A 72,089-nucleotide genomic window follows, 5' to 3' on the forward strand; every position below is an offset into this window, starting at 1 on the left:
GTAGATGAAACAGCCTTATTTTGGAAGAAGATGCCATCTAGGGTTTGCAAAGCTGGAGAGGAGACAATTGTCTAGGACTGGGGTGACAGCAATGATGTGGTAAGAAATGGTCAGACAGTGGATTTATTTCAAATTTCTAGCTAATATTATTTCTTAAGGGACTGGATATTAAGTGTGAGAAATATACTTTTGTGTCCTAGCAGCAGGGAGAGTAGAGTTGCCATCAATTGAGAGAAAAAACAAACAACAACAACAAAAAACTATGAGACAAACTTTGTGGGAGATCAGAAGTTTACTTTTGAACATGTTAAATTTGGGATGTCTATTGAACATCTGAAAGGTGATGGATACATGCATCTGGTTTGGAAAGATAGCTGGACTGGATATATAGATATAGATATAGATATAGATATAGATATAGATATAGATACAGATATAGATATAGATATAGATATATATGATAGTCATTAGCATAGAGATAACATGTAAAGCCATAGGACTAGATGAGATAACAAAGGGAGTTGGTATAGATAAAGAAGAGGGCTGAGGACCAAGATATGGGACCTCCAACATAAAGAGATCAGAAAGAAGAAAAGGAAACAACAGAGGAGACTGAGGAGTGGCTAGTAGTTGGAAGAAAAGTTTAAGAGTGTAGTGTCCTAGAGGGCAAGTAAGAAAAAGTTATTAGGGAAATAGGTGTGCTGAATTGTGTCAAATGCTATTGATAGTTCAAGTAAGATAAGGTACCAAAAAGTTTGGATCTTGGTAGAGAGGTTGGGCAAGAGAGAGGAGTCAAAGAATGTTTGGGAAACATACTGGGAATGTTTCTGGGAACATTCTGGGAAATGGAATTAATTATGTTTCAACTCATGCAAATAAAGAATATAGGAGAAGAGAACCTGGGTATTCTGGTTTGCTAATGCTGCTGTTACAAAGCACCAGAAATGGACTGACTTTTATAAAGGGGGTTTATTTGGTTACACAGTTACAGTCTTAAGGCCATAGAAGGTCCAAGGTAAGGCATCAACAATCAGTCACCTTCACTGGAGAAAGGCCATTGGCATCTGGAAAACCTCTGTTAGCTGAGAAGGCACGTGGCTGGTGTCTGCTTGCTCCCAGGTTTCATTTCAAAATGGCGATCTCCAAAATGTCTGCATCAGCTTCCAACGGCTGTCTTCGAAATGTCTGTCTGAGCTGCAGCAATGAGCTCCCTCTGTTGAGCTCTTATATAGTGCTCTAGTAAATTAATCAAGGCCCACGCTAAATGGGTAGGGCCACACCTCCATGGAAATTATCTAATCACAGTTATCACCTACACTTGTGTGGGTTACATCTCCATGGAAACAACCTAATCCAAATGTTCCAACTTATTCAACACTAATTCCCCCACAAGACTGCATCAAAGAACATGGCTTTTTCTGGGGGAAAACCAGTACACTGGGGGAAGAAAACTTGAAGATACTGACTTTCAGATGCCTATGGGACTTTTCATATAGCAATTGGCTTTATATGCCAGGAGTGATCTAGACTGGACATATACATTAGGGAGTTATTAGCCTAGAGTGGGCATTAAATCCATAGGAATATATGATTGTCCATGGAGAAAGTGTACAGTAGGATTTCTCAGTCTCAGCACTGTTGACATTTTGGGTGAGAAGGGACCGTCCGATACATTGTAGGATAGGATGTCTCTACTCACTAGATGCCAGTAGCACCCATCCCCAAGTAGTGATTAAAACAAAGATTTCAGATACTGCCACAAGTCCACTGGGGAGGGGGGCAAAATTATGACCCCCATCCCCGGGTTGAGAACCACTGGGATAGAGTCAGATGAGAAGAGGGATCAGTAGGAACCTCTCAGAACACTGACATTCAAGGCCTTGGACAGTGGATAGGAGAAAAAAGAATCGAGAAGGTAAAGCTAGAAAGACGAAAAAAAAAAAAAAAAAATCCAGACTGTGAAATATCAGGGAAACTCGTATTTCAAGGAAAGATGGTCCAAATAATCTCAAGAAATAGAGACTGATTCATAATGTCAAACGCTGCAGGAAGGCTAATAAATTCAGGACTGTTGAATATTCCACTGGATTTAGAAAATCAAAGACAACTTTGCATGGCAAGGTGTTTGATGCAATAGATCCAGAGGCTAAGCTGAGGAAGAAAGAAAGTGAAGACAGGCATGGGCTCTGAAAATGTTAAGAGTCAAAAGACTGGGACCCTCAATGAAATCGAAGCAGGTTTGTGAAAGTAATTGGTTGAAAGGACAGTGTGGATTTTGGCATTTTGATAAGAAATTGGAATGCTAGAATTTAAGATTTTTGCTGGCCTTAAAGGTATTAAGGGATTGAGGAGTTTGGATGTTGGAGTTAGTTACAACATGAGGTGAAGAGGAAACTTGCCCTGGTAACCACATTTTAAATGGCAAAAAAAGAGGTGGGGGAACTTCAATTAATCTATAGATTCCAGCTAGTTCAATGTTAAGCTTCAGAGCATAAGACACAAAGAAGGCATTTTGCATGAAGTCTGCAAATCCTGATCTCCTAGGAGTGAGTGAGGCACGTCCTCCAATTCCCCATCCAGAGGTGAAGGGAGGCTGAAGATGGGCCGCACTATTTAATTGGACTGCAGAAGAAATGGAGCTCTTAGGGGAGAGCCAATTTGAATTAAGCCCAGGTGGGTGGGTGGGGGGCATCATTCAGAGAAGAAGTTGAGGAGCATGGCCTGCTTCATGGGCATGAGACTTGTGCGGCGGCATACGTAATTTTATTGAACTTGTGCTTTGCATGGGAAGTCCAGTGGGACAGTGGGACAATGTAGCATGCCAATAAGCTGAGGAGAGACACTGGAGAGCAGCAGTGTATTCCTGGACTCAGGCTGCAGGCAGGGTGGGTGATGGATAATCTATAGCCTATGTGCCAGACAGTTGGCCTGGAACCCTGAGTACACGTGCATGCCTGGGGCAATCCTGGGCTACCAAGTGCCTCAAGTGGGTGGACATGTGGGGATCTAGGCCTAGGTTAGCAGGTGTGAGGGCAGGAATAGCAGCAATAGCAGTAGAGTTGGCTGCAGTGGCCGAGGCTCCTTGAGAGAGGGGTGCTTAGCATGGGTGCAGAGCCAACACCAGGATCCTGTCCATGCCACATCTGCATAAATATCAACTCACCAGTCTAAGCATGAGACAGGTTTAGTTCTCACACACTAAACATTGTCAGTAAATTGTTACAAAGATAAAAGCATACACATAGACCTTGCAATACAGCATATATAGGAGATTTTAGAATTTTTCAGAAGGTTTGCAATCTCTGGGTTTAAAAACTGCTGCAAGAAAATCTGTATTTTCTATAGCATGCTATATAATTTAACTTGTACGGTCAGTTTATTCAAACACCATAATTACATGGAACCTTGAGTAGGGGGCGAGATCTGGTTGGTTTGTACAGGGTAGTATGAAACCCTGATACATCCCAGAGTAATTTGGACAGAGAATATGAAGTTTTTGCAAAGCCCCCTTGAGGGCCTGGGGGAAAATGTAGAAACATTAAACTTCCCCACCTGGGGAATTCCTGATATTTTCACAAGCATTGGGGATTACCCATAGTAGGCCAAGTCCTCCACCTTCAGGCTTGCTCTGATGAAGCTTGTTACTGCAAAGGACAGGCTAAGCCTACTAATAATTGTGCCTAAGAGTCACCCCCAGAGAACCACTTTTTGCTCAGATGTGACCTCTCTTTCTAAGCCCTCTTGGCAGGTAGACTCACTGCCCTCCCCCCTACGTGGGACGTGACTCTCAGGGGTGAAAATCAACCTGTCAACGTGGGACATGACTCATGGGTATGAGCCCAGACCTGGCATCAGGGGATTGAGAACATCTTCCTGACCAAAACAGGGAAGAGAAAGGAAACAAAATAAAGTATCAGTGGCTGAGAGATCTCAAATGGAGTCAAGAGGTCATTCTGGAGGTTATTCTTCTGCATTATATAGATTTTCCTTTTTATATTTTAGTGTACCAGAATAGCTAGAAGGAAATACCTGAAACTATTGAACTGCAATCCAGTATCCTTGATTCTTGAAGACAATCATATAACTATATAGCTTATACAGTGTGACTGTGTGATCATCTGTGTGGCTTACACTAATCCAGTGTATGGACAAGTGAGTAGAAAAAAGGGGGACAAAAAGTAAATGAATAATGGGGAGGGAGTATGAGATGTTTTGGGTGTTCATTTTTACTTTTATTTTTATTCTTATTCTTATTTTTTGGAATGATGATGTTCAAAAAGTTGATTGTGGTGATGAACTCACAACTATGTGATGACACTGTGGACAACTGATTGTACACTTTGCATGATTGCATGGTATGTGAATATATCTCAATAAAATTGCATTAAAAAGAAAACTGATGCAAGATTTCAAAGCACTTATCTATAGACTTAGAAACAGAAATTAAATTTAGGATAGTTGTATTTGACAGAAACAAACCCTATTTTCATTAGAAGCTTTAGGTGAACCAAAATTAATGAAAAAGGCAATTTTAAAATTATTTTTACTTGTAATTCAAACTACATTCATATAATACATACACAGGTGTTCTGAAATATATATGTCATGAAGTCATTTCTGGTTTTCTGTTCAACCTATACAAGTTACTACACAAGTCAGTAGAAATATTAAAATTCTGTTGTATAAATTTACCTTCAAATGTATATTTTATATAGTAATTATACTGCATTTACATAATAAATTTACATCAGACTTAAAGGAAACTGATCTGTGTAAGAGTTAAATCTTTTTAGAAAAATCATTCCTCAAGAATCATCTACATACACCAATATTTATATTTCAAAATATCTTATCAGAAATTTATCTCAATGCTGTCATAGCATATAAAATCTCTGCAGTTATAGTAAGAGTTATATCAGCATAAATATACTTCTTGACATTTAAAATTATTAAAAATTATTTGCAATCTTGTACTTGCTGAGTGAGAATGACTAAAGTCACTTTCAATTATGTCACTGAAAATAAGTTGCTAAAAGTATACATTTTGGTGGCTCAATATATGAGTTTATAGAAAAGGGATACAGAAAAATCATGTTGGATAGATTATATTATTTATAAAGTATTATCAAGTATTATATTTTATAAAATTATGATACAAACTTTGATTTTCTGGCAATATGTATGTTTATGTTGTTACTTATGTATCACCATTATTGCTATCGCATTTTGTAAGTCTTAAAATAGTTTTAAAAGTACAAGCTTTGTATTTTAGTATCTTAAACGGCACTACTTTTCTGTTTAGTAAACAAGAGCCCCATATTTTCATTTGGCTCTGCTGCCACACATTATATTGCTGGCCCTGCTGATAAGTTGATTTGTTATGGGGCGCTATTTCAGAGGAAGCAAAGGTTTTGAAAAAGAGGAACAGATAAAAATTTAGCCAAAGGAGAAAGGGAGCTTGGAGTGGTTTGGGAACAAGAATGAAGAAGTTAAATGATGGGGTGGGAGAATTCATAGGCAGCGACCAGAGATATTCAGGATGTGAATTAGCATAGATTTGGCTAGCTGAGAAGTTGCCAACAGCGTTAGTTCCAGCAGATCCCTAGTTGATGGGCATGGGGAGAAGGAGATAGAGCATCAGGCGCCTCTCGTTTGTATTTTCGGAATATTAAATGATGTTAGTTAAATGCTGGTAAGTTGCAGTCTTACTCTATGATATTTCTCAACTAGCTGACATCTCCCAAGTTCCCCAGGAAAACCATTAACTTCACTTCGTACATTAAAAAGGATTTTCCTTCTGAAGTATTACCATAGAGTTACTCATGTGGGAGAAGCTCTACAGTAAAGCAATACCTTCATTCCTTGAGACTGCTGCTTTGGGGTTCATGTTTGAAACCGATCCTGCATTACCTGTTCTTGGGTACTAACAAATAAGGCACACCTGTCCTTTCTCTGCACCCGAAAGTTTCAGAAAGCCTGAGGGCCCATTCTTTTGTGCTGCCTCCAAAGGCCTTCAAAGGTGCTTGTACATCATTTTCTAAATGTTAAGCTGCGCCCCTCCCCCCCCATCCTGATTCGGTTTAGCACACAATACTAATTCCCTGTCTTTGGTAAAAAGCTTGTCCATGATCTTGGTAGGATACTGATCTACAAGTACTTTATATAGAGCAGGAGGTGATAAACTAAAATGCTTATGATGTATGTCAGAAAGAAAATACTTATGAGTAAAGGGAGCTAAGTGGGGGGTGGGGGGCAGCAACAAACAAGCCTTAGCTGAAGGGAGTAGCTGCTGCACAAGTCAAGCTGTTTTTCTGGAAGAATGCTGTCCTTGTGGATTCTGTTTAACAGAAGACAAAGATTTAAGTAAATCTCCTGGTTTATAAATTTTGGAAAATAAAGATGTGTATATATGCCTATATTTGAAAGATTATATATAACTATATATAACTTCATGTAACTATATATACAATTGTTTATAACTGTGTGTGTGTGTGTGTGTGTGCGTGTGTAAACATTGCAGGCCTAATAAAAGCCATGGTAGGCTTGAAATAACCCAGAGGCAAGCTGTGCAAGCTCTGATATGGGGAGTAAGTGGTGGAAAGTTTCTTAAAAGCATCAAGGAAATTCAGCAACTGGTCATTAGTCAACATTATGTTTCGTGAAAAACCTAGGAATTAAAACTATTTTAAGTAGAGAGCATGCAAATGCACATATTTCTAAGGAAATATAGAGAAATTGGTTGCAGAAAGAAAAGACATTCTGGAAACCAGTTATGCACAATTTAAAAACAAACAAAAACAATAAAACAAATAAAAATTAAAGAAATATTTGGTAGAACTAATATGACAATCAAATTTAAATCTACATTTCTTTCCCCTGTCCCTAAAAATGTCTTTAATATGGTAATCGATGTCAAAGGATGGGGAGAGTGGCAACTGCATTCAGTACAAGATAAGAGGACTCAATCTTCTCTCCATATAAAGCATTGGACTTGCATTTTATGTCAAGTTTGGTGAACAGCAATCAGTTCCCATTTCTGATTAGTCTCTGTCTTTTCACTGAAGAGAGTGTTGAGACAGAGTTTCAAAGATTATTCTATACCAGACAAAAGGAGTACATGAAAAATAAAAGGCTTTTCAAATGATCTAAAGTGCACTTGAATCTGCCACTCTGATATCATTAGCAAATCGTGATTGATTAAGTATCACAGTTAAATCTCTTATAAGCTTTTTGGTAAAAAAGGGGGCATAACGAGTGTGGATATTCTCAGTATGTGGCATTATTTTCTAAATGCATAAGTGATGTGTTTTCAGATTGTATAATCCTATCTTTCACTCCTGAAATTATAACATTAGATTGAACCCTGAGAACAGTTGTTTCTGAATCAGGGTTCAAACAGGTGATTGGCATGCTATTTCATAGTGGGGGTTAATTGTAACAGGGTTGGGACGATACAAAAGTTCCACTCTATAGATAATGCAGAGTATGGATCAAATATGATTTATTTGATTGTTTTTTTAAATCACTTTAAATTAAGTCTTTTTTTGTTATAAGTTGTGATTCCATCTCAACTAAGTAGGCTAGGCAAATTTATTTGTTTCTAAGGAAAGAAATTTTTTTCCAGTCCATCTTTTAACTTTTTAAAAAAATTCCTGACATTACAGAAATAAACTGAAATGTATTAATATTCCTCTCTTTACATTTCCATGACAAACAGAAAAAAATTCATGAGCAAAAAAAAAAAAACAAAAAACAGAATAAAAATAAAAAAACAAGGAGAAGCTTATAAAACTAAATATGGATCTCAGTGTTAACAGCTGAACAGAGAAAGGAATTAAAATGCTTTTATTAAAAACTCACAAGTGGATGATAAAGTGTGTAGAAACTGAAAATTCTTTCCCTTAGAAAGAATTTAGAAGACAAAATAATTAATACAAAAATATACCATAAAGGTCATAAAAGGTCACCTAAGTTCTCATAACTATAATTATATTTCTATACCTCTGAAACCAAAGTTGCTTGACATACTAGGCACCCTTTAATCCATGTTTTTTTCTGACAATTTGGGGAGGGAGATTTGGGGGAGACCTTGCAAAGGATCATATATCATAACGCTGCAGGAATATGGAATTCACATATCCCATTTAAAAGAGTGTGAAAGAGAGGCAGTGCACTATATTATTAAAAATAATATGAAAGAAAGATTCAGGAACTGAAATACATTTGTAACTGTGCTGGTGTTGTTTTACATTGTCATCTCATTCCACTTGTCTGAGATGAAATTTCCTTCTATGTGCTACTGTCTTAGTGTCAATTTGTTGAATTAGGACCCAGAATAAGATTTTTAACTATCCTACTTGCTATGACCTATTCAAAATATCATTAGGGATGTTCAAAAATATTGTAATAGTTTTTCCATGCAGGCCAGGTAGGATATCACTTCTTCACACCTTTCAAAGTTATGTATAGTCATATAATTTGCTTTAGCCAATAGAATGTGAGTAGCAGTGGCTTAGGTCATTTTCAGGGAAGCTCTGAGAACCAGTCACACGATCATGGAATACCATGTCAAGATAGAGCACTTGTAGTCTGAGTACCTAAGTAAACAAAATGAGCCTGGATTCCCTGCTGACCCACAATGCACATGTAACATCAAGTGATAAATAAACTTTCAATATATAAGTCAATAGCATTTGGAGATTATTTGTTACAGCAACATAACCCAGCCTATCCTGATTGATACAACATGTGATATCTCAAAATAATTTGTTACACAAAGTAATATGCCCATGTATATAGCTTGTGATTACAGCGTAACCAAAACTTTTAAAAGATACTTAGTAACTAAAATTTTAATTAAAATTAATAACAAACTTAATATTCAATCTTAATAGAGTAACTGGTATATAAAACTAGCTAATCCCTCTTTGGCTTATTCTTTACCCATATGCTGCTTAATTTCTGAGTTTATCGGTGTCTTTTATCCCCTTTGTGGTGACTAGAGACGTATGAAATCTTTTAACTTGGGTTTCAGTGTGATTGTAATTCACCTTCCTGATGCTTATGCAATAATCTCCACAACTCCTGGTCTTCACAAGCCACTGTTTATTTTTGAAGCCTTCCATTAATCCCTCTTTTCTGAAATTCTAACTAGTTTATTTTCAAAAACTTGTAGGCCAGCCACCTGCAGAAGCCTGTGCTGTGTCATTAAGGGAAAAGGATCTTGCTTTATTTTTCTCATTGTCATTGTTCTTTCATTTCTCCCCTTCCTCAGATTCCTTCTTATGTTCTTTCAGAGCATAAGCTGAATACCTTGGAAGGTCTTATCTCATTCACCAATTCAACCTTTCCTATGGTTTCTCCTACACCATCACCTACCTCAGGTGAGTTCCCAGATTTCCTCCACATTGTATCTCCATCCTACTAAAAGCCCACTATACCTATTTGTGGAATAAACAGAGTCTTCACAGCAAATTAGACACCTGGATAGTCATTTGTTTATTCAAGGCGCAGTTATCAAATGCTTGTTTAAATAACTGGCACTCTCCTGGATGCTGGAATACAACAGCAAGTAAGAAATGAGCCTGGGACTTGAGGAGGTAGTGTGCTAGTCAGGGAATGCACCAGTAACCAGGCAGTCTCAAGACAGTTTGATGAGAGTATCAGGTGCTATGAGAGCACACACAAGAGTCTCCACACCCAGCTTTGTCTGGGGAAGACTTCCTGGTCATGATGTCTAATCTAAACTTGTCCAAGCTAATCAAAGTTGGTCAAGGAATGCTCGAGAGGGTGATGGGCAGGAGGGGGGGGGCGGTTTCACACAGAGAGAACAGTATGTAATAAAGCTGCAAATTGAGATATCAAATACCTATATTTTAGAGGGCCTGAGGAAAAAAGCTTGTTGAGTGGCAAATTGTGAGAATCAGGTTTACTTCTGTAAATAACATGGGTTTAATTATGAAAGGTAATTTTGCCATGTCTCAGAATTTGCATTTATCCTGAGGGCTTTTCCAACCAAAGGAGGGGTTTCAATATGTCAATAATCAAATCTATGTTTTTGTTAACTGACTTTGGTGGGAATATGGAGACTCTCATAGATGCTAGGATATCAGTCAAAAGTTTATTGTGTCAATTTAGATGAAAGATGAGGATGATCTGAATTAAGGTAGTGATAGGATGGAGAAAAAGTAGTGACTGGTTTGGAACAGATTAGGATGAAGGATGAAAAAGTCTTGTTAGTTTCTGTGAAGTGAGGTAGAGGATGGGGGAAGCAGTAAGAATGATCCTAAGGGTTGATGGGAGGGCATCTGAGCAAACAGAAATTCACTGGGATAGTTAAAGAGCAATCAGAAAGGAGGAGATGGGGTTGTATATGAATAATTCAGCTTTAGACAAAATGGGGCTAGCAGCCCAATTGGGATAGTCCTCCTAGTGAAGATGCCCAGTACTTAACTGTATAAAGTTGCCAATTACACCTTCTCCATTTTGCCTAAGTATCTTCTCCAGAGCACTTGACATTATTCCTACTATGTTAAGTATTCCCAAGTATTCCATGGTACTTAAATTGCATTTGTTTTAACCATTGTACTATTTTAAAAGTTATAACCCTGCCTGAATCAACTTCCCAAATACCACCACATACATGATTTCACTTGAGTCAGGTGAGAAATTGGTGCTGAATTGTTAGGTGACCTGCTACCTTTTACCATGAGTGTGCCAGTTTGGATATATTATGCCCCCCAAGAAAAAGCCATGATCTTTTAGTCTAATCTCATGGGATATTGGGATTAGGTTGTTTCCATGGAGATGTGACCCACCCAACTGTGAGTGACACCTTTGGTTAGAGTGTGACCTCTGATTGAATGTTCCATGGAGGTGTGGCCCCACCCATTCAGCATGGTTCTTGATTAGCTCACTGGAGTCTTATAAAGGGGTTCACAAACAGAAGGACCTCAGTGCTACAGCTTACAGAGACATTTTGAAGACGGCTAGCCATTGAAAGCTGACACTTTGGAGAACGCCGTTTTGAAACGCAACCTGGGAGCAAGCAGATGCCAGCCACGTGACTTCCCAGCTAACAGAGGTTTTCTGGATGCCAATGGCCTTTCTCCAGTGAAGGTACCCTATTGTTCATGCTTACCTTGGACACTTTATGGCCTTAAGACTGTAGCTTTGTAACCAAATAAACCCCCTTTATAAAGCCAATCCATTTCTGGTGTTTTGCAAAATGGCAGCATTAGCAAACTGGACCAATGAGCAAGCAGAGAAGCCTAGATTGTGTGTCCTCTGAATTCTAATCACCTATATCCTCCTGTTTTGTTTTTTAATGTGGGGTATGAATAAAATAATACTTTAAAATATTTCTGACTTGTTTTCTCTACACAATATCATAGCAGTAATTGAGAATTTGTTGTGATATAGATTTTAAATAGTAGTAGGAAGTTTTTTTTCCTGTAACTATTTTAATTGTTTATTGTGTACATTGACTAAAGTACATAAATCTTAAGTGTATCTCTCAATGAATTTTTACATAGTGAAGTACTTTGAAGCCCTCTGTCATGTCCATTCTCAGAAACTAAACAACCAAATTTAAGCCAATATTCTGACTGGTTGTGCCTATATATATATATTTTTTAACTTTAAATAAAGAGAATCATAGGATATGCACTCTTTAGTGCCTGGCTTCTGCTGCTTAATGTTGTCTGTTATGCTGGTGTATGTGACAGTAATTTTGCCCCACCCTCTCTTTTTCCATCTTTCTTTTTTTGCTGTATGGTATTTCAGTATGTAAATATAAATATATTGCTAGTTATTTTTCTGTTCTGTTAATAGGCATTTGGGTTGTTTCCTGGTTTTGGCAGTTATGAACAAAGCTGCTATGAACATTCTTGTATATGTCTGTTGGTACATATATGCACATGTGTATACCTAGGGTGGAGTTGCTGGGTTATAAGGTTCTGCCTATGTTCACTTTAAATAGGTACTGTCAAATAATTTTACAAAATGATAGAATTAATTTAAACTTCAAAATGTAATATATGCGATTTCTAGTATTACCACAACTCTGAAATCATTTGACATTTTCAATCTTTTTCATTTTGCCTATTCTGGTGGGCATGTCGTGTATCTCATTTTGGTTTTAATTTTAATTTCCTTGATGAATAATGAAGTTGAGTAACTTTTCATATGCTTATTGACCATGTGGACAATCTTCTTTGTAGAGTGTTCTTCCAGTTTTTTGACAAGTTTTCAATTGGGTTGTCTGTTTTTTATCTTAATTTGTAAGAGTCCATTATATATTCTGGACAAGAGTCTGTTGTTGGATATATGCATTGCAAATTTCTTCACCCACTCTGTGGTCTGTCTTTTTACTCTCTTAATATTGTCTTACAATAAATAGAGTTTTAATTTATTTTAGTTCAAATTATGGTCTTTTTCTTTATGATTACTGCTTTTTTATTCTGCTTAAGAAATCTTTGCCCGCCAAGGTCATGAAGTTAGTATACTATGTTACCTTTAGTATATTACCTTTCGATGTCAGATTATTATCCAAATGGAATTTATCTTTGAATATACTGTAAGGTATTGGACAAAGTTCTTTTTCTTTTCTGGATTTGAATATACAATTAATCCAACACTATTTACCAAAGATTTTTTCTCATTAAATTGCACTTCCACCTTTATCAAGAGCAATTGGCTATACACACACAGACACACATATATACAAACACACATGTATATATAGTTTATATTTTTCTTTTGTGTATTTTCTTCCCTATTTTTTCAACTCCTCTAGATTTATTATGCCTTCCTATGTGCTTTTTATAATTTCTGCAACTGTATTCTTTTCTTCAATGATGTCTTTGCTATTCTTGGTGTGTTGAGTTTTTTAATCAGTTTAGAATCCATTATTTAAATCATGACAATAAACAACAATTATATAAACCAATAAATTTCTTTATTGCGCTGGCAGCTAACCCCTTTTAGTTTATTATTACCATGCTTTTCAGGATTTAGTGAAATTATTTTTCAGGATTTAGTGAAATTACTGAAACACAAATAGTGCATTACTATTAACACTTTTCGAAACATCCAGTATCTGATTCTTATTTTCCTTTAGGTAGATAATATGTAGGCTGTCTTCTGTTTATGGTACAAAATTCCTTGTGAAGCTGAAATATTTTTTTTCAGTGAATGTTTTTGACACTCAGCATCATACCTATTCTTAATTTCAATCTTTATTTCTACCATTTCATATACACTGTTGGAGTATTTTGTTTATCTACTTTCTGGAAAAAAAGTCTTTTAAATGTTAAAATATACTCTGGCACATCCTGTCTGGATAAGATGACTAGATTCATCTCTCCCTGATCCTCTCAGTTAAGTACTAGCATAAACCCTGGAAACAACACAATAGGCAATGAAAGGTGGATGCTGAAAGTTGAAGAGAGGAAGGAAAATTGGTTAGGAACTCCAGGACAGAAGGAGCCACAAAGCAGCAGGGCATCTTCTGACCCAAAAGAAGAAGACAATCCAGTCCTGGTGTTTTCCAATCACCAACCTAACAGAAGACAGCCTAGGTAAACTCATTCCCTCTCTAGACTGAACAGGAGTCCTGCCTACAACCCCTGGCTAGTCGTGCAGCACCAGATAAAGGGGATGTATCAGAATCTGCCGAAATTATGAGGTCATCAGAAGTGCTGCAGGGCCTGAGATTTCCATTCTCCACCAAGAGGCACTGAGTAGTCAGGCAGAGCTAGTAAAGGGAATCCCTTCACAACAATCAGCTTGACCCAGGAATCCCCCTTCTTCCTTACATGGCCTGAAATTTCCTTCCCTAAGCCAGGAGACACCAGATGGCTAGGTGGTAGCATCAAGAGGAGTCCTACCTCAATATGTGGCTTGCCCTGGAAATTCTCTTTGTCCCCTCAGTGGAAAATTCTTTCCCCCACCTAGAGATATCTGGCAACCTGGACCAGGGAAACTCCTTCCTCCTGCTCCATCAACATAAGCAGGAATGAGTGGGCATCACAGCAGCAACAGAAGAACCAAGTTGGTCAAAATATCACCACAAAGACTCCTAAAACTAAATTGTCATTTGAACCAGATTTCATAAGAGAAAACCAGGACCTATGTACTAAACCTAAACAGATAATGCCTGGTAAAACTATATATATGCATAGGACCCAGAATATACTAAAATGATAGCCTAAAGGCCCATGATACAATAACACATCACACAGTTTATCAAGAGCCAGGAAAATCACAACTTGAGTAAGAAAAGACAACCAACTGATGCCAAATCCAAGATGAATCTCACATTGGAATTATCTTATATGGATTTTAAAGCAGACACAATAAATATGCTTCGACAAACAATTCTCTTAAAACAAAGGAAAAAAAGAGAAAATCTATGTGAAGACAGAGAAGTTATAAAAAATAACTAAATAAAATTTTAAAAACTGAAAAACATACAGCAACCAAAATTAAAATCTTGCATAATGTGCTCCATTGTAGAGTGTAGATAGCATAGACTGAATCAGTGAACTTGAAGATAGATAACAGAATTTATTACCTCATCAACAGAATAAAATAAAAAGAAAACAAAATAATTAATCAAGGCTTAGGAAACTGTGGGACAATAACATAAGATCCAATATTTACATCATCTGCATTCTAGAAGGAGAGTGAGATTGAAAGAGTACTTGAAGAAGTAGTGCTGAAAATATCCCAAATTTGGTGCAAGACATAAACCTACACATTTAAGAATCTAAGAGAAACCCAAATAGGATAAACCCAGAGCAACTCATATCATAATTAAACTTCTGAAAATTAAAGACAAATTTTTTAAAAAATTAAGGCTTCCTGAAAGAATATGTTATGTATGAGGGAATACCAATTCAAAATGACAGCAGATTTGTCACCTAAAAACATGAAGGCTAAAAGGAAGTGGCACAGCAAGATTCAACTACTGAATGAAAGTGCCAACTGAATTCTCTATCTAGCAAAACTATTCTTTAGGGATAAAGGAAAAATAAAGAAATTCTCAGATCAAGCAAAGGTAAAAGAATTGGACACTAGCAGACCCACCTTTGAGGAATGGATGAAAGAATTTCTTCAAACAGAAAGGAAATGATAAAAGAAAGAGTCTTGGGGCATCAGGAAGAAAAACAGGATGGGAAGAAATATGGGAATATGCAATAGACTATCCTTCTCCTCAGTGTTATAAACCATATTTGATGATCAAATAAAAAATTATAACTCCATCTCATACTCAAGGCAATGATTTTTAAAAGTAGGGAAGGTTAAGGCACCTAAAGGAAAGTAAGGTTTCCACGTTTCACTCAAAGTGGTAAACATGCCAGGGGACTGTGACAATTCACATAGGCATATTGTAATATCTAGAGTAATCGATAAGGAAACTAAACAGAGATATACTCTAGAAATAATCCAAGAGAGTCCTAAAAACTTTTCAAGCAACACATAGGAAGGCAAGAAAAGAAAAACAAAATGACAAGAAACAGAAGAATCAAACAGAAAGCAAATAATAAAATTACACGCTTAAGCTTGAACATATAAAATATTACCTTAAGTATACATAATCTAAACACATCAAATAAAAGGCAGATATTGGTACAATCATACAAAAGCACAACTCAACTATATGTTGTTGAAAAGAAACTCACAACCACTTAAACAACATAAGTAGGATGAATGTAAGAAGATTGAAAGAGACATGACCATGCAAATGTTAAAAAAAAAACAAAGAGCAGGAGTGGCCATAATAATGTCAGATAAAGTAGACTTCAGAGGAAAGAAAATCACTAGAGGCAAATGTCAATCCATAGGGAAGACATAATGATTTTAAATGTGTATGCACAAAACAAGAGAATCTTAATATGTATGTAATGAATACTGATATAGCTGATATTCTGATAGAATTACTAGCAGAAATTCAGCAAGAACATAGAACAACACAATCAACCAACAAGATCTAACTGACATTAATGGAGCACTCCATCCAACAACAACAGGATACAAATATTTTTCAAACACCCATATCCTGTCCTGGACCATGAAACAAGTCTCAACCAATTAAAGTGAAGTGAAACCATGCAGAGTACATTGATAATGGAATCAAACATGAAAGCAATAATAAATCAATAAAAAAAGTCTCTAGACACTTGGCACGGTAGCCAAAAACTGGGGTGGGGCTGTGTATAGCTAATGTCCTTCAATGGGTGAAAGGTTAAACAAACTATGCTACATGCGGGTGTCTGAGCTTGTACCTCGGCTTGCCAGGCCTGGGCCAGGGGACCTGATCACCCCCTGGGGAGGGTAGTAGGTACGGGCGTGAGTGCCCTCTGCAGCCCCCCCGAGCCTGGGGAGCGAGGTCAAGGCAGCTCCCTTTTCCTCACCCAAAATGCCACTGGCAGGGGAGGCTTGCCGGAGGAAACCGCCTTTCTCCCAACTGCCCTTTCCCCACTTCCTTATCTTACCCACTCACTCCCTGGTGCCAAGGCCACTCCTGCCACCGCCAGCGCGCATGCCCGTGGCCAAAACTACCCCCGCCCCGCTGCAACGGCTCCGGCGTTCTCTCAGAACCAATCCTAGCCCCTATCCCTTCAATATTGCCATTTAAGGCTGCTTCACCTCCTTTCCAGCCCTGCCCTTCTTACCAGCCTATATAACCTGTAATCACCCCTGAATAAATCTCTTTGGCGCATACTCCTACTGGATGAAGAGTGTCTTGTCCCTATCGCCGCCCTCCTTGCACGCCTCTCGCCGAGGACCCTGGCCACGTCCTCCGCCTCGCCCTCGCCTCCGGGAAAGAGCCCCCGCCGCCGGTACCCCTTGAGCAGCCCCGAGAGCTGAGGGCTCGGCTACCGGCCGCCTCTCCCCCTAGAAGTAGTAACCGCGACCGCAACTGGTGCCCCGTGTGAGGAACGTCTCCACACAACAGTTCAGCAGGTCGATCGCTCGCCCGGACGCCCCTCCAGCTCCCCGTTTCCTCGCCTGCAAGGTAGGGCCGCCTCTCCTTCGCCGCTTCTGGAGCCGTGGGAGGTTCCCTGCTCCGAAGCCGCTCATCCCTTCCCCCACGCTCTCTTCATCCAGTAGGAACTCCTCCCTTCCCCCACGCTCTCTTCGTCCTTTTGTATGCGCACTTCTATGACCCCCGTTCCTCCTAACACTCTCCCTCTTCCCCTCCATTACTTTGCTGTAATTCTTTGTATCTTTATTTCTTCATTTGGTGCCGTGTGCCTCTTTGCAACCGCCCCCCCCCCCCCCCCCCCCCCGACTACTCCCGTTGCCAAAGGGCACTGCTTTCTGCTCTCGCCGTCTCCTTCGGCCTCAAGGCCACAGTTTATCTCATTCTCTCTGCTCGGTAAACAACTCCTCCTCCTCCTCCCTGCCAGCCGGCCGGCCCGGCTCGGGAGTAACCCCCCCTCCTCCCCCCTCAGCTATGGGTAATCGTATATCTACATGTCAGGCACCTCAAGTTCGTGCTCTAGCGAGTCTCCTAGATACGCATCGCTGTAAAGTGTCTGTCCGGCAGCTGCAGGTGTACTGGAACCTCCTGCTGCCCTTTAACCCATGGCTCACCACTTGCCATCTCTGGGACCCTGTTACTTATGATCGTCTTATCGATCGAGTCACTAATGCCATGGAACATGAGAGCAAGCGCTTCCCTCCCGGCTTGCTCCCCACCTTGATAACCATCCGCTCCTGCCTTCAAGGCTCCCTCCCCCCTGATCGAGGCCTCATTAAATCCAAGGAGGCCCTATCAACCCAGCCAACAGATTCAGATAGCGATACTAATTCAAATCATGACTCAGACACAGAGTCCTTAGTCGAGCAGATTAACAACGCGCTCGAGGTGACTCCCAAAAAGCAAAATAACACTGCGCCACGCCAAGATGGCGAACTTCCTCCTTCTTCTTCCATCGAGGGGAGGAAATGCTCCGGCGATGACATCAGCCCTAAGCTGAGCCGGAAACCACATATGCTTTACCCCGCCCTTCCACAGGGCGGAGCTAGTCCACCATCTTATGCCTTGGGCCCCACCCTTTCACAGGGCGGGGCTGATCCACCATCTTGTGTCTTAGCCACGCCCACCGCGCCGCCATCTTGCGACGCTTGGGGCCTCCCACTCCCACCTCCCCCTTCGGCGAGCTCCCCCTCGGAGCCGCTACCGGCAGCTGCCGCCGCTCCTTCCACTCCACCGACTAACAACCCCTGGCTGCCTTCTACACCTCAAGGCAACCCTTGGGGCAACGCTCCCCCTACCCCCACTCCCGTGCCTAGCGCTCTTCAAGCGCGTCCTCCTTTCTCTCGTGCTTTTCGTTGCTTTCCTCTTAACCTTGCCCCCACCCCACAGAAACCGTATGACTGGTATCCCATTGACTCAAATACTATCAAGCAGCTTCGCAGGGCCGTCAAGGAGGACGGGTTAGGTAGCCCATACGCTTCCCAAATACTGCAGGATCTCGGCATGGACTATTGCATCCCCCAAGACTGGGCCTCGCTTGCCCGTTCCATTCTTAACCCCGGTCAGTTTGTTGACTGGCGTGCTCACTTCCAGGCAGAAGCAGCTCAGCAAAGTGAGCAAGACGCAGCCCTTGGAGTCTATCATCCCCCTGAAGCCTATTTGGGCACTGGAGCATTTCTAAATGCGTCTGCTTATATTAATGTCCCTGCTACCTTCTGGACTGTCCTCAGAGGCATCGCCTTACGCGCGTTTGCCAATTGCTCTGCCTGTCGGCCTAATAAATTTACCAAGCTCTTCCAGGAACCGAGTAAGCCTTTCGCCACCTTTGTCTCCAGAGTCGAAGAAACCTGCGCTTGAAAGGTAAGTAATCCCCAGGCCCAATATTACATGTGCCCATCCTCAAATCCTGGAAAATCGTGCTGTAATTCCCCCAACGAGTACTACTGTGCATACTGGGGGTGTGAAACATTAGCCAATAATTGGAAGCCTCCTGTTCCTGATCATTACCTTACCCTAAAGTGGGCCCCTACAGGGTGCAAACTCCCTACTGTTAACTGGCTCGGCCAAGAAGGTAAGGGATCCTGCACACATCTTAATCTTACAGTGCAGCTCCCCACTGATCCCTCCTGGTTACTCGGTCAAACTTGGGGCTTCAGAATCTATGAGAAAGGAGCCAACCGAGGATCACTTATTCTAATAAAAAAGGAGGCTGTAAGCCAACCATACCAAAATACTGCTTTAAAAACACCCTCTGGCATAGGTCCCAACCAAGTCCTTAACCCCCTTTTTCCACAGCCCTCCAGCCGCACTTCAAGTACAAGCAGCGCATCCGAAAACCACACCTCAGCTACAAACAGCGCATCGCCAACCCCACCACCCCAGCTTCCTTTGCCCCCTTCTCGTTATTCTTCTCCCCTCCTCAGCCTCATCCAAGCCGCCTTTGCCTCAGTAAACTCCTCCAACCCCAATTTTACCTCATCCTGCTGGCTCTGCCTCTCCACCTCTTCCTCGCTATACGAGCCCGTTGCCTCCAACCTCTCCTTTTCAGAAAGCACAGAAAACAGCCCCTTGGAATGCAATTGGAACACCTCTGCCGTCCCCCTGACCTTTCATTCAGTCTCCTATACGGGAAAGTGCGTCCGCCCTCGCTCCAGTAACTCTCCCGACCTCACTGCCTGTGCCAGCTACTCATCTCCCAGCAGCTCTGCCAAATTTCTCATTCCTCATAACTCCTCCCAATGGCTCTGCTCCTCTACAGGACTTACCCCCTGTCTCAGCACGAATGTCATCAATGAATATAAAGAAACTTGCCTCCTAATTGTCCTTATCCCTAGGGTCTTATACCACAGCGAAGAAGACTTCTTCCTCCGTCTAGAAAAAACTGCGGCTCCTGCCCCACTGCAAAAGCGAGAGCCCATCACCGTCCTTACAATTGCCTCCCTCCTAGGTCTTGCCGGCACTAGCACCGGAATCGCTGCACTAGCCAGTCAAGGCTCCGCCCTAACTCACCTCAGGGCGGCTGTTGACGAAGACATTCATCACTTACAAAACGCTATTCACCATCTAAAAAATTCTGTCAATTCCCTCTCTGAAGTCGTGCTCCAAAACCGCCGAGGTCTTGACCTTCTCCTCCTCAAAGAAGGAGGCCTCTGCGCCGCCCTAGGAGAAGAGTGCTGTGTTTATGCCAATTCCACAGGTCTCGTCGAGGACAGCCTAAAAAGAGTCCGAGAAGGACTGGAAAAACGTAAAAGAGATCGTGAAGCCACCAGTTATTGGTCCAGTTTTTTCACTCCCATCCTCCCATACATCCTTCCTTTTCTTGGCCCCCTATTAATAATTATTCTAGCTCTCATCTTAGGACCCTGCCTCATCCGCAAAATTGTCCAGCTTGTAAGAAAACAAACGGATGCCATTTTTTCCTCGTTCGTGCAAATCCAGTATCAGCGACTCGCCACCTCTGACGCCCCCCACTCCAAGATGACAGCCAACCCTCCGCGACCTCAACGCCACCGGTCGACTCGCCAACCGCGAGACCCTTCTCAGTCACCTGAACATCGTTCTCACCTCGAGTTCCAGCTTCTCTGAACCCCTGAACTTTAAACCCCTCACCTTCTCCCAGCCCGCTGCAGCGAAGCCATTGTCAAGCGCCCGGGCACCACACCAACACTGAGCTCCAGCCTCGCTGAGCCACCGTCAACCCCTTTTTCCCTTCCCTGACCTCCCCCTTCCCTCACCCTTAGCGGGCCTCTCCGGTAAAGCCTCTTCCTCTAATTAGAAAAGAAAGGGGAATTGCGGGTGTCTGAGCTTGTACCTCGGCTTGCCAGGCCTGGGCCAGGGGACCTGATCACCCCCTGGGGAGGGTAGTAGGTACGGGCGTGAGTGCCCTCTGCAGCCCCCCCGAGCCTGGGGAGCGAGGTCAAGGCAGCTCCCTTTTCCTCACCCAAAATGCCACTGGCAGGGGAGGCTTGCCGGAGGAAACCGCCTTTCTCCCAACTGCCCTTTCCCCACTTCCTTATCTTACCCACTCACTCCCTGGTGCCAAGGCCACTCCTGCCACCGCCAGCGCGCATGCCCGTGGCCAAAACTACCCCCGCCCCGCTGCAACGGCTCCGGCGTTCTCTCAGAACCAATCCTAGCCCCTATCCCTTCAATATTGCCATTTAAGGCTGCTTCACCTCCTTTCCAGCCCTGCCCTTCTTACCAGCCTATATAACCTGTAATCACCCCTGAATAAATCTCTTTGGCGCATACTCCTACTGGATGAAGAGTGTCTTGTCCCTATCGCCGCCCTCCTTGCACGCCTCTCGCCGAGGACCCTGGCCACGTCCTCCGCCTCGCCCTCGCCTCCGGGAAAGAGCCCCCGCCGCCGGTACCCCTTGAGCAGCCCCGAGAGCTGAGGGCTCGGCTACCGGCCGCCTCTCCCCCTAGAAGTAGCAACCGCGACCGCACTACATCCATGCAATGCGATTCTACTGATCAATAAGAAAGAAACTATTGATAACCACAACAAACTGCATGAATCTCCAGTGAATTTTGCTCAGTGATAAAAGACAGTATCACCCATATAGTTGCACAGCATTGATATATTATACCATTTTTGTAACATTTTGAAATGATAAAAATTTATGAATGCCAAGGCTTAGGGGTAGGGTGGCAGTAAGAGAGGGAGTTGGGCATTATGAAACATCAACATGTGGGATAGTTGTGGTTATGGAACTCTTCACCATCTTAACCATGGTGGAGGATACATGAACTTACATGTGATAAAATTTTATAGACTTAAATACATACACACACATGCACAAATGAGTGCAATGAAACTGGGGAATATGAACATGATCAGTGGATTCTATTGAAGTCAATATCCTGCTTGTGATATTGAATTATAGTTATGCAAAATGTTACCTTGAGGGAAACTGAATAAAGTTTACAAGGGATCCCTCCATATTTCTTACAACTGCATGTGAATCTATGATTATCTCAAAACAAAAAGTTTAATTAAATAATACACATTGTGCTTTAATGTATTACAAATCCTTTGATAAACAGATCATTAAGAACATTATCCACTTCTGAACACAGTTCAATTTATATATGAAATATTTTGAACTACACTTTTACATTGGATTAACCACAAATCCTTTAAAAGAATTTACTAATATGCAAGTTGAAAAACAACAAATGCTGACAATCCTCTCATTTTCCCATACAGGATAATTTCCCCCTGGTACCCCTCCTTCCCCATAAAATGTATCCATTTAATACCGTGAAAGTAAGCTTCAGCTTCTTTTGAAAACACTTTCATTGCTTTAGTGTAATGTAACTTCTATATTTACTTACTATAAGAAATTTTGTCCTCTTGTTTATCCAATCCCCATGAACAGGATGGCAAAAATTGTAACCTATTATAATGGGAGTAATGATATTGTTTAATTTCTGCTTTTTAGTTTTAAGGCATTGATTTGAGATGACTATTCCATTTCAAAACCTGCCTATGACTTGGTAACTAGATACTTCATCACAGATTTTAACTGTAATAACTTTGGTATATATAAAATGAACTAATTTTACTTGAGATTTGTTAAGTACATAAAGGCTAGCTATCCATCCTTTCTCAAATTTATAAACAGACAGAATGCATCTGCCAGTTTTGGGGAAACCAACAACGCAGTATTATTTTGTAGCAGTACTGAAATTTTGAGTTAGAATTATTCCCTAGTACAATGAAGGTGTAAGAATTGGCAGTTTCAACTCTTGGAGTATGTTATCACCACACTGTCACAAAGAACTTACTTATGCCAACTCTGACAAAAATGGGCATGTCATAAATCAAGCACGAGCCATGGATTTCTTATGCCAACAATGCATTTCAACTCTTACCTTATTACCACATTTGTTGGACTCTCTATGGGATAATATCATTTAAGAATTTTTACTGCCTTTGTGTGAAATTTCAAATAACATAGCCAAATGCAATGAAAGTTCAGAGCTGTTTCATGACATTGGGTTACTGAATGATGATCCCTGAAAGTTTGAATGTACAAATCTTTATCTTTCAATGAGGTCAGTTAAACCTAAACCATTGCCTTGACAAAACATTTTTTTCATTGTGTAGATTGTTTTGAGGGGTCTGCTAAAATATGCAATGTCACTCAAAAATTGCCATCTTTCAAATATCCTCTGTAAATTCTGAGAACATCTGAAATTATCTGCAGGAATATCTCAGTATTATGCAATAGAAAAGAAACATTACATCTGAATTTTGTAAATAAATTCATCTAAATAGATACCAAATTTAGGGATATTAAGAAAAACATCCTAAGATCTAATGATGGAAAAATGTCTGTCACAAGCACTTGGTCTAAACTGAAAACCATGCTGAAAATTTCTGGAAGGAGAAAGGTCAATCATCTTATAAGGAGACAGTGTATGACAGGAGGAGCATATTTCAAAATCATACTTTATTTTCCTTTCTTTAGGATGCCTTCCCACGAGAAGGTTAAATACTCCAGGAGAGGGATAGGATTTTTCTCGTGTTAACTAATCTAAACAAAAGTGAATAGAGATTTGCTTTCTTCTGCATTTATTGATATTAATTGCTTTATTGAACTGGCTGTGGGAACAGGGATTTCCCAATGCCAGCATAAAGGATCATTATTTATAAGCTAACTGATTTCACAAATTCTACACTTAGCTCAACATTTCCGTTGGAAATACCGAAAGAATATTTTTTTTTAAAACTGTTGTTCGGCTTCAGTCTTTATACTATACACTAAATGACATAAGCTAAATGATAAAACATTTTCCAGGAGAAGGGGATTTAAAGTCCTACATACTAGGCTTCAAATCAGCTCTGAAATGCAGCTTATTATTACATTTTTCTCCCATTTATTTTTAATTCTTCCTCTTTGGCTCTGTCTTACAGGTGTCCCTACTTACAACCATCAGTAAAAAAACAAAACACATGTGTAGGCTATAAATCTGTATTGTGCTAATTCATAGGAGTAAAATATCTTCAGTTCCTCCTTCCAATTTCCTTTCCTTTTACCACTTAGAAGCTCTCCGTAATGCCCTGAGCATAGTATTACAGAAACCAGACTCTGTCCCACGTGTTGGGTTAACAGGAAAGTTGCTGTATGTCATTTCTCAGTGCAACTAAAGAAGTCAAGGTGGAAATCCCCAGGTTAACTTAAAACATAAAAGGAGGAAATCAATATTTGGTAAGAAGGAGGAGCAGCCAACTTAGCTTTTTTATAGGAACTTTTCAAGGCCCAATCAGACTAATATCAAGAATTAGCACCAAGTTTTTGCTTTGGGAAGTTCTAGCCTTGAATGTCAAATAGTTAATAAGCTTCCCGGGCACCAAAAGGGAAGCTCTTGTCATTTTGTTCAGATGTTCATATTATAAAGGCACCAGAGGCAACGCTAAAGCCGGGGTAGAATTGGTTATTTGCTTGTAAAGTCTAATTTAAGTACTTAATAGATCTGCTGTTTTAAATCACATCAAGTTGAAATGTAATATGCAAATTGTCATCCTAGAATGTGTTCTTTTTTTTCTTTCACGTTTGTTTTGGTAAAATAATAATTAGGTTGCTCAGATGTTTTTTTAGTCTTTAAATAACACCATCAACAGTTAAAAAAAGCATCAGGGCTGATACACATTGTGTTTTGATAAACCACTCTTTTGCTTTTGTAAAATATTTTTCAAATCATTTCTTTCTTCAGCAATAAATGGATACTTTTGTTTTTTGAGGGAAAGTATTTTTACAAGAATGTATCTGAATAGTCATCCAAATATTGGAGACACGGATTTATATAATGCTTGCAGGGTGTCTTAGATTTGATTATGAAGTTATTCCATGAGTAAGTCTTGCCAAGACTATCACGGAATCAATGGACTGGTCTTATTAGATCATCATCCCTTAATAACAGTATAGAGTTCTCAAAAGCTTTATTAGGTGCAATTTAAGTGGTTCAGAGAAGAGGTTTCAATCATTTCTTTTTAGACATGACCCCACAGCTTCAGAAATTTCATTGGCAGGAAACAGTTTCTGCTTTCCAGCGGAAGGTGTCATTTTCTCCTTAGAACACTAAAAACTAATGCCGTGACCCCCTCCCCACCCCCCACACACACCATCCACACAATCTGCATGTATTTTGTCCTTCCTCCTCTTTTTTTTTTTTAATCTTCTGCACACTATTTACCCAATGAATTTTGCCTGCTTTGTCAAATACCCACGTAAGTATAAGAATCAAAATTGGACAGGTTTACATGATGAAGGACTAGAAAAAGTTGAAGTAAACTGTGAAACAAGAATATTTAGTTTGGCTTAAATCACTGCTGTAATCATTTAAACATGAACACAAAACCATTTGGAAAATATCAGAAACTGTTTTATTTCAGAGACATATCATTAGGTCCCCATAATGTTCCAGGAACCTGCCCCTTTCTACCCCAGCTTACCCCTAGAGAGACTGTCTATTTCTATAACAGCAGCCATATCCTCATTTCGAACATTATTGTATTTTCTAAGTCACAAAGATAGGATGGTCTGATAGGAGTATGGGCTTGAGCTCCTTTCCTTTCCAGGATTGAGGCTTTAAGAAACTGTTGCAAGCCAACAGGGAGGCTCTCCACCGTACATAGGAAAAGCTCCTTATGGTCCAGACATCCACTGCAGGCCTTTTATCAGCCCATAAACAATGTGCCTATGAGTTTAATTGGGTTAAGCGTCAGGCTGGAAATTTGTCGTAACATGAGTTCTGATTCCAGATCTATCATTTACTGGTTTGTTGAGTGACAATGGACATATAACTTCACTGAAATTTCTTTTCAGAAGTTTAGTTTTGAAATGTCTTAGTTACACATTTGATCACAGTAAAATATATTATTCTAAAAAATAAAGAAAAATTTAAAAAGGTAAAACAAATAGGCTGTGTAGGTGCTGCATAATCATACCCCCCACCTACACTGTAATTAAATGCAAAATACATTATGTTAGTGCCATGATATCATTTATTACCTCTCAGTTTTCCAGGTTGAGAAATTCAATGTCCTATTTCTAGTCCTCACGTTCTCCAAATCTCTGGAGTGTTTTACTTGCCTGTTACTTCCTAAACACATCTTCCTTTGACTTAAAGGAAGGACCCTTTCACAATATAAAACCACACAAACACCCACTGATATGCTTATCATTTCAGAACGTTGCATACCACCTTTAAGACATTGACCTCAGGTTTAAATTTCCAGCATTGGAATCTGAATAGCTTCTATCAAGTTATTCAATTTATTCTCATTTTGTATCCTGAAATCTAGGCGACTCTCAATTACAAAAAAAAAAAAAAAAAAAAAAATGTTCCAAGGAGAAAGATTAAAGGAAGGGAGAGTAAGGAAAGGGAAAAAAGAAGAAAGGAAGGGGGGAGACAGGGAGGGAGGGACAGAGGGACGGAGGGAAGGAGGGAGAGAGGGTGAGAAAAATCTCTTTATTCCAAAGAGCTTTTAGGAAAAAGATAGGACTATCCATTCTTAGCACTATCATTTAAAATTCTGGCAATGTCAAAAAGATCTCAATCAGAAATAGTAAGTTTTACTACAGGAAAGAAGATAGAATCATTATATTTAGTAGCCTACACAGACCATTTATGAGAATTTATTGTTTCATTTGTTTAACAAATCTTTACTGAGTACCTCCTGTGAGCCATAAAGAATACAGTGATAAACAAAACAGACCCTCCAACGTCACTGAGTAGTTAGGCTAGTAGATGTAGTTTAAAATATCAAAATCTGTTTGCATGCTGATCTTCTTTACTCCTTTAATTTTAACACAATTTTTCATTTCTGCCACATATTTACTTTTGCCCATGGGCAAGGCACTTAATATCCTTAAATCTCAGTTCTCTTAAAGAAAATAAAATTACTTCTTTTTCTTTAGTGATTTGCAAGGATTATGAGATAGTGTACTTAGCAGAGGTCCTGGCACATAATAAGTATTAAGTAAATGGTAGCTTTTTTGTTGTTATTATCATAACTAATCAAATGCAAGGTAATTAATAAATATAAATGCAAAAATTAGCTTTATTTCAAAAGCTAGCCTGTACCTTTTAAAAAACAGAATGTAAAAAATGTATAATATAAAAAGAAATTGAAAATACCTAGAAATGTATATAAGAACATTATAGAAGTCATAAGAAAAAAAAATATGAGATTTTGCTGAGTCAAAAAATATCTGGATAAATTAAAGATACATTACAATCAATTTTATTTTAGAATTTCCTCAGTAAGTTGATTGCATCTATGGCTAGTTAAATCTACTATCAGCTATGGAGATTGCCTTCAACAATCAGAGATGGTTCATCCAATCAATTGAAGGCTTTAAAAGGAGAAGTGATGATTTCAGCAGTCAGAAGACAGAATTTCCATTTCTACTTCAACCAGCCAGCTTCTCCAGGGGAATTCATCAAAAACCTTCATCTGAGTTCCCGGCTTGCAGCCTACCTTATGGAATTTGGACTTGCCCATCTCCACAGTCATGTGAGACAATTCTTATAAAAATATCATAACATTTATAGATATCTCCTATTAGTTCTATTTCCCTAGAGCACCCTGATTAATACACTAATATATATCTTAAAAATGTTTATTCTTGTTAGTAATCCAACACAATTAAATCAACTACATTTTTAATCAAAAATGTTTTTCTCTAGGATGGACCTCATAAAATACTTGCAGGCATATTAGTTCTCATAACCATTATGAAAAGGTAGGAATAGTTGGAAATGTTTATTAAAAATTCAAAAAGTGTTTCCCATAATTTTTTTATATCTTTGTTGCATTAATTCTACTTCTAGAAGTTTATCTTAAAAACTAATTTTCAGACTCAAAGATTCAGGCATGAAGATGCTTACTTCAGTGTTACTTGTAATAGCAAATCATTAGATAAAGCTAAATGCCCAACCATCTAGGTGGTGATTGGCTAAATTAGAGCCCATCCATAGTGGTCCACGATGGAATAGTATGAACTTAACTAAAATAATGTCAACAACATTCACTAAAATGGAAAAAAAGTATATTAAAAAAGCAGTTAAATTTAAAAATACATATATAATTTTTTTATTATTATTCATAGATAATTCTGGGGTGAAAACATATTCTTTGATCTCTGAGAATTATGCAATTGGTAGTTACCTCCCAAAAGCAAGATGATGATTAGTAGAGTCCCTCCTATCTTTCATATAGTGATGGCTTTGAACGCAACACTCTTTCTTATGATCACCACCTTCTTCTCTTAGGGGAAACAATGGAAAGGAAAAAAAAGGTAGTTATTCCAACCCACAAGGGCAATAGATGAGAATGGGGTCAATACAGGTGGAAATGGAAGGAGAGCAATTTTTTTGTTCAACCTCAGATTATATTATTCCTAGACCCAAGAAGCAGAGTATAAGCTAAATCATGAGTGAAAAGGTTAACTGACTTCAAAAGCAGCAACTGCTTCACTTCAGATGACTTAACTGGTTTTTGCAAAGTGTTCAATTTGGTTCTTGACCAAGAAAAGAGATTCATTTTCTCCTACTCCCACACAATGTGCTGCACAAACACCCAGTTCTATGACTTTATTGTTTCCTGCACAGTGACTTTTAAGCTCTGCATACCTAATTCACAGTCTCATGATTCCACCCCCAGGCCTCCTCCACTTTGTAGATGCCAGTTCCTGCTCTCTGGGTGCAGGGACAGCTCTCACTCGCTCTGCCTCAGGGGGGCACACCTAGGACTGCACTCGTGTGCTGTTTGTACCTCCTCAATGTAAGATTAAGCATGGAAGAATGATGTCATTTTTTTTTCAAATTAGAAGATTCAAGTGAGCCACATAAGCATTTAATTAGGATTTTGACAGGGATTTCCTAAGAGGTTTTGAGCGCTCAGAGCCCTGGGCCAGGCTATCTCATGAGAGAAGTCGAATTTGACTTAGTGGTCATTTTCCCTCATCTTCTACCAACTCCTTCCATTCACGGTACCCCCATAGGGCCTTCTTGTTTTTCTTACCTTGTTAGATTTTCCAGAGAATATGTTTTCTGACAAAATTTAATAGTCTCTCTGAGTGTTTACATTTAAAGAGAATCTTCTTCAAGACCAAAGATGGAAGATGTCAGATGGAAAATAATGAAGTTAAAATGTTTGGATGATAAGCTGTGCTTCTGGGCAAACTCACTCTAATAATTTTGTTCAATTAATCATCAAGTGTTTGTTTAGGACCTACAAGGTATACGTTTCCTCATACCCTGGTTTCCAAGGATCCATTGTCAGGTTTAATTTCCCAGGCTTTTGTGAATGGACATTCTCTACTCACCTCAACACTAGAGAACTTAATGTAGAGAAGTAACTCATCTCAATTAAGCATGTGATGGATGCAAGAATGAATTTACACGTGTGTTTGTAAATAGGTATGTGTGTATGTGTGCATATAGATTTAAAAGACACAAGCAGATACCTCATGTAGATAATTTATTTTTCTCTCGCAAAATTACTTTGTTGAAGGACTTGTTACATGGTGTGCATAAAAGAAATATTAAAATAAAAACTGGTGGTCTATATAAAATTTCATCAATGATATCACGTGTGCATTTATAAAATTAACCTGATCTCTACGTGTCTTCGTTTTGTCTCTATCATCCCTTTAAAAAGTAGGAAAACGGCAGAACCATGAGAAGTCACTAGTTCTGGGTATGTTTCATGAACTTAAGTTGAGTCAAATTCAGGGTGAAAAATGCTAAGAGAAATGGTGCTTCCTAGTTTCAAGTTGACAGAATGTGGCATCTGAACTAGGACACTTTTGAGAAGTCTGGGTTAACCGCCCGAATAAATCTAATCTAGTGGTTATGAGGGAAGTTAGTCTGTATTCATGTTTGACCTGCGACTCAACTTCACTCATGGGGTCTAGTTTTTGTCTCTGGGACATCTGTTGTATGACTGATCTGGCCTGGGACTGTCAGATGCCTGTCAGAGGAAAGTGACCTAGTGCAGTTTACAGCCTCACATGCACATCCACTTATGAATCCTCTTCAGATGCACTGAGAGGGGAAATGCTCTAGAAGTGATTCCCTCTGCTTCCAATCTCCCACTTTGATTTAGAGAAAAAGACCAGTGCTTCAACTTGTAAATCATGGGATTTCTATCCATGCCTGCTACTAACAAGCTACTTAACAAATACCTCAAATCCTTTGGTTTAAATCCTTTTTTTATTTTAAATTATTTTTATGTATCCATGAATCAGTCAAGATCATGTGGCACACTCAGGATTTTAGAACTTGATAATTCCAGAAGGGTTTCTTTACAGAGAGGCTATTTACAAAGTGTCAGTGCAAGAAAAGCAGGAGGAATTGAGAAGGCTGGTCGTGGTACCAACATGAGGCTGGGCTGGCAGCAACCAAAGAAATCCACAAGGAAGAGAGTCTTGTAATGCCAGCAACTAATCCAAGTGACAGTTTTGAATACCAAGAATTTTTCCACTCAAATAAACTTTTGACTTAGTAAAATGATCAATTTAAAGCATTGCTAAGGCCCCAGATCCACTTTGAAAAGTGACAACTCTCTGTCACTCAAAACAGATAAATGTAAACCCAGAACTAGATGTCACATTCTGGCCAAAATTAAGGCAAGTACTATTCATATTTCTTCTTTCCTTAGAATGTCTCATATTAGGTATTAGAATATAAAATGTAAAATTGTGCTTGTTCCAATTTGTTGTTTAAATCCCTTTTTCTGTAAACCTACAACTTCTCTAATACACAAAAATTATATAAAAATTTTTAGAGAAGTTGTAGGTTTACAGAAAAATCATGCGGAAACTTGAGTTCTCAAATTACCCTGCCCCATTATTAGCACCTTGCATTAATGTGGTACCTTTGTTACAGTTGATGAAAAAACATTATAATAACTGTACTATTAATTATAGTCATTGTGTTTAAATCTCTTTTGATATCTTAGGCAAAATAACTGTACAGTAAGCTTTATTTTAGTAAGTATCTATTAATGAACTATATAAACTTCATAACTTTAAAACTTGTGTTAATACCTAATTTGGTACAAATGTAGGGGGGCATTCTTTGGACATAGGATCTTGAAACTAGAATATAATCATTATTGAATTTCTTTTGCTCAACATTTGTTTAAAATTGGGAAGGAATATAATGATTTAATGGGTTGCTTTCACTTGTTTTTAAAAAGGTGGGCATTTCTAATAGTAGTAATCGGCTGAAGTTGTTTTTAAATTCCTCCAAGATATTTTAGATACTTCCTGACTCATGGTAACAGAAAATCCCACAACTACTGGAAAGTGTCTGGAGCTCTCAAGCCTAATTTGCTCACATTCTGCCAAGAACTACATTTCCAAAATTTGGGTGCTCAATCTCATCGGGGATTTTTAGCTTTCAGCTTCGAAAGCATTGCAACATCAGTTTTTTATGTGCAAAGCCTTTCAGGACGCTTTAGTCACCAAGTCCTGATGGAAGCATGATATGTAAGAACATTGCCACTGGTGCTCATATGGGGGAGCCGAGGAACTAGATGATCTTTAATATTCGGTCATCCCTAAAATTGCAGCACCCTTCAGATTTTTCTCTTCTCTTTGATCATCTGCCCAGTCATTTTTTTTTTTCCTTTTTTAATGCTTTATTACTGTACAAATGGGATACCCAAATAGAGTTAAGATAGAAAAGTCAGGTCCTTGAGTGATTGAAGTACATGGTCTAGAAGAGATATTCTGCTGAGACTATGTGTGAAATATAAAAACAGCACGCAGTAGTTACATTTCCTGCTCTTAGGAAAGAATAAGTAGAACCCATTAACTTTGAATGTTTTAAATCAGTGCTTCTCAAAGTTTGGAATGCATGCAAATCCCCACGAGGATCCTGTGAAACTGCACACTGTTTCAGTAGGTCTAGAGAGATGGGGCCTGTGACTCTGCATTTCTAACAACCTGCTGGACCCAGGGCCAGACTTAGAGAGTAACACATTCCAAGCTATTTTCCTTCTACCTTTATATCCAAATTTAAAGATACCTTGGCTTTCTAAATGTGAATTGTGTCTCTGCACACTCCTCTAACTTCTGATTTCTAAAAATAAAATTGGACCCAGAAATGGAAGGAGTATTTTAGATTCCTGAAATTTGGATTACATTAAAGTCAGGAAAACTCTTTAAAAGTGCAGTTCAAAAGGCCCTAGACCCCAAATATCTCCCAAACCATCCCATCTCAAGCTGAAGTTGGCTTCTTTATGGAAGGACTCTCTGGTGTTCTTCTCTCTTCATCTCCTGGAAGATGGAAGTCTCACCATCTTTTCTATAATGTCTTGCCAAGGTACTGCATCTCACCATTTTATTCATTCTCTTCCTCTGCGTATATAAATCCCACAGAGGTGCCCTTTCACATATGCAAACACAATGGGTGAATTGTAAGTTAAATAGGAAAGAATCTTTATCATTCACAGTACCAGGAAATGCCAGACCCAGGGCAATATGTATCTGATATCTGAATACACAATCAGACCCTTTGAATAGCACTACATTGAAGGAGCAACAAACACAGCAAAGAGTCCACAAAAGCTGTCTTTTTCAGGGTATTCACAATGCAAATGATCCATGATGAAGGAGAAAATCTGGTTAAAAGCACCCACTAGCTGGATATGCATAGCCCACCTTTTATCTTCAATTTCAATTTTCCAATTTAATGGCTGGCATCAATTAGAAAAGAAAATGTAATGGTAAGTGCCATGGAATTAAGTCTGTAGCCCCCCAAATTAGAGGATTTCCAGTCCACCCTAAAAAAATTTGATACACTGATTAAAATGCCTAATATGCTTTTAAACAGAGTCTGGGAAACTTTACGTTGGGGAAGATTACCTCTGAAATCCCCATACTGCTCTAGGAATTTCTGAAGGACCTGAAAATTATCTCTATTTTTTGGGTTACTTACTAATGAAAATAGCATTGTAGTGTTTGTAGAAAATACTACTACCACCTACTGGCACACACTGTATATAAAATTGAAAACGATTTTGAACAGTGCCAAATAAGGGCATGGAATAAAAAAATAATAATAAAAGATATAATAGTCATGTTAATGCAACTTTAATTTCAAATTTAGTCAAATAATTTTATTCACTTTTGGATGATATAATAGCATCAACTTTCATTACTTGAATATATAAATTAGAAGGAAGAAAAGAACAAAAGGGAGTATAGGATATTTAGACAGAAAGCAATAAAGTATATTTTTATTCGTGAAATGAGTGATGCCCTTGCCTCTCACCTGTTGCTATGTTCAGTCTTGTTTATATTAGAAATCTATTTTATTAGGCTCAAAAGGAAAGGGGAGGTTTGGGTCAACATGACAAATCAAAAAGGTGTTCATGTGCATTGTTATGCAAAATTATTTTCAAATCAACAAATATTTGCAGCAGAATATAAAAATACATATTATATTCTATATATATATTTATAATATAAATTCCTTTACAATTTTAGCAGCTCTTTTGATAAAGAAAACCAGCTAAATTATATGTACACTAAAATTTTTGAAATTTTTATTCCACAGGTAACTCTCATTGGCTTTTAGATTAGCATTAATCATTAGCTCTTCTTTAAAATTTCCCTTGGGAAGGAATCAAATCCTCATGTTATTTCTTCAGTGGTTATTTTGATTGTATCCTCAGACAATCTAGTCTTTAGTCTTACAATTTCCCTATCTCTAAAGAAACTACCTCTTGCATAGAATCTATTTTCTTGCTCAATGGTTTAATATTTTGCATCAATGAGCTAGATTCATCAAAAGGATATGGGATTAAAGACATGGATTTTCTTCCCAAAACTTTACTGTGACACTTTATTTATTAGAATTCAAGAATGGGCAATTTGTTGCTTTCATAATGTTTATAATGAAATCTGTATGTGTATGCATAGATAAACAGGTTTGGATAAATAAATCTAATGATAAGTTTATATGTTGTCATTATATTCAAGAAAGTTTTCTTTTGAAATGAGTATCCTCAATATTAAAGAGAAATAAAAGGAACTTTTCTGATATTTAATTGCAGTTAGACAATGACAGTAGCCTCTGTGTTATTTTCTTTCATGTTGGTGAAAATGGTATAGAAAGTAATGGTAACTCATTCCTCATTATCTCATTTAAATTATATTCAACTCCATAGTATTTTAGAGACTATTTAATTGCTCTTTTGAATAAAATTCCATTGTTCTCCCAAAATATTGTTTAAATTACATTGATTATTAGCATTTGTTGTAAAACACTGAAATAAAGGCTTTATCAAATTCTTTCTAAGCAACCCTTTTTTCCTTTATTAGAGAAGTTACGGGTTCATAGAACAATCATCTATAAAATACATGATTCCCCTATACCACCCTATCATTAACCCCTTGCATTGTTGAGGAACATTTGTTAAAATTGATGATAGCACATTTTTGTAATTGTACTATTAACTATAGCCCATGATTTAGCCTAGGGGTTACTGTTTGTGTTGTGCAGTTCCATGAATTTTTAAAAAAATTTTCATTCTGTTACCATACACACAATCTTAACATTTCCCCTTTTAATCACATTCAGATATATATTTCAGTGCTGTTAATTACATTCACAATGTTGTGCTACCATCACCACCATCCATTACCAAAGCATTACCATCATTCCAAATAGAAACCTGTTCATTCTAAGCCTTAACTTCCCATTCCTTATTCTTACCCTGTCCCTTAGTAAACTATATCTAGATTCTGACTTTATGAGCTTGCTTATTCTAATTATTTCAAATCTATGAAGTCATCCAATATTTGTCTTTTTCTCACTTATTTCCTCAAAAGATGTCTTCAAAGTTCATCCATTTTGTTGCATGTATCAGGAATTCATTCCTTTTTATAGCTTAGCCCTATGTTTGCCTATTCTCTAATTTTTTATATCTGATTCTACTCCCCCAATATTTAATCAAGAAACAGTGAATCCCTACAACGTACCCAGCACCATGTTTACACGGCTGATTCAGCAGTGTATGAGGCAGATAAGCTCTGTGACCCACTGGTACTTAGAAAAGAGTAATGGAGAAATGCAATAAACAAGTAAAGTGACAAATAAAAAAAAAAAAAAAGACACATTGCTTTAGGTGAGATGGAGTTTAATGGGGAAACTAGACAGGTATCTTAGCTTGTGGCTAGGAAAGGCCTCTTCAGAAAAGCAATATTGGTGCTAAAAGAGAGATAGGAGCCCAGTCATACAGAGTTTAAGTTTATGTGGCTAATGAAGATTATCTGCTTACCTGAGGCAAATAGACTAGCTATTAAAGGGTATTTTCCTCTATTTTATGTAATATACTTATTATGAATCTAGCATATTTCCAAAATTCTCTGAATTATTATAATGATTTGAGGTAGTATTCTCACCAACATTTGAAAGATGCAATGTATTAATGGTGGAGGGAAGAGGGTTTAATCAAAAGGGTTATAGTCTATGTGAAAAGGAGGGTCTGAAGAAAGGCAAGGAAGAAAGAAAAACAATGCTATGTCTAAGAAATCATGAAAAGTTAACTTTTGTAGAAGAATAAAGTGAATGGCAGGGAATAGGTAAGATATATTTTGAAAATCAGATTAGCATTTTATAAAAGAAAGTCTTAATGATCAAAGAAAGTGGTTTGCAAAAATTTTTGTGAAAATAAAGAAACCTATTATTTTTCCCCTAAATAAATCTAACATAGGGCTCTGATACGTAAACACAAATTAAAGCAGAGCTACTTAATGGGGGAGCCAGAACCTTGCTCTACTGGAACTCTGTGGTCATCATCATGGCCTTGATTAGACACAAGGAAATTCAGAGCCAGGCAATACTTTGAAAACCCTCGAAATAAAGTGTTAAACTTTATTAGCATGGCATTGTAAGTTTGTGCATAGACTAGTTCATGGCAGATTATAATATTTTCCACTATTCTGCATTATGTCCTACCCATTGCTGTATATGGGTTATACACTTTCACCCACAGCCAGGTGACTTGCCGCATCCTCTGGATGGGAGGAGATTACATCCCAACTACGGTAATGTTGGCTTTGACTATGCGATATGCTTGGTCAATGTAATGTGTGCAAAGTAACATGCACCACATCTAACCAAAAGCTTTAAGAGCTATCACACATTTTTGCCAGTTCTCCTGCTCTTTTCCCTCTGCCATAGGAGTATTATGTCACAAATAGTGGTGGCTCTTTGGCATGCATTTGATATAACAAGATACATCATGGATGAGTAGAAAAATAGGGGAAGGAAACAAACAAACAAACAGACAAAGGTACCCAGTGTTCTTTTCTACTTCAATTGCTCTTTTTCACTTTAATTATTATTCTTGTTATTTTTGTGTGTGTGCTGATGAAGGTGTCAGGGATTGATTTAGGTGATGAATGTACAACTATGTAATGATACTGTGAACAATTGAATGTACGATTTGTTTTGTATGACTGCATAGTATGTGAATATATCTCAATAAAATGAAGATTAAAAAAAACAAAGATACATCATGGAGTATCAGACGACTACCATGTGTGAAGCGAGCAAGTGAGCAAGAAACACGTCTGTTGTAAGCCGTTGAAATGTGTGTATTCTTTATTACTGCACCAAAGCTGATTAGTGCAGCATTTAAACAAGGGAACATCTTTCCTCAAAACTGGGTATATAACAGGTTCTAGAATGGCATACAATGAGTGGAAACTTGCGACAATATATCCATTGTAATTTTATTAGAGTTGTCTATCATTCTCTTCCTCCCCATTCTGTTTCAAGTAACTCCATATCCACCCACAAAATCTGCTGAACTGGGCATATTCAACTTTGGCAGCAATACTTGGATCAGAATGGAGGGCCTCCAGATCTGTGATTCTTAGGTGGTAACTATAGGCTGGCCAGGAACTTATGGTATCTGACATGGCTCAATTAAATTCCTTTTCATGGGAGCTTTAACCAAGAGAGCCAGAGAAAATTTTCTGTAATGATAAGCTAAAGAGTTATATAGACTCAAGGCTAAGGCAACACAGGTTGAAGTGTTGTGAATAGCTATGTAGTAATAGAGTTAGTAGGGAGAGCAAGAAGGGGGAAATCTTAAGGGAGCAATGGCTGTTTATTGTCACTCTCTTAGATTCTCCCTACAAGAAGGCCTGACTTTGTGGTTCCTCATTTCCCCGCATACATCTCTGAAACATTAAATGATGGCTCCATCCTCTCCTTATTTTAGCTAATTTGAGAGGGATTCTCTCACTTGCAGGGAAAAATAAAAGTCTTAATGTTTTAGAACACCTTAGCAAGTGTAGTGATGGCCTAGAGAGGAATAGTCATATTACAAACAAAAGAATGAAGGTGGTTGTGTAAGACTTTGGAGCCTTAGAATCGATATTCACAACTGATTGGATATATGGAGTAATAAAAGGTAAAAGTTAAAGGTTTCTTTGTGGCTCCATATATAGGTGACAATAATACAGGAGAGCAGCTGGAAAAGAGATGCAGAAGATAACAAGGTCAGTTTCTGGACATCCTGGATTTGAGAGACGGAAAGGAGATATCTTTTTTGCAATGCCCATAAAGTCGTTGCAGAGGAAGGATGTCCATGCCAAACAAGTGAGTAAACTGTCAAACACTTACTTGACACAGTATGTTAGATACTACACAAAATAAAAAAAGGAGGGACAATTAAGTGTGTGTATTTCACTTTTGGAACTGTTTGCATAGTTTTAGTTTGCGTAAAAACTGTCTTATTCCTTTGCCTGAATCAAGTGTTGATTCTTATGTTTTTATGAATTTATGAGAAGGGGTAATTAATGATTGAGAAATACATAGCCAAAGTAAAGAGAAAACGCAATCAGTGTTGGTTAGATAAAACAAAACTGTATTCCCCCGATAAAGAGAAATTTTTTCCCATGGCTGTTAGAGATAAATGTGTCATATAATAGACAGAACGTACAGCTCCAGGTTTTATAGCAATGTTGTAAAGATTGTCTCAAAACAATAGGATGGAATACCATCAAAAGTAACTCTACTAGAAAAGCAATTTAATTTCAAAACTTTATTTCAAAACCAACTACAGAACATCTAACGAATATTCTCATATTCTCCACGAAGACTTCTATATATTGTTTCTTGAAAATGACTGCTGGTAAGCAGTGAGTTCAAGATTCTTCTCCCTGACAAATTCCAGGGTGCTGCCCTGCTAGATGCTGGTAAGTTCAACACATGCTTTAAAAACCAGTCAGGTGAAGCTACAGAATCACGGGATCTAAATGCCATTCCACCTTTATTGGGTGTAGGGTATAGGCCAGTCATTGTAGAAAATGTTTTCTTAAGAAATGATTCTGAAATGATGGGTGATAGCTGTTCCAAAGTTCTACTCTAAGAATCAAGAGCCTTGATAATTTTAGCTTGAAAAATGATTAAAGTATTGAGGGCCGACAAGACTAACCCCATTCCCCAAAGAATGTCTAATTTGGGACAATGTAACTTAACTTCCTTTTATATTCTCAAGCGGTTGTAAAATTGAAGCCTAGACTATTGAATGAGTGAAATGCTTTGCAACTTTATTAACTGAATGTTGGGAATGTCAACCAAAAATAATGGGTTAGGCTTTGGAATAGTTAATCTGTAGCTCTTCTTGCCAGCCATAATTAGATAGCAGGGTCGGTTGATGCGGCAATTTAAGAAATATATTCATTTGTTAAAATGGTTCTGAGCTAAAATCATTCCAGATTGTCCCCCTTAGCATTCTGCACAGAGGCCTATTGCAGCTTTGTCTTCATAATAATCATTAAATTCAGTTCAAATACTAGTCACGGGAATTGTTATTTGACATTTATTTATTTTGCAATTTATCTCCAACTGATTTTACTAGGGGAAAAATGCACTAAGGAAGTCAATCTGCTGTCTCAGCACTTATTTGTTTACAGAAAATTTAAGTGTAGGTGACCCTGTTCTGGTCGGAAACTTTATGATTAGAGCTTTTTCTGCCTCAGTGAAGAGTGCATGTACTTTCCATTTTCCTTTTTTCAGCTATCACCAAACTTTGAAGGGAAAGAAACTTAAGCAATAGGCATTTATTAAAAGGGCCAGATAGGGAACATACTTGGAATAAACAAAACAAAACAAAACAAAACAAAAAACAATGAATTTAAGGTAGAAAATTATTCCTATAGGAAAGTTAGTCGTTTGTTATGCAAGCATGGTATATCTTTCCAAATAAAATGAATATACTTTGGGAAATTGTAGATAGAGCTTAAATATACACAGGATAATAACATTCTTTACATTAATAGTAAATATAAAAAACATTGATTTTGGTGTTTGTATTCCAAATAAGTTATGCTCTTGAGTATGCTTTCCTCTTTCTTTTTCTTTCTTTTTTTAAATATGTAAAATAGGATATTAAATATCTGTATACATTCATAGGTATTCTCTTAAATATCTTCTCTTCGTACATGTTTTGTATCCAATCCCATTTTATTGTATGTCAATCTTTACACAACCAAAGTTAGAGTATTGGAAGCTATCTCAAGAAGGACTCCATTATCAGAAAGTATCATCTTTTTTGGGCAAATCTACCATTCACTATTATTCTCTTTTGCTCAGTATCTAGGGGTTCTCTAGAAAATAATCTTCTCACAAAGAATCAATGATTTTTATTCATCCATTTGATTTCTAGTAAGCAGATTTTTGCTTACTTCAAAAAATATAAACAACCAAAACATCATACAAATACATAGAAAAATGCTGAAAGACTCAAAAGTCCTCAGAATGTAACATAAATCACAGAAACATGTAAATGTATAAAAGGCATTTAGAGAAAGTTATTACAGTAAGTTAAAATTAGTCAATTCACTTGAAATAGTAAAAGCAGTTATGCGCATAGAAACAGATTAACCTAAAAATGTTACATTTGACTGTTTTATTTTATCCTTTGTAGCTTTTTTGGCTTTCTCTACGAAGGCATCGAAACAATATTGGTGTGAACATGCAAGATAAGATATAGGTTCCAAAGTGAGGCAGCTTGGCCAATGCTGGTTTTGAGAAGTGTTTTGTTTGATTTGCACAGGTTTATATTTATCTTAAATCTGAAAATGTTGCCAACATTTAAAAAATTAAGATACTTTATGTTGTAAAAAAAAAAAAAATCCACATTTCTGACAATTCTTGAAAAGATATAGGGTTAGCTTATGACACAGGGCATGGCAGCCATCTGCTAGAGCTGCGTATTCAGTGCCCATATTAGCTGGGTACTGCTCCCCAGGTTGCCACAATTCCATTTCCTTAAGTCACCATACTTGCCTGTCTTCTGCGGGATGTTAGTTTCTCCCTCCCAGGATGGCCTCTGAGCCAAATGATACTTATTTCTTCAAGCAAAAGATAAAATCATAGTATTTCACTATTTCCTTCCTGGCAATGTCTCCACCCATTCCCAAAGGATAATAATGTAATGTGGGTAGTAAAAACAAGCAGAAGGGTAAAATAATCCATTGTGAGATAAAGTGGTCACAATCGCTCTCACTCACCCTAAGCACATTTTCTCTATGATTGATATTTCAGCTTGAAATGAAAATCAATGAAATGGCCAACCATCTTCACATCTTTCTTAACCCAGATCTTTAAAAGATACACCTCCCTAAATGGTGACAGCATTTTGGTCTGTGCACATCTGCAGGCTGCACTACAGATGGTGCCATTTAGAAATGGCCAAATAGCCAGTTACAACCCTCTGGAAAATGTGGGGTTTATCTTAGAAACTCTGACAGTCGCCGGAATATCATGTCTCTTTTGAGCATTGTTTTAACAAATGCATTTGAAAGAAAAATGTCCTTGGTTAACTACAGTTCCCAGAATACCTTGTAGAACATTCTGTCTCAATTAATCATAAACTGGCATAGCCACTATGCTTCCCCTGGCAGAACTCAGGGGAATGCAAGCAAGTTCATTATACTATGTGACAAACTTTTAAATTATGAAAAAACACTAGCGTGCAGTTTCATCAGAATTTGCATTCTCTTAGCACAAGATAGATCTGAAATCTATTTTTATCCAAAGGATCTTATTAAACTAAGAAGATTGCCTGTTACTATATGTAGTTGTTTCAAGCAGTAGTACCCAATGATACTTTTTATAAACATTAGAGAATAAATCCAAACAAGCTAAAAAATGTTTATTGCAAAATACTATAGTTCAAGGAAAAATTACATCAGCATAGATTGCATATTTTGGATGCAATTTATGGTGCAGTTTCTCTTCATTAAGCACATCTCAGAGAATTTTCAAAGCATCAGTTTGAATATTATTAACATGTACTTAAAATGACAATATATAAAGCTTTAGGATTAAAATAAAAGGTTAAGTGTAAATCATAAGGCTCTCTCAGTGTCTGTACACACTCAATCATTAGAAATTCAGCTTTTTAATTAAAGTGAACTAGACCTTACCTAGACCAGCTAGATTAATAAGTATCCCATTCTACTATAACTATTCTCCTTAATAAAAGCAGATGAAATCCATTTTGCATGACAAAAAAAATAGTATTAACCATCACTGCTTCTTTTATATAGCTAAACACATATAGTTATTCTACAGCATTTTTCATGGAAAAGAGCAGTTACAAAAAGGCAATTATAGCATTTGAACTGAACATGGATTTTTTTTCTTCAATTACTCTATATTATAGATATGTATTTTGCGGGGTTCTTGATTGTTTTGCTTATTTTTGCCATTCATACGCATTCCCTATTATACTGAGATTCTTAAAGGAAATCTGTATCATCAATTGTACTTAAAAATGTGTATACATTATAAATCATTGAAAGGCTAAATGTGAAATCTATTAATAAATGAGTCACTGAAAATTCCAACATTACATGAAGCAAGTGTCCTCTTTTGTCATTCCAGTTTACTTACTCAGATACTTGGAAGTCAGTAGAAAAGAAGAAAGGGATTTGAATCTGTTATTATTACTCAAATGCACAATTTCTGTATACAGTATAATGGAATGGCCATGATCTTTGGAATTGACGGAACTGGATTTGAATCCAGCTGGTATTTCCTAATCTGTATAATGCCAGGCAAGTCAGTCAACCTGTCAGAGCCTAAGTTTTCTCATTGTAAAAGAAGGTATGAAAACATCTACATCATAGAGTTGTTGAGCAGGCTAAAGTGGACAGTCTATACAAAGTGCCTAACGCAGTGCCAGGCACACAGGAGGTATTTTAAAAAGGCAGATGCATTTATTACTATTTACTCTCCAAATCTAGGGTAATACCCAAGGAGAGTTCAAGCCTGGCTGAATTTGTTTAAGATTCTAGTTTTAAATAATAACAGAAATTGAAATGATTCATTTTTTCAAGTGCTAACTGCCAATAATTTCAAACTGCCTGCCTTGGCATATACCAGATCCTTCTTCCTGACTGCATAAGCCTCCAACTCGCTCAGTGATGTACGCAGCCCTGCCCTGCATAGCCCATGTCCTTTCAGGTCTCCAGCTCCCCTTATTTGAATGTGCTTCCAAGTTTCATCACTCTGGTGAATTTCTAGCTGTCCTTCAAGGAAAGCTTCTCTGAAGCAACAAGAAACAATCACTCAGAGACTCTCTACTATTGCAGCGTAAGATTTTCCTCTGCACATCTGTTGATATTTGCTTTCTTAACTGTAAGTGCTTTGAGCTGTCCTATTGTGTTCTCCTAGCATTAACATGGTAACTGCAAGATGGTAGAAGAGAAGCAGCAAAGAGAGATTTGCAGAAATAAGCCAAATGTGCTGGTTTGAATATATTATGTCCCCCAGAAAAAGCCATATTCTTTGATGCAATCTTGTGGGGCAGACATATTAGTGGGGATTAAGTTGGAACGTTTGGATTAGGTTGTTTGCATGGAAATGTGCCCCACCCAACTGTAGGTGATAACTCTGATGAGATAATTTCCATGGAGGTGTGGCCCCACCCATTCAGGGGCCTTGATCAGTGGAGCCATATAAATGAGCTGGCAAACAGAAGGAACTCAGTGCAGCTGAGAGTGACATTTTGAAGAGGAGCTACAGTCAAGAGGGACACTTTGATAGAAGCACAGGAGCTGCAGATGAGAGAGAGTTTGAAGATAGCCATTGAAAGCAGACTCTTGCTCCGGAGAAGTTAAGAGAGGACAAATACCCCAAGGGCAACTAAGAGTGACATTTTTGAGGAACTGCAGCCTAGAGAGCAACATCCTAGGAGAAAGCCATTTTGAAACCAGAACTTTGGAGCAGACGCCAGCCACGTGCCTTCCCAACTAACAAGAGGTTTTCTGGACACCATTGGCCATCCTCCAGTGAAGGTACCCGATTGCTGATGTGTTACCTTGGACGCTTTATGGCCTTAAGACTGTAACTGTGTAACCAAATAAACCCCTTTTATAAAAGCCAATCCATCTCTGGTGTTTTGCATTCCAGCAGCATTAGCAAACTAGATCACCATATAAAAAAGAATGAAGAGTTCTATTAACTAAAGGAAAGGATGGTAATAAAAACAATGTTGTCAAGAGTTGATTATGTGGTATAAAAACCAACTTTTAGGAAGAAAGAGGTGCAGTTTCTGTTACTCTTCCTTAATCCTTTGTTTTCATGTCAGAACTTTCCCATAAACTTTGTTGCTTAACACTGACATGGCCCATGGTTTGTAGTGCCAGATAGCTAGTGCAGCAGCCTGAGTGGGGGCTCTGCTTTCTCTCCTTAGCATGGAACATTGGCTCCACACCATCGTCCATCCCTGTTCCTGCCCAGGTTACTCAGGCACTGCAAAGATGCAATTCCAGCACTCTAAACAATTGTTTAAAAATAGTACTCCCAATAGTAAAATGTCTCTGCAGATGTGAAAACATCACTTGATAGTCACTGTTTTTTATATTTAAAAAAAAATTTATTGCTAGACTAAAAACAAATATTTTGTTTCAATAGTTCTGAAATGTTCTCAAATGTTGCATGCCATTTTCTTGCCAATACCGATTTACCCAGGGCCATCCAACCTTCCCTCACTGCACTGATAGTCAATGCAGAAAATTAAGCACTTTGTGTTCGCCAGAGATTTTGGTGACTGGATTTTATGTTGGTTGGTGGAAGATGAAGTTATAAATCAGTTTTTAAAACTAGCTAAATCCTAGGTAATGCTTTTGGAATTTCCATGCAAAAAATAAACTCTAAGGGAATTTGAAAAATAAGAGACTGTATGTCCTTAGGAACATTATGAATTTTGTATCATACTCATGTATAGCTATTAAGAATGAATTACTTAAAAATAAAACAGAAGAGTCTTATAAGTTTGAACACAGATGAATGCAAAAAGGCTTAAATCTTCTGAGTTCTGTGTTTTCTCCTATAATTTATTCACAAACCAAACCAGAAAACTCTTGTGTCTCTTCTCTTAAAAATACGATAATCTGATACATTTCTACAATGCATTTTTATTTGATCAGTACCCACGGAACAGGAATCGAAGTGCTCTTAACCCTTCTTACTCTCCTACCTTGTAGAGCCCTTAGGCTTCAAAACAGCACTGTTCCCCCTCTGTGGAAATATAAATAACCACACAGCATGCTTTTTAGCCTTATAATATGTGCCACAATAAGGACACAGAAACCAAAAATTCCCACTTGTTTCACTTGCTAGCTGGAGCTCAAATCTTTGAGGCACATTAGACCCCCCAAATTCTAGCACTGAAATTAAAGCAGCCATCCCCAGGGAATGGGCAACTTCATTTAGAAAATATATTTGATTTTCTTTCCTAATCGTTGTCCAGCCTTTCTTTCTTTTCCTCCCCCACCCCCTTACACTGCTGCGTGTTTTAATTTTGCTTTCAGTCGGTAGTTTAAAAACTTTAGCTTCTAATAACTGGAAAAAATGGTTATTTAAAGATAACTGCAACTTGCTTAACATGCCAGGCTATCATATGCTCAGTGCTTTGAAGCTGCAAATTAATGACGAGCAGGAACAGTGACTATCTTTCAGAGGAAACTGACCTCTTTCTAATGGCACATCGCTAATGTCATCTGTCTACTGCATCTCATTATGTGAATTTCACAGAGTTAAAAAAAAGAAGTATCTTAAGGCTGTGCACAAATAAAAAGGACCTTCTAGTATTAAGCACTTTGAAAATTTTTGATCTTTCAAAATACCTTCCTTAGATACTGCTTCCCCCTTTTGTGCATGGCACGCTGCTTATGTCATCTATTCTCTGTGACTAATTATGTTAATTTTGTGCCATAAAAGTAACTGAAGGCTGTTAAGGAATAAAAGCTTTTGAGTGGCCTTATTTCATAAACACCCCTTTTGAACAAGGCGCATTTAGTCATATTTGCAGTAACAGAAAGAGTCTTGTGCTAAAAATACAACAAAGGCTCTTGAATATGGCCATTTATTCCCACTTTATTAGGTAATTTATGAAAAAGTATGAAGGGAAGCCTTTTTGTTACTATAATTTGCATAAAGCTGGTGCCCCATTAATGAGATAACTTCCTGCCTTTTGTGTATCACCAGCTGGAAATAGAAATGGAGGAACTTTTCTGTAGCCCAATTACTTAACCTGCTGAGTTCAGAGTTGGAAAGTAAACAGGATGCATATCAGCCAAAGAACTTTATTTTGGTTCCTCTAACCTGATTTTTTAAAATAAAAATAATTAGAAGAAGGATAAAAGTCAAACGTTAAAACTAACTAAATGTCAACAAGGCTGGAAAGTTTATCTACTTTTGGAGAATTTTACTTATTTAATAATCATATTTTCTCTGTTGGAGCAAAGTTGTGATACCCTTTTGCTTTTGTTGGGTCAAATGAGCAATATTTGATCGTCTATTTGGACGAATGGAACTATAAACATGATAAAGAAAAAATTCTGCAAACTAATTTTAGATTTACATTTTTGGTAGGAGGGGGTAAATTCTTCAACTATTTTGACTTGCAGTTTTCTAATGAAAGATATGAACACTACCTTGTAGTCATAAGAATCATGCTATGTTATTAAAAAATACCTCAGTGATACAATATATGCAGTGTGATAAATACGTATTAAGTGCCAAAAATATGCTATGAATAGTACATAACTTTGCCATGAGGGATAGAAATCCCACACGTACAACAAAAGCATGGAAAAGAATAAAATGGAGGCAAATGATTTTGAAGTTATAACCTGTGTGTACATGTGCACACAAACACACTCATACACAGTTATACAAAGCTTTATTGAGCCCTCACAAACAATTCAAGTCTGTGAAGAGGAATATTCTGCTTATCAATATGTGACTATACGATTTAATCTAACCTTTAAAAATTATAGTTGGGTCAAATTAAATTGTTATATTTTCACCAGACTCTAAGGACAGCAATAGAAATTTGGTTCTAGATGACATATAGGAAGGTTGTTCAGTGGTGTGGCAACAGGGAAAATAAAACAAGAGAAAGGGCAGGGTGGGGAGTGGGGGTGAGGGCAAAACTATTATCATTGCCTAGAGTTAACAAATAACTAGAGAAGTGAATGGTTAGTCCCATGGTCTCAGCATATCATCCTTACTCATAAGGTCCTCTTGCAATTAGAGTGGAAATTCTGTTTTGCTACATGCCACCCCCTCCTTATAGCATGTTGGGTAAATTGTATTTGTTGAATTAGTAGAAATAGTTGCAAAAGCCTTGGCCTTTGAAAACTATTGCCATTCAAATGTGGTTGTATTTTGTCAACCATGTGCTCATGTTGGCTAACTTGGCAGGTTAAGTTTGATCATGTAGTCATTCAACTTATTTATTCATCCTCTGGGCACCCCTCTCTCCAGTTTGACGCAAAGCCTGCCTCCAGAATATGATACATTTCCTTCACTCTTTAGGAGCTTCCCTGTATCTTACAACCATGATGAATATGAATTTATTAGGCATACTTCACTCAACCTTTCAGTTTCACCAACGCAGTGAAGGGTTTTCTGTGTGATATCCACCTCTGTACCTTCTTAGGTACACACTGTGAGAAATGTTGTTCTAGGAAAGTCCCTTTTTTTAATGACATGCTCGCTGAGGAGTTCTCTCTTTTCAGTTGTTTTTATGGTCTAAATGGATTGTTGTAAGATAATTATAGCTAGGCAGGGAAAATGAGTACTATTCATCCAATCAATATAAATTGTCTTCTTATAGTAAAGGGCACAGATACTTTATTGGCTACAAAGCACACACCCAAATCCCAAATAATATTTTTCAAGAAGTTATCAAGGAATTGGTGGATCTGAGGAGGCATTTCCTATCCTATTTTCCTCTCTCAAGCATCTGCAGAAAACAAATATACCCTCAAATAGGTCATAGTTTCCCATTTGCTTGCAACTAAACATGTGAGAAAATCTGTAATTTGGCTTTTTATGAGGGTTAGTCATTTGAACCACTGGTACATAGGGGAAGAAAATAGGGTCATGAGTAATATTTTGAGGAAAAAAAAGTCTGGCGCAAACTTAATTAAACTCTATGGAGGAAGTAGCCAGAATGACAAAGCAAAACACTTAACTGTAATATTTTTACTTTAATGTTTTTGGATCCCCAAGATTTTATACTCTAATTACCCTATCAAAAATTCTATATTCTGACTCTATCATTCTTAAAACTTCTGTAACGTGGACTTGAAAATTGGTTGATCCCCCAATATTTGAGAGTTCAGTGAAGAACTCAAGTAAGCTCTACACTGAAATAATATACGGAATTGGCTTGTAGAATATTAATTAAGCAATTATTTGGGGGGATTCATCTTGGTCCATTAAATTATCATCTTAGAGTATGAAGAACTTTATGAATACAAAGATAGGCCTTTCTCCTCTGTCACTTCCCTTTTTGAATTTAACAAATCCTTCCCCCACCCCTGACAAAAACACTCATAAAACGAATCAACACTCAGCATAAAGTTAATACACTGTTAAAGCTGTGTAAAAGTATTAGGAAAGTTATGAAGGAAAGTTTGAATCAACAAATATTTTCAACATTCCTACTGGTAACTCCAAGGCCTTTTTTTTTTTTCTGTTCTTTTCCCCCTCCTTGTCTGTTACAAGTTATGATGTGTGGATGAAGGCTTTTTCCCATGCAGTAATGACTGTATACTGAGATTTCAAGGGGCTGTTCATGACAATCCCATTTTCTGTGTAATTTCATGGTTGTCTTCTTGAATGAAGATATTGGCTGCTCTGAAGCAGGGGGTCAGCCGCTCCTGCTCCCTTTCAGTATTGTTCCGGAGTATGTTTCCTTTCAGCTGATGAAAAGTAATTCATCATTTACACCCCTGAATTCTGCCAGCATTTTTTGAACAACTTTTCTTTCCCTGTGGTACCTTAGGCTCATGAAAGAGATAAATAGGTTCAATACAACACTAGGCCCCAGATCCTGGGAGCAGGTTAGGCCTCTGAGGCCCCAAGCTGCCCCTTTCTCATGATAGAGTTTGTCACCTTTCTACCTCTAGAAGTCAAATCCTGTCGACTCAGTCATCTTTCAGGCTCTCTGAAGTGGCTTTGGCACCCACTGGGGCATGTGAGCTTAAAATTGATTTTTTTTTTAAGATCTGTCAAGTTCCCTTAAGGGACGGAGTTGACAGCCAGCAGGCCTCAACTATCACAAAGCATTCAGTGTGTAAAAGACACCTAAGGAACTTCCTTTGAGGGGCCAAAGGGCTTCAGACTTTGTGACACATTGAGAGGGTGCTGTTGCTAAGAAACTGGTCTTTGGCGATAGGATTTTTCCTACAACTCTGCCACTTTGGGAAGTACTTTAAGCTACCTCTCTTCTTATGGCAAAAGACAACACTGACTTATCAAAACAGGATAAAAAAAATGTTAATGGAATCATTACATGATTCTTCAGACTCCAATAACTTGTCATTTATGTAGTGTATGAATTAGGTAACTTCAGTATTTGCTCCAGTTGTTCAGAGGGAGAAAGCATTAGGCAAAATAAATTTGATCAAATAATATCTGGTATTTGTTTTAGAAGCAAAGACATCAATAGTGAAGAATTTGGATAGTGCAGAAAATAATGCAGGAGATTGTTCTTTCTCAGCTTAGAGTAAACAGTGATTGGCTTAACCCTTAGCAGTAGCATCACTGATGCTACAGTTTACCTCCTATTTGCTGAGAAATAATGCTGAGAACAGTTACGGCTATTTGTTCAGTTATGGCTATCTGGTAGACCAGAACTAGCTCTACCAGACCAAGAGAATTTTTAATTTGGTCTTTTATTTAGCATTTTTCCTTATTTTATATGTTCTCTTAGAAGGCAAAATAAAAGAGGCTGTTTTAGTGGCTAAGGAAGTGTTCTATTCCTTCTGATATTAATTTTGAACATCATCAATATGACAAGCAATTTTTTTGTTCTAAATGAAGAAGAAAACAACTTAGCCTCTTTTAGCAACCACAGCATAACCACTTACTCTGGCCAAACCATCCATGCAGAGCATGCACAGCATCCTTTGGAAGATCAGTAATTCCTCAGATGAAGTCAGGAGACAGATTTTCAAATTCAATTCCAACCTGTTTGGTTTGAAGGCCATGAAACTTTCAACAACAATATAAATACCGCATGTGTCTCTCTCTCCCGAGGCTGGGTTTTACCGACTGGGATGTGAAAGGCCAATTGTACAAGCAGGTATAGGTCTGAGCTGAAAGGATTTGATGGCATTAATCCCCTTTTAAGAGGTCTTGTTTTCATGGCTGTTGTCGAACATAACAGTGTTGTTCTGTGACTGTAACTGCTAGTATATGCCCCTTATCAGAGACATTTGTCCTAGCTTTTGAGGAAATTTCCACATGACTTTTCCAAAGCCAGTTTTAGTGTTCTCTATAGAGGGAGGCAGTGCAGCAAGGTTCTGTTATCAGACACACCCTAGGTTGAACTATCAGCTCAATGAGCTATGTTGCCTCAACAAATTGGTGAAACTTCTCTGAGACTCAGCTTCCTTGGCATAAAATCCAGCCACACTATCTGAGGATTAAATGAGGTTATGCATGAAAATTACCCAGCTTAGTTATTGAAATGGATGTTTAATAAGTGATAATCATAATTATTCCGATCGACCAAATATATTCCATGATTTCATGGTTCTCTGGCACCAAAGCTCAGACATCATGTATATTAAGAGTTATGGACTTTAAGTGATTTTCCTCCTAAGTCCAATCAGCAAACATGCTGATGTTCAGACTAGAAAGATATTACCTGGGGCATAGACTTAGCTGTGATAGTTGTGAAGAGATAACCTGGTCAAAATCTAAAGGTAAGTGGTAAGATATTTTCTGAACCATTGATCAGACCTACAGTTACTAAAGAAAGTTCTTGAGCAGAAGGGAACAGGTAAGAAGAGATAATACCATACTTCTATTGTTACATAGACTTAATTCATTTGCTTTGCTATTAATGACTGTCTAGATCCCATCTAGATCCCATGACCTTTAATGTGAATATATTGCTTTCATCGGATGAGCATGTACATGTTGGTCCATTTGGTTTGTTCTCCTAATATCCCAGTTTAATTAGTATAAGTGGAGCATCAATATTTTTGAAAAATTTCCCAAGTGATTCTAAAGTCCAGCTAGGGTTGAGCATAACTACCTTTAGATAAAGAGAATTTAATTAACTAAATGATCATTTTCTCACAAAATGTGCAACATGCCAGTAGCATTAACTCATTTTACCGGAGAAATACTGTTGCAAACAGGTAGCTGAAGTCTAAGAAAAGAGGAAAAGGGAGTCTGAAATAGGTAAAAATAAAAAAATATATAGATTTCATTAATATGATCTCACTGTGTCCTTTTAAGAATTAGTAACATCCATGAAAATCTCACTCAACAAATTCTATGATTGCACAACTATCCACCATGTGTTAAAAGTTTCTTTTAATCCTTTGAAGTAGATACAATGAAGGGTGAGAAGTTGGGTTACCTTTGAACTTCCTTTTTTCAGTGTCCACAAAGGCTTTAAGTTATCTAAGTTCTATCTCTGAGAAGTCTCCCTTAACCCCATGGTAGATTTGATGTGCCTACCCTGTGCCTGCCTAGTGCCCTCTAAGTCCCCTTTCATACCGTGGGAGCGATTACATGAGGGCACTGAAAACAGCGGTGTGTATTCCACCCTGGATTGTGGGCTTAAGGGGAAGTGCCATGTGTGGAGGAATCATCCCCAGTGTGTAGTTAGGTGCTTTTGGATAGCAGACTTACTAAACCTTTGCTGAGTGTGTGAATAAATAAATGAACTCATCCTACCAAAACTTTTCCAAAACCAACGGCCCCCAAATAGGCCTAATACGTTTGGAGTTTTCACCAAAGAATCTCTCAATCATTCTACTACAAAACTTTGTCATACCGTTCTGAGAGAAGCTAACAAAATATTGTGGTGAAGAGACCCATAATTTGCCAGAAAAAAAAAAAAAAAGATATTTTCTCTCCTGAAGTGAGACCACTTTGGAATTCATTCAAGAATGTGGAAATGAGGTGGAGCAAGCGTATCCTCTTCTTTCCATTTTGGGATATAAATTCACCAGCAGGGTTGGAAGAAATAAGCATCTTGTCAATTGCAAACATTTATATGGCTACATTCTCCCTAAGAAAGAAAAACTGCAGAAGTTCTAGGGCTACACTTTGATGCATCAGTGTGCTCACAGGGTCATCATATTACAGTAATTATGGCAGGAGACACACTTCCCTCCCTGGTCTATTATAGCTGGCCGTAATGTACCATTGAGGTCCAAGATGTTCTCTTCTTGACTGAGCCTGGAGAGTATCTATTTCACAGTGTATTCCCCTTAAAGGGAGAGTCTAAAAATGGCAATAGATGAGGCACTTATCTGTATATAAGCATTGAAGAGAGAATGAGAGTAAATGGTGCATTTCAAGGAGCTGCATTACTTCTTCAATACAATTTGTTGCACAAAAAAGAAAGAAAGATAATTTGGTAAATGGACTCTAGTGACCTGAAATAGTTAATGTGTTTTTTACCACTAGAATCAGTGAGCCATTTATTTGTGGGCTATCCCTTCTTTTCTTCTGAGTCACATCAGTGTCGCAAGAGACATTTAAAAATGGATCTTCTCAGACTCCAGGGATTAAGAAAAAGGACTTTTTTCACTATCAGTAATAACTACAAAATGAGCTTGAAATTTTTTGTTGTTTACTTTTTCTCCTGTGGTATCGCTTCCAGGTGATGTTTCCAAAGACTTGCTTTCTTTCATTTGGAATATCTGTTATAGGAAGTTTGCCTCCTTGATGTTCTTTATTCATCCATGCTACTAGAGGGATTAGAAGTATTTTCTATTTGAAGGAAACTACATCAACTGCAACAAAGTCTTTCAAACATTTTGACAGATTTCCACTAGTTTGCTTCTCTCTTTTTACTGCCTATTATCGATTCAATTCTCGTCATTTAATCCCTGCTTCTGGTTATTTAAAACATGATATTGCTTAGGTTTTCTTTATTAAATTATATTAACTTTCTCCTTTAGTCATAATGTAAATGAATATTAAATGCATCACAACCTTTTTATATTATAATTTTCTCCCATAAATTCAGCATGTACTATAAGATTTTGATAACATTGCTTTTGTGGGGTTTTTTATTTTTTTCTATTTTTCCCAAAATAGTTTTTCCCCAAGGCAACTTCTCTTGGATTCCTTTATTTTCCCACAATAAATTCATATCTAGATATTTCTATAGTAAATATTTTTCAAACATTAAACATGTATTCACTTGTTTTTCAAATTCTATAATTCTTTGATTTCACAAATCAAGCAAATCAAGTTCTTTAACTATGTACAAATGTGATATATACTTTGTTTCCTGAAGAAGTTCCAACCCTGCAAAGGACATTTTATCTAGAAGAAAGACATTTCCTGCTCTATCTTCTCTTCATGCCCTGGAGGTGTATTTCAATATTAACAAAATACCTGACTATCCTTATTTTCCTAAATTTCTATCCAAACAGAATCTGCTGTGTCAGCTAAAAAACACACAGCTTTTCTTTCAGCCAGCCTTCATATCTGTGCACTATTGAAACCCCACCTCCCCCTTATTTGGTTTCTACTTTTAGTAAACCTCATCCTAGCATTTTAAATCTTTTGTCATTTCCCTGACTCAACCATATCACTGCTATTTCAATATTATCAAGCTTATCCCTGATACTCATACACATAAATATCATCAATAAGGCTTTGACGTAATAAATCCTTGATATAATATTGTACTTATCCATGCTATGAGATATAATCAAAAATGAAAGCAGAAACTTAAGATACAGAGTAAAATATATTACTTGCCAATTTTCCACAGTAACTTTTCATCATTACTCCAAAATTACTTTTTAATGCAAAGAGTAGTTTCAATCACATTGAGGCCCACATGATTCAGCTACTATCATAATCACAATTAGATTACATTACTGCAATCAGGAATGGAGATCATTAAGAGAAAGAATATAAATTGCTTTAGTTTTACAAGTACTGAGCTAGCAAAATTATAATTAATCTCCATTTATAATCTTTTCTTTCATAGAACTGCAAAGCATGCTAGTTTTTTTAGGCCATCAATACAAATTAGAACTAAGTAATAAAGCCCTAACTACTACTACTGTGATGTTCACAATTGGAGACACTTTCACATTATGTATAGGAGGCTTTTGATACAAACAGTGCCCTTAGAGTAGATTGTTTCCATGTAATAAGCCCAACTAGTACACGGTGCTGTTTAAAAGGAATGCAGCCAAGACTCTCTCTTCTCAGAGTAATCAGTTTGTGCATTCCATTTCTTAAATGAGATGGTGCTCCTCATGTGAGATGAAGTAATGACTTAGCATCACAGTAAATGCATCATTCTGTGCATCCCAAGTTTTAAATATAGTCTTTAAAAAATACACTAAATAATAAGAGCAAGAAAATTTTTTTTAAAAAAATCAGCATCTTGAGACCTTCAAAGCACTCTCAAGTCTAATTATTTTATATTTTACATTGATTATTTTGTGTGATATCTTGGTATGCCAAATCCCTCCATAGTCTGTGTATACCTGTTAGCCTTTTTTATTATGAATCCGTAAACTCACCTCAAGTTATGATAGCACATATTATCAAGTACAGATAATAGTAAATGAAGACACTATCTAATTTTATACAAGTTGCAACACTTTTTCCATAATTCTGAAATTAAAACAGCTCTAAAAACCAAATCTATTTTTGTAACTTATTTGGTGGCAAAGCGAGACCCCACATTACCTCACTTAGGCAATCTGACAGGAGCTTATTTGATAGCAAAACCTGCCCTGAACCGCAGGAGGTTCCTTGTAGTCTTTACTCATCCTACTCTTTAAGCATGCTGCTCCAGATCTCATTGGGAGAACCAAATAGTTTATGATGCATGTACCTAATTACCTTTTTTAAATTGGAAAAGTGGTTTTCCAAAACCTATTTTGCACTAAGAGTTTTAAATAAGGAATTATGGACCCAGTAATGCACATAGGTGGCTGGACAAAGTTGAGTCAAACCTGTCAGTAACCGTTGTTTCCAAAACCTCTTGCCTGGTTCCTTTCACTTGGTGCCTCCTCTCTCCCAGCTTCCCTAAAGTCAGAGTTTTGTACTTTTTGCTGTGAATGGGTTGCAGCTGTTGCATGATTCTGATTCAGTCAGTCGTTGAAGCACCTGATAGGAATTTGGGTGGCTGCAGCACTAGCTGGGCACTGATTGCTTTGATTATGCACATCCAGGTGCCCAAGACCCAGTAGGTTGCACAATATTATCAATTCCTATGTGTGTTCTGACTCTGAAAATATCCGGAGACATTGTGTGGAGTATTCAGTTTCTTCACATCCTCTTCCACTTTCTTACATACCAGAAATAGGTTGTTGATAGTGATACCTGGCAATAATTATTTGTGGAATGTTGAATGTATAAAATGTTACCATTCTTATTATAATGTTTGCATTTTTAATAGGCACATAAAGCCTTAAGTTCAGGAAATCAAATTATCAGAGATCAAGTTACAGATAGTTTGGTGAAAATGTTGAGTCATTCCTATGTTGACAGGCTTACTTCTACTACTGCTTCTAAAGACATTGCCCATTTAAGTACAGGGAAAAAAATAGGTCCAATATTCTGTTAATTTGTTACAAAATTCTCTGCTAATTGTGGAAAGCATTAAGGCAGCAGTGATTTTAAAAATTATAAATTATAGAACACCTTGAGAGTTGATAAACCTCTTACATTCTAGGAATTTGTAATGATCCTTAGCAAATACAAGGATGTGGAAAAAAATCATTTTAAGGGGAGAACTTAGCCATCTTATATTATTAACCATAAAAGCAGAATAAGTTTTATTTGTAGATAATTGTTTTAGGTTAAATTGTTAAAAGGATATATTAGATGGCTCTACACTGAATCAAATTTAATTAAACAAGGTGCACACTGCTGCCCAAATTGTATTTTTACTATATATGTGAAATGGTAATAATTTAAAAGAACAAAATGATAACTCTACTTACAGGCTATGAAATTAGTTTTTAGTGCTAATAAACTCATGCTTGGCAGCTATAAAATTCTGTGCTCAGAATTTTGAGGAAAAATGAAAAGCTTTGCAGAAATTTCCCATGCCAGTAGGGAAAGCATGCAGAGTTTATATCAGAAAGAATTTCAAGATGGAAAGGGAGGGATGGTTAGCAAATTTTAGTTCATTTAATCAGGAATTATTATAGAAATAATCATGAGTATTTTCTAAAATACCCTGCAAATGAAAAGGAAAGGGGAAACAATGAATCATCAAACAAACCATATGATGTATAAAGAGTAAATTATCTGCCTTTTCTACAAATTTGAACAACTGTAATTATAATACACTGGTGATATATTTTTCCCTCTGTCAATCACTAATTCCCCATATATCTATCTGAATTTGATGCTACTAGGATACCAATATGAAAAGACATTGTGTTTGACCTTGAAGAGATACAGAATATGTATTAAAATCCATTGAAAATACTGTGAATAAGTGAGAAAATGTTCTTGGAGTTAGAGGAAGGAGAATCTGCTGCTGATTGCAGTCATTAGACAATATCCCCACCCCAATCCGCTCCCCCCATATTAATGATGGTGTCTGAAGTCTATGTTTCTTAGTCACATATTTAAGGTTCTCTAAGGTTTAGTCTCAGTCTGCGTTTACATTCATACAACATAAGATCTGACTAAACTAGATTTCTTTCCCAAGTATGCTTAGAGAAAAGCAAGAAGACTATTTGCATATTAGGCAACAGTAGGTTTCATCTTAGGGACCAACCTTGGGGAAAGTTCCTCTGCTAGTAGTACTTAGAATGAATTGGAAGGTAAATGGTTGAAGAGAGAGAAGCAAAATTTAAGAGAAGAGGCAAGAAAAATAAAGGTCTGAAGCGTGAAAGAGGGAGAGGATTAGGGCATCAATATTTTGAAAACAGTAGTCAGAAAACTCAGTGACAAGTTGGAGAAAGAACAGCAAAATCCTCTAGTGTTTTCAGTCTGGGAACAGTTAGAAATATAGTTCCATTTAAAGATGTAGGGAACTGGTCATAGGAACTTCCCTTGAGAACAGTAGAATAAAAACATTTTACTCCCTATGCTGCTTTGAAGCTGTTATGTACCCCCCAGGAAAGACCATGTTCTTTTAATCCATTCCTGTAGATGCAGATCTATTGTGGGTGGGAACTTTTGGTTAGGTTGTTTCAAATGAGATGTGAATCACACAATTCAATGTGGGTCTTAATCCTTTACTGGAGTCTTTCATGAGGATAATAGACAGAAAAAAGCCCATAGAAGCTCAGAGAGAAAGCCACTGAAGCCAGAAGCTAAACTCGGGAGAGAAGGACCCGCAGTTGCTGGTCATGTGCCTTCTCATGTGACAGAGGTGTCTCAGATGCTAGTGGCCTTTCTTCAGAGAAGGTATCAGTCCTGCTGATGCCTTAATTTGGACATTTTCATGGCCTTGGAACTGTAAATTTGTAAGCTAATAAATCCCCATTGTAAAAGCCAACCCATTTCTGGTATATTGCATTCTGGCAGCTTTAGCAAAGTGAAACATTCCCTTTCACCCTTTCTTTGCAACTTTCCTTCTTTCCTTGAAATAAATATAGAAATTAAAATGAAGAAGTGAACTAAGAGGAAGACCCCAGAACCAAACAAACATTTTGTTATATTCCTGCAAGGTATAATAAATACAGAACAAAATGGCAGTGGGCTCTGGGTTGTGCCTATTTCCTGAGACTTTATCATAAATTTGAGCTCTAAAAATGGAAATGTTATAATGCAGTTCTTGTCCCAATGACATTTTCTTTTGATCCATCAAAACCAGGGACTTGGGACTAACCACATGCTGCAGAGACCCAGTTTAACAACACAGTGTATAAGCAGAAACGGTGCTAGAGGAAAAATCATGCTAATGTGCCATTTCTATTGCTTATGGCTTAACCTCCTGTGCTGTTTTGAATCTATTACATACCCCCAGAAGAGCCATATTCTTTTAATTCAATCTTGTGGGAGCAGACTTATTGTGGGTGGGATCTTTTGATTAGGTTGTTTCCATGGAGATGTGACCCACCCAATTGTGAGTGGGAGCTTTTGATTAGATTATTTCCATGGAGATGTGGCCCTACCCATTCACAGTAGGTCTTAATTAGTTCACTGGAGTCCTTAAGAGAGCCAACACAGACCCAGATGTTTGGAGATGCTAAGCTAAGAGATGAAGCCCAAAGCTTGCCCTGGAGAAGCTAAGTGAGAACCCACCCATGCTTAAAGATAAAGCCACTGGAATCAGAAGCTGAAAGCAACACAACCAGGAGCGAAGGACCAGCAGATGCCAGCCACATTCCTTCCCAGCTAACAGAGGTGTTCTGGACACCATCGGCCTTTCTTCAGTGAAGGTATCCTCTTGTTGATGCCTTAGTTTGAACACCTTTATGGCCTTAAATCTGTAAAATTGTAACCTAATAAATCCTCTTGATAAAATCCAATCCATTTCTGGTATTTTGCAGCTTTAGCAACCCAGAACACCTCCTTACCTAGGAAGAATGAGGGTACTGAGAAACTTGGAAGATGGGGCAGGGGTGGGGGAATGATAATTAGGCTAAAATGCAAACTACCAGTGACTTACAGAACATTTTTATGGCTGTGACCCACACCTTGAGACACAAATTGAAGGAAAACACTCTCCTAATACAAAGAAAGTGATAGAATTCATGAGTGAGTATTAAGAAAAACAAACCTCTATTGAAACTGGACATCACATAACCTGGCTGACCCCCACCTAAATCCCACATGTTCTAGTCATAATGTCGCTGTCCAAATATTACTAGCACCATGCAGAATTGCATTTCTTAACTCCTTATAGTTGTTTGGAGCCATGTAACCTGTTTTGGTTGTTGAGTTGTAAGCATAAGTCAATGAAGGATAATTTAATTGCCCCAGAAATTGCTTATTGAGATCTTTTTTCCTCTGCTATAGGGTCAGGTAATGTTCCAGACTGGCTGCTCCATCTACCTTGAACTGGAGCGAAGACGTAACAGTATTAAACCCAGCTTCAGCTGACCTACCATTTTTACGTATCATAAAATGGAGAAATAAAATGATGTGTAATTTGGACATTAATTATTACCATAACATAATTTAGCCTCTCCTGCCTAGTATACCACTGAAACTCCTCCAAATTCAAAGATGAGTAATATCAGAGAAAATAAGCATAGTTAGGACAAAATGTGGGATGAACGAATCAGAGGAGAAAGAACAAAATCATCAAAAACCAAATAAATGGCACACTTCACAAAAGGAAAAAACCCAAAGAAGTTTAAGAAGATTTGTGATCATTTCCCAATCTCCTAAGCATTTAAAGACAGTAGAGATAATATGGTATCTCTAAATATAAAAAAAAAGCTCAAAAGTATACGAATTCTAACAGATCTTACCAAACAAGTAGAGATAAAAACAAAAGAGAAAAATAAAAAATATATAAGTTAAAACCATATCATAAAAACAAAACAAAACAAAATGCATCAGGAATAGTCAAGATCAGGAATCGAAAAATTTTCTGTCATGAACCAGATATTGTCAATTTTTAAAAATTTAGCCATTCAAAGGTTGTGTTGTATTATCACATTATGGTACTAATTGTATTTCTTTGTTGAGTAATTATATGATGGAGAATTTTTCATGGTTGTATTGAATTTCTATGTATCTATTCCTGTGAATTTTCTTTTAAAATACTTTCCTCTTGTATATTCATTGTGTTGATAAGATCCCCTCCTCCTTCTCTTTCTTCTATCATTTTATATATTATTATTATTACTCATAACAAGTCATTTGTCATGTACACACACAAACACAATTTATTCCTATAGTGTGTCTGGTTTTCTAATTTTTTATGTGGTGCTTTGAAGAGTAGTTTTAAATTTTAAGTTCAGTTTATCAAAATTTTCCATTATATTGTAATTTTATGTTCTATTTAAGAAATCTTGGCCTACTACAACTGCTCAATGACATTCTTCTATGTTTTCCTGTAGAAGTTTTATAATTTTAGCTATCATTTTAGAGCTGTGATTCATTTTTATTTTTTGAACAACTTTATAGGGGTATAATTACTTACCATAATATCCACCAGATGTAGGTGCTTATTTCAATGAATTTTAGAAACATCATCATCACAATTCTGTTTTAGAGTATTCCTATCACAGAAATCCCCAATCCCAGGGTTTCAGTCTTTACTGATTTGCTTTTTCTGGAAATTCTATAAATGGAAAATTTCTATATAAATGTAGTCTTTTATGTCTGTCTTCTTTCACAACATGTTTTGAGGGTCATCCATATTATAGCATGTTTCAGTAGCTCATTCCTTTCCATTCTTGAATATTTTTCCATTGTATGGATATACCAGATTTATTGATATACAAGGTGGTGGACACTTGGAATGTTTCAGTTTGGGACTGTTATGAAAGATGCTGCTATGAACAGTCATATGCAAGTCTTTTACGCACATATTGTTCATTTTTCTTGGTACTATGATCCATTTTGAGTGGTTTTGAGGTGCATGGTGTGAGATTTAGTGTCATAGTTTATTTCCCTCCTATGGATATGCAGTTTTTCAAGTACCATTTGCATAAAGACTATCCTCACCAAATTGAATTAAGTTGGCCTATTTATTACAAATCAATTGACCACATAAATGTGTGTCTATTTCACTTGTTTTCTAGTATATAGACATTATTTAGATTTTTGAATGTTAAACTGTATTATATGCCCTTGGTAAGCTCATTTATTAGTTCTAATAGCTTTTTTTGTAGATTTCTTAGAATTTTCTGAGTTAACAATTATGTCCCCTGTGAACAAAGTCAGTTTTATTTATACTTTTCCAATCTGGATAAGATTTTACTCTTTGTCTTGCCTTACTGCAAACACTAAGAACTGCAGTAGAATGTTTAACAGAAGTGCTGATCTTACGGAGAAAGTATTCAAATTTTAATCATCAATTATGATGTCATCTCTACTTTTTTGCAGAGGCCCTTTATTAAGTTGAGAAAGTTTCCTTCTATTCCTATTTTGCTGGGGTTTATATAAAAACAAGTGTCAATTTTATCAAAAGTTTTATCTATGTATATTGAGATTCATTTTTTCTGTTTTATTCTACTAATAAGGTAAATTGTATTGATTTTTAAATAAACATTTTAAATTTTGGATTAAATTTAGATTAACAGAAAATTTCGAAGATAATGCAGAGAGTTCCCATATATCCTACACCCAGTTTCTCCTATTAATAACATTTGTACATCAGTATGATACATTTGACATGGTTAGTGAACCCATGTTAATATATTTTAATTACCTAAAGTCTATAATTTATCCAGACTTCGTTAGTTATCCCCTTTTTGTTGTTGCTCCAGGATCCTTTCCAGGATACTACCTTACATTTAATCCTCAAGTCCCCTTAGGCTCTTATGGCTGTAAGAGTTTTTCAAACTTTCCTTGTTTTGATGACCTGGATAGTTTTGAGGAACATTGGTCCCTCAGTAGGAATTTGTCTGATGTTTTTAGCATGCCTAGACTGGGTTTATGTATGTTATGAAGGAAGACAATAGAGGTAAAGTGTCATTTTCATCACATCATATCAAAAACATATACTATCGATATGACTTATTGTTGATTAGCTTGTTGATGGTTGATCACCTGGCTGAGGTAGTGTTTGTCAAGTTTCTCCATTGTAAAATTTCAATTTTTTCTTCCTTTCCATATTTCCTCTTTAGAAGAAAGTCACTATGTGTGCCCACATTTAAGGAGTGGGAAGTTATGCTCTAGTTCCTTCAGAGTGGAGATTCTATATAAATCATTTGGGATTTGTGCCAGTTTGAATGTATTATGTCCCCCCAAATGCCATTATCTTTGACCTAATCTTGTGTGGGCAAACCTATCAGTGTTAATTAGATTGAAATTCTTTGAGTGCTTGCATGGAAATGTGCCCCACCCAACTGTAGGTGATAACGCTGATGAGATAATTTCCATGGAGGCATGGCCCCACCCATTCAGGGTGGGCCTTGATCAGTGGAGCCATATAAATGGGCTGGCAAACAGAAGGAACTCAGTGCAGCTGAGACTGACATTTTGAAGAGGAGCTACAGCCAAGAGGGACACTTTGAAGAACGCACAGGAGCTGCAGATGAGAGACATTTTGAAGACGGCTGTTGAAAGCAGACTCTTGCTCTGGAGAAGCTAAGAGAGGACAGATACTCCAAGTGCAACTAGGAGTGACATTTTTGAGGAGCTGCAGCCTAGAGAGGAACATCCTGGGAGAAAGCCATTTTGAAATCAGAACTTTGGAGCAGATGCCAGCCACGTGCCTTCCCAGCTAACAGAGGTTTTCCAGACACCATTGGCCATCCTCCAGTGAACGTACCCAATTGCTGATGTGTTACCTTGGACACTTTGTGGCCTTAAGACTGTAACTGTGTAACCAAATAAACCCCCTTTTATAAAAGCCAATCCATCTCTGGTGTTTTGCATTCTGGCAGCGTTAGCAAACTAGAACAGCATTCTTTGCATGAAAGCTTTGTCTTTTGCTTTATTTATTTATTTATTTATTTATTTATGTATTTATATAAGGTTGGACTCATGGATATTTATTTTACACTTTGGGTTATAGTTCAATACTACTTTGTTTTTATTGCTCAAATTATTCCAGCTTTGGCTATTGTGATTGCTTTCAATTGGCTCCTGTGCTCCTTTCATGTACCCCCATTATTGTGATTCTTTCTGAGCACTCCTTTACTTTTGATACTACAAGATGCTCCAAGCTGCTCAAATAAATTCCTGCTTTAGTCTTAGAATCAGCCATTTTTCTGAGGATCCCTGACTGTTTTTATTGAAGGTTTGTATTAGAAAACAACATCTTAGTACTGCATATGCTGATTGCTACTGTGGTCCTTTTGCTTTTAGGCCCTCTCAGTGTACAGAACAGGAGAATATGTGTATGTATATTAACCATTGTATGCACATGTACATGGAAATATTTGTATCTATGGTAAACTAAACATGAGTCCATTCTAACGTCCACAACACTAATCCGTTAGTACATGGATTATTCTAGACTACTCCTCTTGATTCTCTCTATCCTCCCACTCCTAGAATGGGAAAACTGACTTCCACTATCAGCCATCAATTTACTTAATGTGCATTTCCAGTATAGATAGATTGGGGTTTCAGACTTGTTAACCTATACCCAACTTTGCCAAGTAGAGTACAGTTTTTATGTACAGTTCCTTTTACTTTTAGCCTTACTGACATCACTCATTTCCAGAGTTACTTGGGTCAGCAACATTTTCCTCCACTGGCTTCAGTGAAATTGTTTTAAACATTTGTAACACAGTTAGATTTTTTCACATCTGTACTCCATCTTGGGATCCATTAAAATTCTAAATGATTTTTTTTTAAATTTTCATACATTAAGGTTTGCTTCTTGTACTGCAAAGATCTATGGGTTCTTACAAATGTATAACGCCAATGTCACGTATCATATCCACTAAAACAGTGTCAAAATACTTCCACCCCCTCCCCCAAAAATCTTCTGTGCCTCACCTATTCTATACTCCATCCACCATTACCAAAATCCCTGGCAATCACTGATCTGTTTACCATTTCTATATTTTGGCCTTTAACAGAATGCCATCTAAATGGAATCACATAGTATGTAGCATTTTCAGATGGCTTTTTTTCACTTTGTAATATGCATTTAAGATTTACTCAGGTCTTTGCATGGCTCAATAATTCATTCTTTTTTATCACTGAGTAGTATTCCATTATATTTACCATACTTTATCCATTCCCCTTTGCAACACATTAGTTGTTTCCAGTTTGGGACAATATTGAATAAAGCTGTGATAAACATGCATGTGCAGGATTTTGTGTAGACATATGTTTTCAAATCAGTTGGTTATAAAATTTGGTGTGTGACTGCTAGATAGTATGGTAAGATTATGTTTAGTTTTTTAAGAAAGAGCCAAACTGAATGTACCATTATTTTTTCACTCTACCAGAAATAAATGAGATTTCCTGTTGTTCCGCATCCTCACAAGCAATTGATTTTGTCAATATTTTTGGATTTTACTAATCTGTGTGTGATTATATCTCATTGTTTTAATTTGCAATTATCTAGTGAGAAATGATGTTGAGCATCTTTTCATATGCATATTTGTCATCTGTATATATTTTTTGCTAAGGTGTATATTCAGATTATTGGGCCATTTTATAATTGGGTTGTTTGCTTTCTTACTATTAAGATTTAAGTGTTCTTTTCATAATTTAGATACAAGTTCTTTATCAGATATATGTTTTACAAACATTTGCTCTCCATCTGTGGCTTGCAATAAATGTCTTTCATGAAGCAGAAGTTTTAAATTTAAATGAGGTCCATCTTATCCATGTTCCTTTCATTGATCTTGCTTATGTTATTGTGTCTAAAAAAGCACCACTAAACCCAAGATCACATATATTTCTCTGTGTTTTTTAAGATGTTTTATAATTTTGCATTTTATATTTTTATCTATCATCCATATTGAATTAGTTATTATGTAAGGTGCATAGCCTGTGTTTAGGTTCATTTCTATTTTTACCTATGGGTGCCCAATTGCTCTAGCACCATTTTTGAAAAGGATTTCCTTTTCCCATTGAATAGCTTTTGTGTCTTTGTCAAAAATCTGTTGTTTATATTTATGGATTTATTTCCAGGCTTTTTATTATGTTTCATTGATCTATGTGCCTATTCTTTCACTACCATCATTCTATCTTGATTTCTGTAGTTTTAAAGAAAGTCTTGAAGTCAAATAATGTGAATCATCCAATTTGTTCTTCATTATTTCATTGGCTATCTTGGTCTTTGCCTTTCCATACTTTAGAATCCATTTGTAATATCTCTGAAATTGTTTGCTGGGATTCTGATTTGTATAGAATCTAGAGATCAAGTTTGAAATAATTGACATCTTAAAAACATTGAGTCTTCTAGTCCATGGACATGAATGTTTTTACTTTTTCATCAGTGCTTTTTAGTTTTGCACATACTGATTGGATTTCATTTTTATTAGTGTTATTGTAGATTGTATTTTTTAAATTTCAATTTCCAATTGTTCATTGCTGGTATATAAAGAAGCATTGACTTTTGCATATTGACCTTGTGCCCTATGACATTGTTGTGCTTGCTTATTGTCCAGGAAATATTTTTTAGATTCTATGAGGATCAATGACAGGGCAATTATGTTATCTGTGAATCGAGGCAGTTTTCTTTCTTCCTTCCAATAAGTATATATATTATTTAATTTTCTTGTCTTACTGCACTAAGTTAAATTCTGGTATGGTATTGAAAAGGGGAGGAAATCTTTGCTTTGTTCCAGATATAAGGGGGGAAGTTTTCAAACTCTCATCAAGTAGATGTCATCTGTGAATTTACTGTGGATGTTCATTATCAATTGAGAAATTTCTCCTCTATTACTAGATTGCTGAGAGATTTTACCATGAGTAAGTACTGGATTTTGTCAGATGCTCCTTCTGTATCAATCAATAGGATCATATGACTTTTCTTCGTTAACCTATTGGTTATGTAGATTACATTGATTGATTTTAAAATATTGAACACTCCTTCTTTTGCATACATGGAGAAGATTCCACCCAGTCATTGAGTAAATATTTTTTGTACATTGTTGGATTCAATTTGCTAATATTTTGTGAGGAATATTACATCAATGCTTATGAGTGATATTAATTTATGTTTTTTTGTCTTGTGCTATCTTTATATGTTTTTTGTATTATGGTAATTCTGGCTGCATAGAATGAGTTTGGATGTGTTTCCCCATTTCTATATTCTGGAAGAGATTATGAGGAATAGGCATTAGTTTTTTCCTTAAATACTTAATAGAATTATGTATGTGTGTGTGTGTGTGTGTGTATAGATAGATACATATATCTGAATTCAATTGCTAATATTTTGTAACATCTATGTTCATAAGGGATAGTGGTCCATAATTACAATTTCTTACAATGCCTTTGTTTTGGCAATACTGGCCTTATCAGAGTGATACTGAACTCACAGAATTACTTATGAATTGTTCATACTTTTCTACTTTCTGAAAAAACTTTTTTGTGTAAAATCATTACTACATCTTCCTTAAATGTTTGATATACTACATTAGGGAAACCATCTGGATCTGGAGTTTTGATTTTTGCATTTATTCTGGGAAGGTTTCAATTACAAATTAAATTTCTTTATTTGTTATAGGGCTATTCATGTCTTCTATTGCTTTTTCTTGTTGGTTTTTACAATTTGTGTCTCAAAAAAATCTGTCCATATATTTTGTTAAATATATGGACAGATTTGTTTCATAATGTTCTCTTAATATCTTAAATATCTATAGGAAATGCAGTAACATACCTGTTATTTTCTGACATGGAGATTTTAAGCTACTTTCTTTTTCTACATTCTTTTTTTTTTTTTCTTTATTATGTTATCTAGATGTTTTTTCAAATTGACTGATGCTTTAAAAAATGAGTCTTTGATTTGATTGATTTTTCTCTATTGTTCCTCCAAATTCTATTCCATTGTTTTTCTGCTATCTTTAATATTTCCTTCCTCTATTTATTTGGGGCTTTATTTGTTCCTTCTTTAAACTATATTCTTAAGTAGATGCTTGGAGCTTTGATTTTAGGTTTACTTTTATTTTCCAATATAAGCATTTAGAGTTATTGATCTTCCTTTAAGCACTGCATTAGTTGCAAACTACAAATTTTGATTTCTTGCATCTTAATTTTCATTCAGATCAATGTGTTTTCACATTTTCCTTGTGATGTCCTCATTGCCCCATATGTTATTTAAATGCATTATGTTTAAATTTCAATTATTTGGGGATTTTCCAGATATCTTTTTGGAATTAATTTCTAATTTCATTGCTTTGTGGTTAGAGAACATTCTCTGGATTATTTAAATCTTTGTAAGTTTATGAGGACTTTTTTATGATCTTGTCAATGGTCTATTTTGGTGAATGTTTCAAGGACATTTGAATGCAATGTTTACTCTGAAACTGATGGATGGAATATATCATAAATGTTAATTAGATCAAGGTGGTTCACAATGCTGTTTGTATTTTCTATATCCCTCTGAATTTTCTCTCTACTTTTTCTATAAATTACTAAAATGGAAGTGAAGTTGTCAACTACAATGTGGGTTTGTAGATTTCACTCTCAGTTCTAAGAGTTTTCTTTTTTGAACAGTTTGAATATTAACTATATTATGATTAATAGTCCTATAATAATTTGAATTTTAATTAATTTTGAACAGTTCTAATAGTTAATTTGAAGATATTTTCACTGGGTATGGAATTAAAGTTGAACCACTGATTGTGTTTCAGCATTGTACAAGTGTCATTCCATTTCTTCTGGCTTACCCAGTATTTGATCAGAAGTTTGTAATCTTAGCTTTTCCCTCTGTATGTAACATGCTTTCTCCCTTGACTGCTTTTTTCTATTTAGCAATCGTTTTCAACAATTTTATTATTATTTGTCATAGTATGGTTTAATTTATGCTTATCTTGCTTGATAATTGTTGTTTCTTAAATTAATGGCTATAGTTTCATTGAATTTGCAAACAATTTCACCTTTGCTTCTTCAATATTTTTTTCTGACTCCAAGCCCCATCCCAGCACAAAGCCTATTCTTCTGAATGGGATTCCAATTATTATGCTTGATATCTTCTTATAGATCACTGAGGTTCTGTTTATTTTTTTTTGTTGTTTTTTTTTTTCTATCTGTTGTTCAATTTGAATAGTTTCTATTGATAATCTTTTTTTCACGGTGTATATTCAGCTGTTAATCCCATCCTATGCAATTTTATTTCAGATTTTTATTTTTTATGTCTAGAAATTCATTTGTTTCTTCTTTTTTTTTTTGTATCTCTACTGGTTATACTTATGCTATCCTTTAAATATTTGAGCACTCTGAGAATATTTACAACAGGTCTTTCAATGTCCTTATTTGATAATTCCACTATCTATGTCATTTGTGGGTCTTTGATTTTTATTCTAGTGGTCTGTTATATTTTCATGTTCATTGTTATAGCTAGTGTCTTATTTTAATTTGGACTTGTGCATTGTGAATCCACATTTTTGAGTGCTGGATTTTCTTGTGCTTAATTATCTGCCTATGTTTACATGTATAGTTAAGTTATTTGCAAATCAGTTTGATTTTTTTGAGGATGATTGATATATAAATTTTATTTGGATATTTATAGAGTGGCCTGTACCCTAGGGAATGTTTTCCCCACTTCTTAGGTGCAGTCCTTCTCAAGTGTGTGTTCAATAGATTATTCTTCAACAAGGACTCTCCTCAATCTCATGCTGGTAAGAACTTGAGTAGTTCCTGACCTTTTTGAGCTCAGGAAATTGTTTGGCTTAAAGCCCCCAAGTAAATGAATGTCCTCAAAATTTTTCTTTGCACAGCCTTATTGAATTTTGCCCTATTGATCATATATTAATATTCAGCCAATGAAACAATGGAATGACTATACAGATTTTTGAATCTTTTCTCTACATGTGTTCCTGCTCTAGCATCAGGCACTGGACATTATATATAGAACAGCTTCTTGAAATTCCAAATGCTGCCTCCTTGTCTCAACCAGAACGTTGGCTTCTCTTATAAGGCTTCCTTCCTCTCATTGATCATAGTCCTGTGCTGTTTGTGGTTCAGTTTTATGAAAAGTTGTTCTATATGTTTTGCCAAACTTTCTAGTTGTTTTCAGACAAAGGTGAAGTCTTGATCATATTACTCTCCTATCTGGAAGCAGAAGTTTTTTAACTATTTATTCAGCATCTATTTTCCATGCTACACAGATGCAGTCTATACCTGCATGTATTTTATTATCTTTTTTACTTTCAGACCCCTACTTAATAATTTGGGGGATAAACATGGTAGCTTATTTAACAGTTATATTAATTCAGAAAATAATTATAAACTAATTAGCTAAGGAACGTGTAAACAAATGTACTGATATTGGATGTTCTCTTGAATACCTTCCATAATTCTACCAAAATAGGAGGCAAAAAAAATCATATGATGATTTTCAAAAATGTTTATTATTATGATTTTTATTTGTGGGCTTAAATAAATAGGAAGTGGTTTAATGCAGTCTCTTTTTCATGGTTGAGCATTTATACTGAAGATACTGGTAAGTAAAATAACATGGCTGCCTGCATTAGCCATTGCTGGAGTGACCCCTTTCCAAAAAAGGAACATTCCAGAAGACAAAAAAACAATTGACCTGAAAGGGCTTTCTGAGAAAATGGGAGAATGGAATGCACCCTAGGGAACTACAGAGAAGCAACACCCAGTGATAAACCAGTTTTAGTAAAGAGAAGATTGCTTATTAGATTGGACATACCATGCCAACCAATGGATATCTGCTTTCCTCTCTGTAAGACACCCCTACCTGAAATGAAAACTCACCACCAGTCAATCAGAGCATTTTGTTTGCTTCCATGTTTGCCCTATATAAGCTTCCCCTTTCCATTTCCTCAGTGAAACTCCCATCTACTTTCTGAACAGAATGCTGCTTAATTCCTGCATCTCTCAATAAGCTGTGAGATCCTAAATTGTTGGAAAAATTTTTCTTTTAACAATACATTAGAAGGCCAAAGAATCAGGTATTTTAGAGCACTGGCATAGGAATCATTAAAATAACTAATCAGTCATTTCAGTCAAGAATTCTCACGTCACTTTTTTTTAAAAGTTTCAATTTTAATATTAATTTACATGGGAAAGGGTTACTATAGCTAACTGAAAGTTGCTTTGGCATTTTGAAGAAAGAATGTAATCGAAGAAACTGTCCAGTAACTGCATTATTTAGAAATCTTGAGTGATTTTTCTCTTTGAAATTTTTCTTCATGTTATAGGGCACATGAAAGACGAGCCCTGAGGCAACCAGAAAGGTGAGTGTATAGGCTAAACATTTTTCAGTGTAAAACAGAAAGAAAACAAGCAAATTTGAGGGTAATAATCAGAACCGAACTCTGATGACCAAAAAGAGCTCTGAGGTATTGATGTTTGCCCAACAATATCCTCACTGCTTCCCCAAACACTCTCTAAATATAAAGGGGGGAAATGCTGAGCACTAAGGAGAGTCTTATTAATATTTGCATACTTACTTGTTTTCATCGTGGCTGACTCAGCCTTTCTGCCAGCTATGATTTATTCTATTAATTTTGATCAAAAACCTTGAGGATGCCAGCACTGATTGTTCCAGTAAAGTTACTGGAATCACATAAGTGTTTTTTAAGAATTTACTCTGTGCTGTGCAAGACTGAAGCCCTCAAAAGGAGACAGCTCCAGGTGAATCTGAAATTAACTTTAGCATTAAGCGCTCAAAGGTTACTAAGATCTTTGACATCATAACTTCCTTGCCTCAGAGAAGGGAGTTAACTGCTACTTTTTGCTTTCTTTCTTTTTTTTTTTTCCTTTGATTTGCTGAATGGCTAAAAATTATTATTATAGGGCTCTGCAAGTTTAGTATTAAGGCAATTAAGACAGTATCCAGAGATCTAGGTAAATAACAATGATAATGATGATGATATTTATAATAATACATTATATCTTTTTGCTTTATTTTTGATGATTTAATAAAATGATAAACAGGTTCAGAAGTATCTAAATGGCATCTAAATAGCTGGGGTCCAGTTTGCATGCTAAAGTATGGTATATCTTCTAATTTGTTGATTTCCCCAGTAAAGTCTAAATCTATGATGACTGCTAAACTATTCAAATTATGTTTTTCTCTTTTTATGTACTCCAGGTAATACACTATAATTATTATTTATCCACTTATTAAACAAATATAACTCAGGAAGATTACGCAGGAATGTTAGCATATAGATTTAGTTTTGCATAAAATCTGAAGTCCTCAAGACAGTGGTTCTGGTAACCATATTTGTTTATTGGATAATTAGCACCTCGATTGACAGGAAGCTGGTTTTAAATGAGTATTTGTTGAATTAATAAATGGATGCATGCATGAATAAATAGTGAATTTATAAAAATATATTTTGAGAACCCTCAATGTGCTAAATATAAAATCAAATTGAATTCAACAAATATTTGTTGAGGATATTGTATGCCAGAAGCAGAGTGCCAAGTATTGTGGTGGGCAACTTTGTAGCAACCAGAAAGCTTAAATAATTTCAAGATCTGTATTAAAATAAAAAGGGTCATTTCATCCAAATGACCCAAAATACATTCCTATTAGATTAAACAATTACTTATAGAAAAATAATTCAAATGGAAAAAAGAAATTTTACAAAATTTCTAGAGAGTTGAAAATATCTTGAGCTTAACAAACAGAAGAATTCCTAAAAGTAAAGTAAGTGCATTTGAAAATCAAACAAGATTAAAATTTTGTACCTTAAAAATTAAATTAAAAAATGAGTGGAGGAAATTTGCAGAATAAAGAACTAGTCTTATTGTTAATTGAATTATAAAAATAGATGTGATATACACCAAAATATGGTTACATTCATTTTGAAACATGAATACAAAATTAAAGCAAAAATGTAACCAGTAAGTAAACATAAGGTAATTTTCCTATCTAAAATCAAATATGTAAATTAAAACAATAAGGCAATTATTTTTATAATTCTCAACACTTTGGAGGAAAAAATCTGCATGCATAATGCTGTCAAAGGTATGAAGGAGTGTAAATTATTACACCTTATAAAGAAGCTTTGCATGTTGAGCAAAAAAACAAGTATATATCATCTGATTCTGCATTGCCATTGGTGGGAATTTTACTAAAAAATGAATTCTAACTTACAATTTATATATTGTTATAAATGCATTATTCATACTTATTAAAATAAATTAGAAAGCCAATATGATTAGAAAACATGAGAATGATTAAAGAAATCATGTTGCATCACATGAGGAGCTATTTAGTGGCTCATCTACCATAGTGTTAAGAATTTCAGTTTCAACATCAGATTCCTTTCATTTTAATTGCAACTCTAACATTTAACTATCAGTCTGATTTTATAAATTTATATATTTAAAAATTTTTTGAGTCTCAGTTCACTCCTTTGTAAAATGTGGATACATATTGCTGACAGGGCGATGCAGGAATGAGACACGGATACAAAGCTACGAGTTAAGGGAGCAGAGGGCCCACTCGCCTCTAGGGCGAATGGACGCCAATGCATCTTTGCTCCAGCTATTTATTAGAGCAGATCACGTGCATATGCTTGAGATACATCAGGTGTAGTTACATCAGGTGTGTACATCTTGTTTACATCAGGAACGTCATAGTCACAAGTTACATCAGGTGTATATCATCATAGTCACAAGACACATACATCAGGTGTATATCGTTATCATAGTCACAAGGCTTACATATTTACAGGGCGGGCCTGCATGGCATTCTATGCAGGCCTGCGGCTCAGCATTCTCAGCCACCACCCTAGATATGCCTCAGGCAGCATGGAAGGCTCAGTTTCCCACAGATACATATAGTATAGATACCATAAAATTATACACA

Source organism: Choloepus didactylus, chromosome 9, assembly GCF_015220235.1.
Source record: "Choloepus didactylus isolate mChoDid1 chromosome 9, mChoDid1.pri, whole genome shotgun sequence".
Classification (NCBI taxonomy): Eukaryota; Metazoa; Chordata; class Mammalia; order Pilosa; family Megalonychidae; genus Choloepus; species Choloepus didactylus.